Source organism: Dama dama, chromosome 22 (genome assembly GCF_033118175.1).
Source record: "Dama dama isolate Ldn47 chromosome 22, ASM3311817v1, whole genome shotgun sequence".
Classification (NCBI taxonomy): Eukaryota; Metazoa; Chordata; class Mammalia; order Artiodactyla; family Cervidae; genus Dama; species Dama dama.
The window spans coordinates 42220302-42292390 of NC_083702.1; positions in this window are offsets into that span (position 1 = coordinate 42220302).

Genomic DNA, 72089 nt, shown 5'->3' on the forward strand with positions numbered 1-72089 from the left:
GGTCCAAGTATTGACAGACAGAGTAAGCGGAAATAACTTGGGTCTTCAAAGATAGGGAAGAGGGCCAGGTTGAGAGAAAAGGAGTGGGACGAAACAGAAGGTCTAGGAGTGGGGGAGAGAAAGAGAAAAAAGGGGTGGCCTTACAGACGTCTCCTGACACCTGCAGACACCCAGGCGTTACGGGACTTTTCCCTGGGCTTCCAGAGAAGGGAGGACTGGAACTCGGCCCTACCAGAACCAGAATTCGAGTTTTCTGCCAAGAGGAGGTGATCAGTCTCTAATCCTCAGCTTAAGCTGAGGCCCTTTGACCAGATTTCTGCGTCCAGGACAGGGGGACTAGAAAAACAGGAAGGATAGGAAGGGCTAAGGAGAGGAAAGAGAGAGGGAAGAGGAGGGAGGTCAATAAAGTCTCTTGTTCCTTACCGGTCGGGGCACTCTGGCCAGTTGTCCGCGTCAGGAGGAGACCAGGGACAAGAGGGTCCCAGTTGCGGCCGCTGGGTCTGGTCCATTGGCAGGCAAGCTGGCCCCTGAGAACCCCGAGTGGTCAGGATGTCAGTCTCAGCGAAGAAGATGTCCCTTCGTGGTTGCCATTTGTTGCAGGAAGGGGGACCCCTTCCAGGGCCTGAAACTGGGCTCTTGTCTAACACTCGGAAATGAATTGTCTGAGGAGACACATGCTGACAAAGCAAGAGATTTTATTGGGAAAGGGCACCCGGGTGGAGAGCAGTAGGTAAGGGAACCCAGGCGAACTGCTCTGCCGCGTGGCTCGCAGTCTTGGGTTTTATGGTGATGGGATTAGTTTCCGGGTGGTCTTTGGCCAATCATTCTAATTTAGAGTCTTTCCTGGTGGTGCACGCATCGCTCAGCCAAGATGGATGCTAGCAAGAGGGATTCTGGGAAGTGGACGGACAGGTAGTGTCTCCTCTGGATCTTTCCCGAACTCTTCCGGCTGGTGGTGGCCTATTAGTTCCGTATTCCTTATTAGGATCTCCTGCCATAAAACAACTCATGCAAATGGTTACTATGGTACCTGACCAGGGTGGGCGGTTTTAATCAGTGTGCTTCCCCTAACAGTTATCTTGCATCATATAAATAATTCAGTAATTATTTTGATTATCTTAATTTTAATATCTTTTTTTTAGGAGAGGTTTATGAACAAAATTACTTATATGCTAAACCTGATTCTCAAAACAAACAGAAGCTCATAATTGGTCCAATGGCTTTTGAATGATTTATTGATGGCTTGATGTATGATTAATCCTGTTCTTTTGCCATAATTGGGTTAACTAGTACTTTATTAGACCACTCATTGTAAACACAAGAATAGTGGACTAAATATATTAAACAACTGCTTTCACATTTCATAAATATTTTCCTGTAGAACAACAGACAGGATGGGATTATAATTCTGAGAGAAAGGAACAAATAAGGCAAGCTCTACAATTGCCTCAACTTTTTGCCTGGAGACACATTCTGGAATGCTGCATATAAAGGAAGAACACAAACAGACCATGGATGTGTCATTGGACTGGAGAGACAGACAACAAAGTTCTGAGAGACAAAGACTAGAATATGGAGAACAGAGTACCTGAGGGTGGGGGGGGGGGGGGGAGCAAAAGAATATTCCAAAAATCCGCACAGATACTCTTGAATCTTTGACTGATTACAAAGCTGCACAGAAGTTGGGAATGAAATATACGAGGTGAAGTAAAGAATGACTACCAAGGGGGGAAAAAAAAAACACCTTAGAGCTTACACAAGACTGACAGGTATCAAAATTTTATTCAGCCAAAGGGAGAAACCTCATTGAACACCTGAAGCATGCAAGAGGGCCTCTAGAAATGCTATACCTTAGGAGTAAGGCTAACCTAGCCCCAAATGTGAAGATAATTCTGGATGCATTCTAATAAATCTTTAAAAGAAAAGAAAAGCCCAGAAGAATCAAGTGGTTTTTCAAGAAATTAACTACAGCGTAACAAAGATCTTTTAAAGTATGGTTACAAAATCTGCACTCAACAACTAGACAAGTAAACAAATATGACAGACAAACAAAAAAAGATTTTTAAAACGGTGATTAAAATGTTTAAAATGTAAAGAAAAACATAAACAAAGTGAGAAAAAAATAGAAAACTAAGACCAATTAGAATTTCTTGAGATGAAAAATGCATATCTGAAATAAAACCATTTACTGAACAAAAATACACCAAAAAAAATAAATTCTACTGTGTACAAATTATATTTCAATATGTATGACTCCAGAAAATTTATTAAATGTGTCAGGGGAGTGTGATCTCCTCGATTCTGTCTCATCGCAACAAAGATTTGAAGTGACAGATGTTAAAGCCCTTGGCGCATCACTGCTCTCGGACAGTCTGTGTTATAGTTCTTGGACAGATCAGTTTTATTTAGAAAAGGAAGGAAAATACATCCTTGAGGTGTGAGGGCATGCCAACCCAAAAGACACAAAGAGGAAAGAGAGAGAGAGAGAGAGAGAGAGAGAGAGAGAGAGAGAGAGAGAGAGAGAGAGAGAGAGAGAGAGAGAGAGAGAGAGAGAGAGAGAGAGAGAGAGAGAGAGACTCAGCCCTGTGGCTCCTCTTTTTATGTTTTTCTCCTCCCCCTGGGCCTGCCCTATGTAAACTGGGCTTGCTAGGAGTGCTGTTTGTTCTACCTGAGGTCCTCACTCCAGGCCTGCGGATGATCCAGTGGATGTTAGCAATTTGATCTCTGGTTCCTCTGCCTTTTCTAAATCCAGCTTGAACATCTGGAAGTTCACAGTTCACGTATTGCTGAAGCCTGGCTTGGAGAATTTTGAGCATTACTTTACTAGTGTGTGAGACGAGTGCAATTGTGCAGTAGTCTGAACATTCTTTGGCATTGCCTTTCTTTGGGATTGGAATGAAAACTGACCTTTTCCAGTCCTGTGGCCACTGCTGAGTTTCCCAAATTTGCTGGCATATTTATTGAGTGCAGCACTTTCACAGCATCATCTTTTACTGTTTGAAACATGGAATTCCATCACCCCCACTAGCTTTGGTCGTAGTGATGCTTCCTAAGGCCCACTTGACTTCACATTCCAGGATGTCTGGCTCTAGGTGAGTGATCACACCCTCGTGATTATCTGGGTCTTGAAGATCTTTTTTGTACAGTTCTTCTGTGTATTCTTGCCACATCTTCTTACTATCTTTTGCTTCTGTTAGGTCCATACCATTTCTGTCCTTTATTGAGCCCATCTTTGCATGGGCTCCCATCTTTGCAATGTTCCCTTGGTATCTCTAATTTTCTTAAAGAGATCTCTAGTCTTTCCCATACTATTGTTTTCCTCTATTATACTCAAAGTTTATCTTGGATATCATTTTCAGGTTTTAGTCCTAGTAGAAGGGCTAAAATTTAGAAGACTGACCACATTAAGTGTTAGTACAGGTGTGGAGCAATGGATACCTGATAATGTAATCAATATTGCAAAATTATGAAGCCCCAATGCCTACTACCAATTTCTGTTTTGGTTAGTTATTTAACTACAATAAAAATAACCCCCATGTCTCAGCAGCTTACAACAAAAGTTACTCTTTGGAAGAAAAACTATGACAAACCTAGATAGTGTATTAAAAAGCAGAGACATTACTTTTAGAAGAAAGGTCCATCTAGTGAAAGCTATGGTTTTTCCAGTAGTCATTCATGGATGTGAGAGTTGGACCGTATACAAGGCTGAGTCCTGAAGAATTGATTCTTTTGAACTGTGGTGTTGGAGAAGACTCTTGAGAGTCCCTTGGACTGCAAAGAGATCAGTCCAGTCAATCCTATAGGAAATCAATCCTGAATATTTTTTGGAAGGACTGATGCTGATGCTGAAGCTCCCTACTTTGGACATCTGATGTAAATAGCTGACTCATTAGAAAAGACCCTGATGCTGAGGAAGACTGAAGGCAGGAGGGGAGGGGGATGACAGAGGATGAGACTGTTGGATGGTATCACTGACTCAGTGGACAAGAGTTTGGGCAAGATCCAGGAGATGGTTAAGGACAGGGAAGCCAGTTGCGTTGCAGTCCATGGGTTTGCAAAGAGTCAGACATGACTGAGTGACTGAACAACAACATCTTTAGTTTTCATCTATGTCTCCCAAATGTATATGTCCAAGCCCAGAAATTTTTCCTGTGCTCCAGATTCATATTCAGATTCATAAGGTGTTCAAGACCATGCAATGTATATAGTAATACAGGGCTCTGTGCTTAGAGGGACCCCATGCTTAGAAGGACTATCCTTTGGTTTGTGCTCTGCAGTAGCCATGTCAAAATTAATATATTTTCCATAAAAGGCTTCACATTTCATTTTTCACTTGGTGCTGCAAATAACGTAGCCAGTTCTGCTCATAGCCTAAATTTATCTTCCTAAGTAACTTAAATAACTCAACAACTTAATAAATTCAACATCTCTCAAACTGAATGAATGATCTTCCCCTGAAACTTGAGTAGGGTTACCTGGGGGCAATGATAACAATACCATCCATCTTTTTTAATCCCCAGAATCCAGGAGCCATTCTTGATCCCTCCTTCTACTTTACCTCCCATGTTGTAAAGACCTGTTAACTTTAAATCTCTTTTAAACCTTTTCCTTTCTCTCCCTTGTCACTGCTTTCACCCTCATCCAAGCTGCCATCTTTTTTTTCAGCTAGAATGTTAAAAAAAAAAGGCTCATGATTAGTTTGCTTTCATCCACCCAGATATTTTGCAAAACTTTCTCATGTGGTATAAGAAAGCCTTTAATATGGATCTTATCATGGCACATGCACATGTACTCTCCAACACTAATATATTCAAACTGATTAAAATCTTTCAATGTTTTGTCTTTACTCCTAGGTTACATTCTAGAACCTTAGAATAATCTACAGACCCTGGTCCTGTGTTACTAGTTTCTTTTTTAATATGTTTACTTGTCATTTATTCTCTTTTACCTATCCCACTCCTAACCCATATTTCATGAGTATAAAAACTGAACATATTTTACATATCCCTCTGTGCCAAAACAGGCATGACACAAAGTAAATATTCATTGAAAATTTGATTAATAAGAGCATAATCCAAAAAATTGCTAGAAAGGGAGGGAGGCAAAGACAGAAGGAGAGAAGAATGGAAGAAAGGAGGAAAAGAGAGAAACAGGAAGGGAGAGAAGGGAGGAAAAAAGAAGAGAAGGAAGGAAGAATTGGAGGGAAGACAGGAGAGAAAGCAGTTGATGGGAGGTATACTGAGACTTATTTTAAATCTTTATCCTGATCCACCAAATATTGTCAGGGTTTGTTTCTAATTTGGAACTTGTAACTAAGCATATATGAACCTACTACGATAGGTTCTTTACTACAAGAAAATGCAGAAAATGAGTAGTTCTATGTCAAAAATGAAAAAATGACTTTGAAAGATGAAAATACTGAAGATTAGGAGCCCATTTAAGGTTGACACTGTGATGGTGGCAACAAGTGGTGGTGAGGCAGCTGAACACCCACCATGGGGCAGGAACTGGGGTCTGGAGGGTCAGCTGTGAGTTCTTCACAGTAGTACCCTGTGAGCAGTGAAACTAGACTCAGTATAAGAGAAAAGAAAAAAAGTGTAGGAAAAAAATTGGCATTTAAAAATAATACCCAAGAGAAAAAAGGAGAAGATAGTGGAGTAGAAGGACCTGCACCATCTCCTCTCATGAAAACACCAAAATCATAACTAACTGCTGAACAACCATTGACAAAAAAAGACTGGAACGTATTTAAAAAGGTATTCTACTTGGAAAGACATTAACCCTATGATAAAACCAAAATGATCACATGGATCACCGCCTTGTGTAACTCATTATAACAATGAACCATGCCATACAGGGCCACCCAAGATGGAGGAATCATCGTGGAGAGTTCTGACAATAAGTGGTTCACTGGAGGAGTAGTGGCAAACTGCCTTAGTATTTTTGTCTTTTTTTTTTTTCCATTTATTTTTATTAGTTGGAAGCTAATTACTTAACAATATTGTAGTGGTTTTTGCGTATTTTTATCTTAAGCATCCTGTGAACAGTACGAAAAGGCAAAGAGACATGACACTGAAAGATGAACTCCCTAGGTTGGTACGTGCCTAATATGCTACTGGAGAAGAATGGAGAAATAATTCCAGGAAGAATAAAGAGACAGAGCCAAAGTGAAAACAATGCCCAGTTGTGGATGTGACTGATGATCAAAGTAAAATCCAATGATGTAAAGAACAATATTGCATAAGAACCTATAATGTTAGGTCCACAAATCAAGGTAAATTCGATGTGATCAAGCAGGAGATGGCAAGAATGAAAATCAGCATTTTAGGAATCAGTGAACTAAGTTGGACACAAATGGGCAAATTTAATTCAGATGACCAATATATCTACGATGGTGGCCAAAAATCCCTTAGAAGAAATGGGGTAGCCCTCATAGACAACAAAAGAATCCAAAATGCAGCACTTGGTTGCAATCTCAGGAACGACAGAATGATCTCTGTTTGATTCCAAGGCAAACAATTCAACAAAACAATAATCCAAATCCAAGCCCCAATCACTAATGCTGAAGAAGATGAAGTCAAATGGTTCTATGAAGGACTGCAAGATTTCCTAAACTTAACATTAAAAAAAAAAAAAAAAAAAATCCTTTTCATCATAGGGGATTGGAATGCAAAGGTAGGAAGTCAAGAGATACTTGGAGTCATAGGCAAGTTTTACCTTGGAGTACAAAATAAAGCAGGGTAAAGGCTAACAGATTTGTCAAGAGAACACACTGGTCATAGCAAACCGTCTCTTCAAAAAAAAAAAAAAAAGAAAAAAAAATAGAGGACTCTACACATGGACATCACCAGATGGTTATATTCTTTGCAGCTGAAGATGGAGAAGCTCTATATTGTCAGCAAAAACAAGACTGAGAGTTGACTGTGGCTCAGATCATGAGCTCCTTATTGCAAAATTCAGACATAAATTTAAAAAAGAAGGGAAAGCCAACAGACCATTCAGATATGACTTAAATCAAATCCCTTATACAGTGGAAGTGACAAATAGATTCAAGGGATTAGATCTGATAGAGTGCCTGAAGAACTATGGATGGAGGTTCAAAACATTGTACAGGAGGCAGTGACCAAAACCATCCCCGAGAGGGAAAAAAATGCAAGTAGGGAAAATGGTTGTCTGAGAAGATCGTATAAATAGCTGAGAAAGGAAGGGAAGTGAAAGGCAAAGGAGAAAGGGAAAGCATGAAAAATGCTTCATACGTGCTGCACTTTGTGTTGGTATGTGAATCTATATTAATCTACTACTGTAAAACGTTAGGATAAACCCTACTACTTAGATTTTGAAAATATTTATTTTTCTGATTGCAAGGTGGTTGATTAAAATGCTTTATTTATTTATTTATTGCATTATGTTAGGTTTGTCTCTACACTGATGAATGGCGCAGTACCTCTATAACCTCATGTTCAGTTCAGTTACTCAGTCGTGTCCAGCTCTTTGTGAAACCAGGTACTGCAGCACGCCAGGCTTCCCTGTCCATCACCAACTCCCAGAGCTTTCTCAAACTCATGTCCATGGAGTCAGTGATGTCATCCAACCATCTTGAGAGAGTAACAGGCAGGAAGTCTAGGGGTCTCCAAAGGGAGGAAATAGCCTGCAAGTGTCAGATGATTTTTATCTCTCTCTTAAGCAGCAGGAGGAAACAACCTATAAGTGTCAGATTGTTTTCCCTTCTCTATACAAAATTAAAAGGAGGGTTCTTTTAAAATTCTGTGTTGCCATGACATCACCTGGTTTCTGAACTTAACTTTTCTCAAACCTTGAGCTAACCAATGCATTATTCTTATGGAAATGTTTTTCTTAAGATATGTTAATGAACTATGTATTTACCTTAGACTCTGTCTTTCTTCAAGTTCCACCTAAGATTCAGAACCAAATTGACAAACCAGTATGTTTACTCAACAAACCAGTATCTTTTACTCATGCAAATGTTCTCTTAAGCAATGTTAATGAGACTATGTATTCCCTTGGAAACCTGCCTTTCTCCAAGATTCATGTCAATTGTTTTATGGCCCAGGGTGATTCACCTTGTGCCAATACTATCTCAAAATACATGTGGGTGAGGGGACTGGTGCCACTCTCTGAGTTTTAGACATTTCCTTCCTCTAATTAGCAATCTGCTAGTAGATCCCAGGCATGGGGGAGCCTGGTTGGCTGCCATCCATGGGGTCACACAGAGTCAGACACGACTGAAGCGACTTAGCAGCAGCAGCAAGCAGTAGGTATATAACGTTCTACTAAAGACTAGCAGGGGGGCACGCTTTCTGCCCCCTTCTGATGTCAATGTCAGAAGCCTTCCCTATCTCTCTTTTATACTTTACTTAAATTTTATTACACAAAAGCTTTGAGCAATCAAGCCTCGTCACTGACCCCAGATTAAATTCCTCTCCTCCGAAGGCCAAGAATGCTGGCGTCTTTCACAGCTCAGCAACAACATTTCAATCTCACGCTCTGTCATCACCTTATCCTCCTGCCTTCACTCTTTCCCAGCATCAGGGTCTTTTCCAATGAGTCTGTTCTTTGCATCATGTGGCCAAAGTATTGGAGCTTCAGCTTCAGCATCAGTTCTTCCAATGAGTATTCAGGTTTGATTTCCTTTAGGATTAACTGGTTTGATCTCCTTGCAGTCCAAGGGACTCTCGAGTCTTCTCCATCACCACAGTTCAAAAGCATCAATTCTTCAGCGTTCAGCCTTCTTTATGGTCCAACTCTCACATCCTCACATGAGTACTGAAAAAACCATAGCTTTGACGATACGTTTGTTGGCAAATCAATGTCTCTGCTTTTTAATATGCTGTCTAGGTTTGTCATAGTTTTTCTTCCAAGGAACATTGTCTTTTAATTAATTGATTTCATGGCTGCAGTCACCATCTGCAGTGATTTTGGAGCCCAAGAAAATAAAGTCTGCCACTGTTTCTATTGTTTCCCCATCTATTTGACAAGAAGTGATGGGACCAGATGCCATGATCTTCATTTGTTGAATATTGAATTTTAAGGTAGTTTTTTCCCTCTCTCTTTCACCTTCATCAAGAAGCTCTGTACCTCCTCTTCGCTTTCTGCCATGAAGTGGTGTTATTTGCATATCTGAGGTTATTGATATTTCCCCTGGCAATCTTGATTCCAGCTTCTGCTTCATCCAGCTGGCATTTTGCATGATGCACTCTGTATATAAGTTAAATAAACAGAGTGACAATATACAGTCTTGGCATACTCCTTTTCCAATTTTGAACCAGTTCATTGTTCCATGTCCAGTTCTAACTCTTGCTTCTTGAACTGCATATAGATTTCTCAGAAGGCAAGTAAGTTGATCTGGTATTCCCATCTCTTGAAAAAATTTCCAGTTTGTTGTGATCTACACAGTCAAAGGTTTTAGTGTAGTCAATGATGTAGAAGTAGATGTTTTTCTGGAACTCTCTTGCTTTTTCTATGATCCAATGGATGTTGGCAATTTGACCTCTGGTTCTTCTGCCTTTTTAAAATCCAGCTTGAACATCTGTAGGTTCTTGGTTCACATATTTTTCAAGCCTAGCTTGGAGAATTTTGAGCATTACTTAGCTAGCGTGTGAGATGAGTGCAATTGTGTGGTAGTTTGAACATTCTCTGGCATTGCCTTTCTTTAGAATTGGAGTGAAAACTGGCATTTTCCAGTCCTGTGGCCACTGCTGAGTTTTCCAAATTTGCTGGCGTCATCTTTAGGATTTGAAATAGCTCAGCTAGAATTCCATCACCTCCACTAGCTTTGTTCATAGTAATTCTTCCAAAGGCTCACTTGACTTCATACTCCAAGATGTCTGGCTCCAGGTGAGAGATCACACCATCATGGTTATGATGGATCACACCACCATAAGATCTTTTTTGTACAGTTCTCCTGTATATTCTTGCCCCCTTTTCTTAATCTCTTCTGCTTCTGTTAGGTCCTTGTCAGTTTTGTTCTTATGCATCTATCTTTTCATAAAATATTCCCTTGGTAGTTATAATTTTATTGAAGAGATCTCTAATCTTTCCATTGTATTGTTTTCCTATCAGTTCAGTTCAGGTGCTCAGTCGTGTCCGACTCTTTGCGACCCCATGAACCACAGCACGCCAGGCCTCCCTGTCCATCACCAACTCTTGGAGTTTACCCAAACCTATGTCCATTGAGTCAGTGATGTCATCTAACCATCTCATCCTCTGTCGTCTCCTTCTCCTCCTGCCCTCAATCTTTCCCAGCATCAGGGTCTTTTCCAAAGAGTCAGTTCTTTGCATTAGGTGGCCAATGTATTGGAATTTCAGCTTCAACATCAGTCCTACCAATGAACACCCAGGACTGATCTCCTTTAGGATGGACTGGTTTGATCTCCTTGCAGTCCAAGGGACTCTTAAGAGTCTTCTCCATGGGGTCACAAAGAGTCAGAAACACTGACTGACTGTTGTTTACTCCTTGCTGAGAAAAACAGTTAATTTTTACAATCCTTATAATTAATGTTAAGTAATATATTTATAGAATTATATGAAAAGCAAAAATTTTCTTGCTTTTTATGCATGAAAGAACATGCATAACTATGATAAAAGAAAAAACAATGTCCCAGTAGCAAGATTGGAGTAGAAATGAAATTGTAGACTTCAGCAAGATTTCTCAGGAAGATTTCAAACAGGAAGGAACTCAGGAAATGGGGGATGGAGACAATTGGAATAATAAACAACGTTAATCAAGTACAAGGCAGGAGAAGGCAGGAAATGCTTCAGTTTGGCTATGCCTATGGGAGAAAAGTTGGCAATTATTTAGTAGCCTTGTTCTGAAGTAGTTTAACACAAAATGTTTGAAACCACTTGATTTTGGAATAAGATGCATGTGATCGTTAATTACCAGAAGTAATTTTTGTCAAAGAATTGAGGCAAGTAGATTAAAATAACAAGGCTGCATAAGGGTTCAGAAAATCAGATATGTTTTGGAAGAATTTTTACACTGAATGAACTAGAAGATCATAATAGATAGACTACAAAATGATCAGGAGTACATGAGAGCTTGTATGAAATTAGAAAGCATTAGTCTCATTTTCCCACTTTATGTAAGAATATAAGATGAATGTTTACCTAATATATTAGGTTATTTTGAGGTAGTATGCCTTAACTAAAAGATGTATGGTTCTTTTTGATGACTGGGAAGTTATATTTAAATATTTTATTCAATGGACTTCCCTGGTGGCTCAGTTGGTAAAGAATCCGCCTGCAATGCGGGAGACCTGGGTTTGATCCCTGGGTTGGGAAGATCCCCTGGAAGAGAATCCCATAAAATGTCAGATACAACTGAGTGACTAAGCACATACATTTTACTCAATGAATATTTTCTTACATTATTTTTATTTCTGAGCCATATGAATTTATTGGCTCATTCAAAATTTTTAATTTAAATATTTTAACTTAAAGTGCAAAATAAAAATAATTTTTGCTTGTTTTATGGATTTTTTTGCCTTATGAATTTTTGCTTATGTTTTATCAGTTGAGCTTCTAAGTGTTCATTATTTCTTAAAGTGTATGGTTTTAGTTTTTTTCTTTGAATATATATAAGAAATTATGCCAGCAAAAATATTATCATGAAAATGAAGAAATCTAGATTGCACACAGTGTTGTACTAGAGCTAACTGGGTACACCGCTTTTCAACTTCATGATCAATTACATTATGTTGATAACTTAAAATTGGCCATAATGAGAGTATTTTCACCACAGAAATTGGCAAACCAAACAGTAAAAGTCAGCGCTTTCATTTCTTTTTCTTTTTAAAAAGCCAGTTGCTAAATATTTACCAGCATACCAGTGGTTCCACATTAAAAAGTTTTAAAGAGGTTTGGGGAGAGATGAGAGGAGGAGGAAAGAAGGAGAAAAACAGGAAGAAAGTTAGTTTCAAAAGGATAGAGAAGAATAACTGCCAATCAACAAAGTTCAGCTACTTCATAAGCAAATGAAGTTGGCATACTATACAAAGGCTTAGTCCTCAGTCTTTTAGAGCAGGCTGCATGTGTGCCTGCTAAGAGTAGTGACCTACTCTTTGCGACCCTCTGGACTAGTAGCCTGCCAAGCTCCTCTGTCCATGGGATTTCGCACACAAAAATACTGGAGTGGATTGTCATTTCCTCCTCCAGGGGATCTTCCCAACCCAGGGATTAAATCCACATTTCTTAAGTCTCCTGCATTGGCAGGCGGGTTCTTTACCACTAGCGCCACCCAGGAAGCTAACTAGAGCAGCCTAGGCTGGTGCAAAAACTGAGGAGCAACGGGGTTTACCTGATGACTCAGCTGTAAAGAACCGGTCTGAAATGCAGCAGATGTGGGTTTGATCTCCGGTTAGGGAAGGTCTGGAGAAGAAAATGGCAACGCGCTCCAGTTTTCTTGCCTGGGAAGTCCTGTGAATAGAGGCGCCTGGCAGGGTACAGTCCACAAGGTCACAAAAGATTAGCTATGACTTAGAGACCAAACAGAACAATGAGCACCCAGAGGAAGGAAGTCATTCTCAGAGTAACTGAAACTGAGATGAATGGGATGAGTTCCTTAGCAGGATAGCATAAATCCATAGCTAGAGTCTTGACAATCCAGGAGTGACGGACCACATAAATATAAAACAAGCAATAATTTTAAATGAGTGCCAAATCAACTGTGCTAAGGATCTAACATGTATTCAGTGCCTGATATTTATTCTATCATTGATCCTTGAATTAAAATATTTGTTGTTCAAGTGGACAGGACTTGTTGGACCCAATTTCCAGGCCATTTGGATCTTCATAATGGACAATATTTCCACTCAAGTTGTCAAATCTTTGCCATGGAATAACATCCAGAAGCTAGACAGTTTAAAAAGTAACACTAGAGACTTTAAGGGTATATTTCAATTGAATGTGGAAAAGGGGAAAAAGAGCAATTATTCCCCAAATAATACTGATCCCTAGGAACTACTGATTTAAAAATATTTTTTAGTTCCTAGCAGTGACATTTATACCATACCTGAAATAACCACAACAGCAAACTTTCCATGTTAGACATTAACTGCTTCACATTACATATTACTTAAAATTAAGACTTCCTCTTTGGGTTTAAGTATGTTATCAGAAGTGAGGCTCCACAGATTTTAACTCTGGTTCTGACATTACTAGGGGTTTCCCTGGTGGCTCAGTTATAGAATCTGCCTGCCAATGCAGGAGACATGGATTCAATCCCTGTGTCAGGAAGATCCCCTGGAGAAGGAATGGCAACCCACTCCAGTATTTTCGCCTAGAAAATGTCCTGGAGAGAGGAGCCCGACAGGCTATAGTCTAAGGGATTGCAAAGAGTCAGACACAACTTAGCAACTAAACAATAACAACAATCCGGCATTACTAAATGTGTGAAGCTGGGCTCATTTTTTAATCTCTTAAGACTTCTATTTTCTCATTAATAAAATATCTAAGTCATAGAATTAACACAAGAAGCTAAAGAAGTTTATGCATATTCAGAGCCTAGAACAATGAATAGCATAAAATAAGACTAAATAAATGTCAATTTTTATTATTTTATCACCTCAACATTAGTATTTCTTTCCATTAAATTTTTTAAATGATGATTATCCGCATTGTCAAGCAACCTCAGGTTGCCAGCATTATTTTATGACTGTCTCTGATTATTCAGTTGTTCCTAGTTAGAAGGAAAAAGATAAAATTTTCAGGTACATTTTTATCAAAGGCATTTAGTTCTTCTAGCAATTCTAATCTGTAATAAAATTGGGGGGGAGGTATTATCCATTGTCATTGTTATGTATTTGTGCACATTGATTAGTTCTCTGATATCAGATTTTTCCTAGTCAAAGTATTAATCAGCCTAACATTATTATGCTGCAGTGACAAACAAATCCAAAATCACAAACTATCAAAAAATAAGTTCTGTTTTTTATTCATTCTACATGTTCATAGTTGTTTTGCTGCCATAGTTGTATTGCTGTAACTCTATTCACTCTAGCCTTTACTGCAGCATCCAGGGTTACAAAATAGTCCCTTTTTGAGTCTCAGGGCAAAACAAAAGAGAGACACAACTGACTATGAGCTCACGTTTAAAACTTATACACAAAGTGGCACTTAACATTCCCACACTCTTCATTGACCAGTGCAAGTCACATGGCCACTCCTGAGCCAAACAGAGAAAGGATGGCTCCACCATGGAGGGAGACAACATATATCTTGAACAAAAATAGGATCTACATAAGAGACTACTACCAGCAGCTCTATGCCAATAAAATGGACAACTTGGATGAAATGGACAAATTCTTAGAAAAGTATAACTTTCCAAAACTGAACCAGGAAGAAATAGAAGATCTTAACAGACCCATCACAAGCAAGGAAATCGAAACTGTCATCAAAAATCTTCCAGCAAACAAAAGCCCAGGACCAGATGGCTTCACAGCTGAATTCTACCCAAAATTTAGAGAACAGCTAACACCTATCTTACTCAAACTCTTCCAGAAAACTGCATAAGAAGTTAAACTTCCAAACTCATTCTATGAGGCCACCATCCCCCTAATTCCAAAACCAGACAAAGATGCCACAAAAAAAGAAAACTACAGGCCAATATCACTGATGAACATAGATGCAAAAATCCTTAACAAAATTCTAGCAAACAGAATCCAACAACATATTAAAAAAATCATACACCATGACCAAGTGGGCTTTATCCCAGGAATGCAAGGATTCTTTAATATCTGCAAATCAATTAATGTAATACACCACATTAACAAATTGAAAGATAAAAACCATATGATTATCTCAATAGATGCAGAGAAAGCCTTTGACAAAATTCAACACTCATTTATGATTAAAACTCTCCAAAAAGCAGGAATAGAAGGAACATACCTCAACATAATAAAAGCTATATATGACAAACCCACAGCAAGCATCACCCTCAATGGTGAAAAATTGAAAGCATTTCCCCTGAAATCAGGAACAAGACAAGGGTGCCCACTCTCACCAATACTATTCAACATAGTGTTGGAAGTTCTGGCCACAGCAATCAGAGCAGAAAAAGAAGTAAAAGGAATCCAGATAGGAAAAGAAGAAGTAAAACTCTCACTGTTTGCAGATGACATGATCCTCTATATAGAAAACCCTAAAGACTCTACCAGAAAATTACTAGAGCTAATCAATGAATATAGTAAAGTTGCAGGATATAAAATTAACACACAGAAATCCCTTGCATTCCTATATACTAACAATGAGAAAACAGAAAGAGAAATTAAGGAAACAATACCATTCACCATTGCAACCAAAAGAATAAAATACTTAGGAGTATATCTACCTAAAGAAACAAAGGACCTATACATAGAAAACTATAAAACACTGATGAAAGAAATCAAAGAGGACACAAACAGATGGAGAAACATACCGTGTTCATGGATTGGAAGAATTAATATTGTCAAAATGGCTATTCTACCCAAAGCAGTCTATAGATTCAATGCAATCCCTATCAAGCTACCAACGGTATTCTTCACAGAACTAGACCAAAGAATTTCACAATTTGTATGGAAATACAAAAAACCTCAAATAGCCAAAGTAATCTTGAGAAAGAAGAATGGAACTGGAGGAATCAACCTGCCTGACTTCAGACTCTACTACAAAGCCACAGTCATCAAGACAGTATGGTACTGGCACAAAGAGAGAAATATAGATCAATGGAACAGAATAGAAAGCCCAGAGATAAATCCACGCACCTATGGACACCTTATCTTTGACAAAGGAGGCAAGGATATACAATGGAAAAAAGACAACCTCTTTAACAAGTGGTGCTGGGAAAACTGGTCAACCACTTGTAAAAGAATGAAACTAGAACACTTTCTAACACCATACACAAAAATAAACTCAAAATGGATTAAAGATCTAAATGTAAGACCAGAAACTATAAAACTCCTAGAGGAGAACATAGGCAAAACACTCTCCGACATAAATCACAGCAAGATCCTCTATGACCCACCTCCCAGAATATTGGAAATAAAAGCAAAACTAAACAAATGGGACCTAATGAAACTTAAAAGCTTTTGCACTACAAAGGAAACTATAAGTAAGGTGAAAAGACAGCCCTCAGATTGGGAGAAAATAATAGCAAATGAAGCAACAGACAAAGGATTAATCTCAAAAATATACAAGCAACTCCTGAAGCTCAATTCCAGAAAAATAAATGACCCAATCAAAAAATGGGCCAAAGAACTAAACAGACATTTCTCCAAAGAAGACATACAGATGGCTAACAAATACATGAAAAGATGCTCAACATCACTCATTATTAGAGAAATGCAAATTAAAACCACAGTGAGGTACCATTACACGCCAGTCAGGATGGCTGCTATCCAACAGTCTACAAGCAATAAATGCTGGAGAGGGTGTGGAGAAAAGGGAACCCTCTTACACTGTTGGTGGGAATGCAAACTAGTACAGCCGCTATGGAAAACAGTGTGGAGATTTCTTAAAAAATTGGAAATAGAACTGCCATATGACCCAGCAATCCCACTTCTGGGCATACACACTGAGGAAACCAGATCTGAAAGAGACACATGCACCTCAATGTTCATCGCAGCACTGTTTATAATAGCCAGGACATGAAAGCAACCTAGATGCCCATCAGCAGATGAATGGATAAGGAAGCTGTGGTACATATACACCATGGAATATTACTCAGCCATTAAAAAGAATTCATTTGAACCAGTCCTAATGAGATGGATGAAGCTGGAGCCCATTATACAGAGTGAAGTAAGCCAGAAAGATAAAGAACATTACAGCATACTAACACATATATATGGAATTTAGAAAGGTGATAACGATAACCCTATATGCAAAACAGAAAAAGAGACACAGAAATACAGAACAGACTTTTGAACTTTGTGGGAGAATGTGAGGGTGGGATATTTCAAAAGAACAGCATGTATACTATCTATGGTGAAACAGATCACCAGCCCAGGTGGGATGCATGAGACAAGTGCTCCGGCCTGGTGCACTGGGAAGACCCAGAGGAATCGGGTGGAGAGGGAGGTGGGAGGGGGGATCGGGATTGGGAATACATGTAAATCCATGGCTGATTCATATCAATGTATGACAAAACCCACTGGAAAAAAAAATAAAAAAAAAATAAAATAAAAAAAGACAAAAATAGGATCTACCACAATCACTGTACCAGGTCTTAGTGATGCGAGGAATTAGGGCTTTTGTTTTAAAGTGGTAGGGGATAGGTTTCTTCTTTTTTTTTTTTTTCCTTTCTGGGGGTGGGGGGGAGGGGGGTGGGGGTGGAGGGTTGATTTTACACTATGCCATTTTGGGCAATTGCTAATGTTATTTTGTTTTCTTTAAGCATTTCACATCAGTAATATTTATTATGACTTAGAAAAGAAATTCTATCCTGAAACTAAGGGCATTTGTGGAACTATGGCATAGGATTGAGATATATGACAGGTGTCAAAATCTCCTCTTTCTTCTTCTATAAAATATTTCTGTACCATTTTCTCCACTACTTCTGTAAGTACTAGATCCATTCATGTCAGTGCTACAGGCAGAGACCTTATGTCTAATTTGTTATTAAAATTATTCTTAACTAGAGCAAATACTAAAATTTATATGGAACCATAAAAGACAGAATTGACAAAGCAATCCTGAGAAAAAGGAACAAAGCAGGAAGAATAACCCTTCCAAGACTTTAGGCAACACTACAAAGCTACAGTAATCAAAGCAACATGATATGTATTGTCACAAAAGCAGACGTGTATCAGTGGAACATAATAAAGACTCCAGAAATAAACCCATGCACCTATGGTCAACTAATCTCTAACAAAGCAGGCAAAATGTACAATAGAAGAAAAGATAGTCTCTTCAGCTAGTAGTGTTGGGAAAGCCGGGCAACTGAATGTAAATCAATGAAGTTAGAACAATCACACCATACCAAAAAATAAATAAATAAATAAATAAAAAATGCACTCAGAATGGCTTAAAGACTAAAATATAAGACATGATACCATAAAACTAGAAGAGAACATAGGCAAAACATTCTCTGACATAAATCATACCATTGTTTTCTTAGGTCAATTTCTCAAGACAATAGAAATAAAAGCAAAAATAAACAAATGGGACCTAATCAAACTTATAAGCTTTTGCACAGCAAAGAAGCCATATGCAAAATGAAAAGACAACCTATGGACTGGGAAAAATACTTGCAAATGAAACAATCAACAAAGGCTTAATTTCCAAAATATGCAACATATTCAACTCCATAACAACAACAAAAAACAGCAAACAATTCAATAAAAACATGGGCAGAAGGCCTAACTAGACACTGCTCCAAAGAAAACATACAGATGGCCAACATGTACGTGGAAAATTGCTCAGCATCACTAATTATTAGAGAAATGCAAACTGAAACTACAATGAGTTATCACCTCACACCAGTCAGAATAGCCACCATCAAAAATCTACAAATAATAAATGCTAGAGAGGGAATGGAGAAAAGGGAACTCTCTTATGCTTGGTGAGAATGTAAATTGGTAGAGTCACTATGGAAAGCAGTATGGAGCTTCCTTGAAAAGCTAAAAATAGAGTTGCCATATGATCCAGCAATCCCACTCCTGTGTGTATATCTGGAAAAGGCAAAAACTAATTCAAAAAAATATATACACCCCAATGTTCGTAGCAGCACTATTTATAATAGCCAAGATGTGGAAGCAACCTAAATGTCCTTTGACAAAGGAATGACTAAAGATGTGATACATAAATATGATGGAATACTACTCAACCATAAAAAAGAAATAATACCATGTGCAGCAACATGAATGGGTCTAGAGATTATCATACTAAGTGAAGTAAGTCAGAAAGATACAGTCAAATATCATATGCTATCAATTATATGTGGAATCTAGATGTGTATAATACATATGAACTTATTTATGAAACAGAAACAGACCCACAGACATAGAAAGCAAACATATGATTACCAAATGGGAAAGGAGGTGGGTAGGGATAATTTAGGAGTTCTGGATTAACAGATAAAAACTACTATGTATAAAATAGATAAACAACAAGGTCTTATTGTATAGCATGGGACTATATTCAATACCCTATAATAAATCATAATGGAAAAGGGAAAAAATAGATGTGAGTATTATGGCTTAAAGCAAATATTTTTCTTAAATAAATCTCAACTCATAAGAACAAAATATGAAAATAGTTTAAGTCAAAAAATTCATATTTTTTCCCTTAGAGGTGCAATAAACAGGACAATGACTAGGATCTTAATGCAATTACATTAATTCTCCTATAGGGTCACAAAGAGTCAGACATGACTGAAGCAACTTAGCATGCATCCATGCAATCATCCATTTGGGGGAAAATAAGACTAGGAGTCATTTTTCTTTTATATTTTAGCATCTCTTATATTGAGATCTTTCTTAAAATTACCTTTAAATGACATTGTACAGTATTAATAATTTTTTCTTTCTTCGATATATGTAAAATTATGGTGCATTTAAAAATATTTCATATCTTAAATTCAGTGAAATGCAGTTCTTATTAACATATATACCATGTTTGATAAATGCTAACATATTGAATTCTTGCCTGCTAGATCATAAGTCTGTGAACCACTCCAGTCTGTGAAAAAATCATCTTATGTATTTATACACTGGCACTATTAACACCTGTTGTGTTAACAGGTTGAGCTTAATGGATGTCAAAATTATTTTCTTTTTCCCAGTCTTTTTTGTTAGAAGCTCCAAATCATCATGAAATGGAAAGAATAGAACAATGAACACCCATTTAGAGGTCTTCTAGACTTAACCACAGACTTAGCCTTTGTGTGTATGTGAGATTTACTTCACAAAACCACTTGAAAGTAAATTATGACTATCATAATATCTCACCCCAAAGACTTCAACATGCATTGCCTGCATAACTGCACACTATCATCACACCTAAAAAGTTAATAATAATTGAATAATTCATGATATTTTCTAATATACAATCTAGATTTAAATTTACATAAATGTAATTTATACACACATGAAAAATGAAGTTTCACTGGAATTTTGTTGCTATGCTTTTTCAATATTTTGAATACAAGACATTATTCCACATGTTTGTTTAATTAATTGGTTTTATTGTCCAGGTAGTAGTCTGGATCTGTCTTTTTCCTCCTTAGTCAGTTCAGTCAGTCACTCAGTCGTGTCTGACTCTTTGTGACCCCATGAATGGCAACACACCAGGCCTCCCTGTCCATCACCAACTCTCGGAGTTTACTCAAACTCATGCCCATTGAGTCGGTGATGCCATCCAGCCATCTCATCCTCTGTCATCCCCTTCTCCTGCCCCCAATCCCTCCCAGCATCAGGGTCTTTTCCAATGAGTCAACTCTTCACATGAGGTGTCCAAAGTATTGGAGTTTCAGCTTCAGCATCTGTCCTTCCAATGAACACCCAGGACTGACCTCCTTCAGGATGGACTGGTTGGATCTCCTTGCAGTCCAAGGGACTCTCAAGAGTCTTCTCCAACATCACAGTTCAAAAGCATCAATTTTTCGGTGCTCAGCTTTCCTCACAGTCCAACTCTCACATCCATAAATATATTCAAATTGTTTTGTTTTTGTTACAAATAGCCAAGTAGTGATATATTGCTCCTCTTCTAGTATCCCATCAGAAAGCACATAATGTCAAGTTGTCCCTCTACAGGTGTGGCTTGAGCATTTTATTAAAATGATGATCACCAGAATTTTCCATTGTAAAGGTATAATTTCCTTTGTGATAACTAAGAACATATAGAATATTGATATAGATGATTGAGGGTTTGAGAGGACTAATAAATGTCATCCCCAACTTGCATACCAGAGAGAACCAAATGTAAATGTTGTTTTTTTACCTGTTCAATAGTAATCAGACTGATTCTACCCTACATCCTGGACTATGAAAATCCCTGGAACTCCAAAGGAAGTTTGATAGGTCTCTTACATAATGGCACTTATCAAACATGTCTACATGTATAGATTCTACCAATGAGATGGCTTCCCGTGATATATGGAAACCTGAAGAGGGATGGAGACAGCACTGACAGACAAACAGATATGAGTGCCTGCAGTAGAATATTTCACTTTCCACAATCTGTTTATCCACTTGGAGGGTGTAGGGCTCCTGTGGGCCACAGTGGTAGAAGCCATACAGCAGCTCTACATGACCTTTGAACTAATGTTTTTGTGGATTGACTTTGAAGACAAAAATCCAATGAAAGTCCCTCTGAATTCCACTCTTCCAGTCTTTTCGAATGATTTGTAAGCCCTAATTTTCTCCATTTTCTTATGCTTGAAATTTTTAAGAAAACATTCCTCATTGGACCCTGACAGAGGTACAAAATGTATAGAAATTGAGAAGAAACACTGCAAACAAATATTTGGGCCAGAGTAGTCCCAAACATTTTATAAAGAGCTAAATTTTCCTGGAGCTTCAATAAATTGATATTATGTAGAAATATGCAAATTAAAATGCAGATGTGATTTAATGTTAGTGATGGTACTGCTCCTAAGCTCTTTAGTCAGTTAGGACTCTTTCTTGAGAAAAAATGGCCCTTCATCCAAATTTAGTATGCTAAATGTCATGCTTTTCCTTTAAAAATAATCTGTAAATTTGTTTTTACATTATGCTTTACAGTCTACCATAAATGAGTGAACACACACAAGAGTGGTGTTACTTACATTTTCTTTAATGTAAGCAAGTCTCATGGGAAAAACAGTTGATTGGTTTTCCTACAAAGCACAGTACCTTGAATTAAACAAAATTATGCAGGACAGATTTCCAATTTAGTAGCTTTAGAAACATTTAGTGAAAGTTACCAAAATTCCTTTACCTTGATGGTAACTTGTCTGAATGGATATATCTGGTCTGAATATTAGTGCACCATGGAATAACTCAAAGGACAATGTACCACTTTTCTTCTATAAAACCCAAGTATTAAAAACCTCAGATAAGAAAGCCTTCCTCAGTGATCAATGCAAAGAAATAGAGGAAAATAACAGAATGGGAAAGACTAGAAATCTCTTCAAGAAAATTAGAGCTACCAAGAGAACATTTCACGCAAAGACAGGTTCAATAAAGGACAGAAATGGTATGGACCTAACAGAAGGAGAAGATAGTAAGAAGAGGTGGAATGAATACACAGAAGAACTGTACAAAAAAGATCTTCACAACCCAGATAGTCACAATGGTGTGATCACTCACCTAGAGCCAGACATCCTGGAATGTGAAGTCAGGTGGGCCTTAGAAAGCATCACTACAAACAAAAATAGTGGATGTGATGGAATTCCAGTTGAGCTATTTCAAATCCTGAAAGATAATGCTGTGAAAGTGCTACACTCAATATGCCAGCAAATTTGGAAAACTCAGCAGTGGCCACAGGACTGGAAAAGGTCAGTTTTCATTCCAATCCCTAAGAAAGGCAAGGCCAAAGAATGCTCAAACTACTGCACAATTTCACTCATCTCACACACTAGTAAAGTAATGCTCAAAATTCTCCAAGCCAGGCTTCAGCAATACATGAACCGTGAACTTCCAGATGTTCAAGCTGGTTTGAGAAAAGGCAGAGGAACCAGAGATCAAATTGCCAACATCCACTGGATCATTGAAAAAGCAAGAGAGTTCCAGAAAAACATCTATTTCTGCTTTATTGATTATGCCAAAAACTTTGACTGTGTGGATCACAATAAACTGTGGAAAATTCTGAAAGAGATGGGAATACCAGACCACCTGACCTGCCTCTTGAGAAACCTGTATGCAGGTCAGGAAGCAACATTTAGAACTGGACATGGAACAACAGACTGGTTCCAAGTAGGAAAAGGAGTATGTCAAGGCTGTATATTGTCACCCTGCTTATTTAACTTATATGCAGAGTACATCATGAGAAATGCTGGGCTGGAAGAAGCACAAGCTGGAATCAAGATTTCCGGGAGAAATATCAATACCCTCAGATATGCAGATGACACCACCCTTATGGCAGAAAGTGAAGAGGAACTAAAAACCCTCTTGATGAAAGTGAAAGAGGAGAGTGAAAAATTTGGCTTAAAGCCCAACATTCAGAAAACTAAGATCCTGGCTTCTGGTCCCATCACTTCATGGGAAATAGATGGGGAGACAGTGGAAACAGTGTCAGACTTAATCTTTTGGGGCTCCAAAAGCACTGCAGATGGTGATTGTAGCCATGAAATTAAAAGACGCTTACTCCTTGGAAGGAAAGTTATGACCAACATAGATAGCATATTAAAAAGCAGAGACATTACTTTGCCAACAAAGGTCCATCTGGTCAAGGCTATGGTTTTTCCAGTGGTCATGTATGGATGTGAGAGTTGGACTGTGAAGAAGGCTGCGTCGAAAAATTGATGCTTTTGAACTGTGGTGTTGGAGAAGACTCTTGAGAGTCCCTTGGACTGCAAGGAGATCCAACCAGTCCATCCAAAAAGGTCAGTCCTGGGTGTTCATTGGAAGGACTGATGCTGAAGCTGAAACTCCAATACTTTGGACACCTCATGCAAAGTGTTGACTCATTGGAAAAGACCCTGATGCTGGGAGGGATTGGGGGCAGGAGGAGAAGGGGACGACAGAGGATGAGATGGCTGGATGGCATCATCAACTTGATGGACATGAGTTTGAGTAAACTCCAGGAGTTGGTGATAGACAGAGAAGCCTGGCATGCTGCGATTCATGGGGTCACAAAGAGTCGGACACAACTGAGCAACTGAACTGAACTGAACTGAACCACCTGCATGTTTCCCAGTCCTCCAACATTTTAGGGTCTTGACTTCCTCCTTTAATATCTCATTAAGTCCTTTCTTACACTAAGCAATCTGGAGGGTGGGGAAACCCCAACTTTTTCTTCAGGATTATTAAGGTATTACATTTTCCTCACACACCTGTCATCCTGGTTTTCTACTTTATTCAAAGTTCTATTACTCTTTCTTAACCATTTGCCTCCCATGGAACCTATTCACCTACTGTACACCTCAGCCCAGACTAGATGTTTGCTTTCTCTTTAGTTACCCCCAGGATAATAGGGAATTTTACTGAAATTATCAGGTTAGCAAAAGGAAACTTAAACATAGAAAAAGCACAATGCAAAATTTAATGCTAACATTTTCATTTCTGAAAACTCTCTTCGTTTATCTACAGGAAATTTTCATTTATTTTTATTTGGGAGCAAGTTGGCCCTCCCAGTCTTGGTCTAGGCTGCCATCATATTGCCTTAGAATCCTTCTCCACAACTTGTCTTTCACTATATCTCCTCTTCTTTTTGTTTCTCTAGTCTCCCCACATATCCTCACTTTCAAACTCCTGATATTTTATTGTTTATGTCATACAGCAATTTTATTTTCACTGTTGTTGCCGTGATACATCAATATGAAACCTCTGATCTTATTTTCCCTAATCAAAAGAGAGTTAAAGTGTTCTCCAACACTTCAAAGTCATCTCTAGAGCCCCTCTCTAATGACAGTAAGAGATTGTTATTAGCTAAGAATAGTTTCTGCCTCATGAAAAGCAGTGTTATAATCACACTGAAGGGAAAGAAATATTTTTTCACAAAATGAGAAATGTAGGGATGATAATATGGCTTTTAAAAACCATCAGTTGGTATTCTAACTTTTATCAACATAGCACTCTTAGGCTGCATCCCTTTCTTTTATGTTCACGATATGGATGTCTGACTTTCAGCCCCAATGAAGAGCAAATATTTAAAAAATAAAAAGAGAGGGGGCAGGGAGCTAAAGGGACAAGCCAGCCAAGTTTAATTGTTTTAAAAGAACTTTCTGGAATCTCTATCCAAATTTAGCTACTTCACTGATGAGTTCTAGCAGTTTTCTAGTAGCATCTTTAGGATTTTCTGTGTGTAGTATCAGATTATCTGCAAAAAGTGACAGTTTTACTTCTCTTTTCCAATTTGGATTGTTTTACTTCATTTTCTTCTCTGATTGCTATAACTAAGACTTACAAAAATATGTTGAATTAAAGTGGTGAGAGTGGACATCCTTTTCTTATTCTTGATCTTAGAAGAAAAGACTCTTGAGAGTCCCTTGGACTGCAAGGAGTTCCAACCAGTTCGTCCTGAAGGAGATAAGTCCTGGGTGTTCATTGGAAGGACTGATGCTGAAGCTGAAACTCCAATACTTTGGCCACCTCATGCGAAGGGTTGACTCATTGGAAAAGACCCTGATGCTTGGAGGGATTGGGGGCAGGAGGAGAAGGGGACGACAGAGGATGAGATGGCTGAATGGCATCACCAACTCGATGGGCATAAGTTTGAGTAGACTCCGGGAGTTTGTGATGGACAGGGAGGCCTGTTGTGCTGTGATTCATGGGGTCGCAAAGAGTCGGAGACGACTGAGTGACTGAACTGAACTGAGCTGCCTTTATTATGTTGAAATATGTTCTCTCTGTGTCCACTTTCTGGAGTGTTTTTATCATAAAGAATGCTAAACTTTGTCAAAAACTTTTTTATATCTGCTGAGATGATCATATGGTTATTCTTCAATTTGTTGATGTGGTGTACCACACTGATTGATTTGCAGATATTGAAAAAATCCTTGCATCCCTGGGATAAATCCCACTTGATCATGATATATGATGGTTTTAATGTATTGTTGCATTTGGATTGCTAGTATTAGACCTGCATTATACACCCACCACTCTACAAGGGTGTGTATAAAGTTATGACTCTGTTAATAAAAAAGAAGAGAATAACTATTTGGTAGACCACCAGAAATGTCCTGGAGCTGAGCTGATTAACACAGAGATCTTACAAAAGTAGATTCTACTAACCAGTAGGCTTACTATATACAACTACATGTTCAAGCTAACAAATAGCCTTGAGAAAGGAGAGAGGGAATTGAAATGTCAAGAGCAGATCCCCAGGTTATCCCTACCAGATATTCCCTCTGGTGTGGAATACATGTGTTCTCTATGTAAGATTCACAGAACTACTTAACCCTTTTAATTTTTCTCCATATGCTGCTTTTAGTCCTTTCTCCCAGTCTGCAACCGAGTTTTCCCCTTTTTGTTGAGATGAGAAGAGGGAATAATTTTCTTTTAGGTTTGATTTTTTAAAAATTAGGTATAAAAATGTTCTTATGCCAGATCTTTTGTGTGAAAGAGGGTGGATAAAATATGTATTCTCTCCCTAGAGTGTCCCTAGAGAATGCTCCCCTAGAGTCATGACATATTTTTTCTTCCTTAATATCTACAAAGTCAGTCGATAGATACAGGGAGTCTTTTAACTTCCATTTATTGTGTAAAGTGTGGGAACCTCAAAATGACTGAGAATTTGTCCTTGCCTTGTAGAAGCTCACCGTTTTAGAGGTAAAATAGGTTTTAAACAGACCATCATGGTGTAATGTAGAAAGTTCTGCAATAGTGGTTCCTAGGGCACCAGAGAATGCTGAATTGGGCAAAAAACACAGCCAGAAAGTAGAGAGATCAATAATGCCTCGTTGGCTACAGTCAATGGGGTCACAAAGAGTCAGACATGACTGAAGTGACTTAGTACAGCACACACAGCAAAAAAGAGTACTTATTTACTGAATCTTTAAAGGCAATTTGGGGATATGGACCTACTAAGCAGAGGTAAAACATGAACAAAAGAGAAGAAATCTCTGGTATACGTAAAGAACAATAAGGCAATCTGTGGTTATTAGAACACAAGGTGTGACACTGAGCCATCAGAGAATTTAATGAATGTTTATTAAGCATACAAAATGCTGCAGGGACCATTATGGGCAAAAGAATATAACAGAACAAACAGAGAAAACAAAAATTCCCCATGGAATATACAAATCATTGTTAAAATTCTTTCAAATCTGAGGATTAATACATACTGATTTACTTATATAACCAAAGGCTGACCTTCACAAGACTTTGAACTCAGCCTTAAAATGTAGACTTTTCAGAAGAGAAAAGAGAAGCAGCATAAGTCCTCATTCACATGGTGCTCTAAATCTTAAAGGACGTATTTTTTTTTTTGTAGAATTGCAATTAAATGAACCTACTTGATCAGTGCACCTCTGTGATGAAAGTAAATAACCACCACAGACCTCTGCAGTACCTTTAACATTTTCATCATTTAGAAATACAGCTGTTACCTTCCAGCTTGCTTTTTCTCAACAGCTTTAATGGGGTTGCTAATGTCAGGATGTGACATTATTTCTCACCCAGGCTATGCACTGATGATTCCACTTTTTTCTCATAATAGTGAGGTCCTTAGTAATCTTTGGGGACCACTTAAAAAAACCTTATACATCTGCAAAAGCGTTGCAATTTGTGAGACATCTGTTACCCTAGGCTCTAGTTTTGACTGCAGTCTCCTCAGAATACATTTTTATTAACTCAAGAAGTTTTCAAGATAGTTTAACAAATTTGCTTCCTTATTCTGATATAAACAGAGTATATATGTAAGTGATAAGATCCTTAAAGCACTGTTAACTAAGGCTAAAGTACTTATAGGAACAAAGTCCGGGAAATACATATAATAGCAATTTTCCCTCCATCCAACACCTAGCAAAGGAACGTTTTCTTAGCTTTTCTATTCTGGGGAAGTAACCATTTCTTTCTAGTGCTTGTTCTACCACTAGCTTCCTGGATGACCATGATAAAGAAAAATGAATGTATTTCCTAATTTGGAGATGGAAGGAATTGAATTACAAGATTCTCTCAAGCAAGGTGATTATGGATTTTGTAATTGTTAGAAACAACTTAAAACCAGACAATGAATTCCATATAGAAAGAGGATATTAATAAAAATAAATAAATATTTAAAGCCAGTTAAAATATCTAAACCAGACAAAATACATTCCAGAGTAATGAGATAACTGGATGTAATTTTTCAATCTTATGGATAATAAAAATTGCTGCCAGAACACTGTAGACATGCAAAGTCCTTGTTTTTAAAAATAGTTGATGGAGATTAACGTAGTGGTTCTTTGACAATTGTCTAATTTCCTTTAAGGTTATTGGGTGTTTATATTTTCTTCCCATCTAGGAGTTAATTTGGGAAACATATGACTTGAAAAAATCATCCATTCAAGGAACATTTCATATTTACTAGCATAGAATTTTGTACACTACTTTCTTGTAGCTCTATCATTTCTGTCCTGGTGTATTATTCCTTCTTCTCACACTTAAATTTATTTACTTGTGCTTTAACTTTTCCCCATCTACCCCCTTGACTAAGCCAAGTGGAAAGTTACCTATTTAAAAAGGTATTGTTACTATTGCTTACATCTCCTAGTGATATCAATTCTACAGTTTCTCTAATTTGTTAATCAGTGCTTTTATCTTATTGGTTTATTGCTTTCACTTTCCTAGGACGTATTAGTTCAGCATCCTATCAGTTCAGTTCAGTTCAGTCACTCAGTTGTGTTCAACTCTTTGAGACCCCATGAACTGCAGCAAGCCAGGCCTCCCTATCCATCACCTACTCCTGGAGTTTACTCAAACTCATGTCCATCGAGTTGATGATGCCATCCAGCCATCTCATCCTCTGTCGTCCCCTTCTCCTCCTGCCCTTAATCCCTCCCAGCATCAGGGTCTTTTCCAATGAGTCAACACTTTGCATGAGGTGTCCAAAGTATTGGAGTTTCAGCTTCAGCATCAGTCCTTCCAATGAACACTCAGGACTGATCTCCTTTAGGATGGACTGGTTGGATCTCCTTGCAGTCCAAGGGACTCTCAAGAGTCTTCTCCAACACCACAGTTCAAAAGCATCAATTCTTTGGCACTCAGCCTTCTTCACAGTCCAACTCTCACATCCATACATGACCACTGGAAAAACCATAGCCTTGACCAGATGGACCTTTGTTGGCAAAGTAATGTCTCTGCTTTTTAATATGCTATCTATGTTGGTCATAACTTTCCTTCCAAGGAGTAAGCGTCTTTTAATTTCACTGCTGCAATCACCATCTGCAGTGCTTTTGGAGCCCCAAAAGATTAAGTCTGACACTGTTTCCACTGTCTCCCCATCTATTTCCCATGAAGTGATGGGACCAGAAGCCAGGATCTTAGTTTTCTGAATGTTGAGCTTTAAGCCAACTTTTTCACTCTCCTCTTTCACTTTCATCAAGAGGGTTTTTAGTTCCTCTTCACTTTCTGCCATAAGGGTGGTGTCATCTGCATATCTGAGGTTATTGATATTTCTCCCGGAAATCTTGATTCCAGCTTGTGCTTCTTCCAGCCCAGCGTTTCTCATGATGTACTCTGTATATAAGTTAAATAAGCAGGGTGACAACATACAGCCTTGACATACTCCTTTTCCTATTTGGAACCAGTCTGTTGTTCCATGTCCAGTTCTAATTGTTGCTTTCTGACCTGCCTACAGGTTTCTCAGCATCCTATACTGAATGCTAAATTATTTTTATCTTCTTTCCTTTGGTTTATCTTCTTTCCTTCTTTCCTTTCCTCAACCTTATTTTCAAACATTCTATAATTTCAGCTTTTTTAGATTTTCTTCTTGACTTGAAAGTTGGCAAATTAAAGTAATTTAAATTAAATTAAAGTTAGTTTTATTTTTTACTTTTGTTAGGTATATCTGTTTTCACTAAATTGTATTCAGAGATTATGCTTTTTTATTTTCAAGAATTTATTGAGATTTTCTTTGTGAGTTCACAGGAACTTATAAAATGGTAGCACCTCTACAGTCTATAAATTTTTATAGCAACTCTACTAATTATATTAAATATTATAATTAGAAATATTGCATCCTTCTTGAATCTCAATCTAGCCTGATAAGATTTCTTAATCTATCATGATAAGAACTAAAGTATTAAAATTAATGATTGTAATTATATTTTTTGATTTATTTTCTAAAGTTTTAAAAAATATATTTAGGGCCTATGTAATTTATGTCATCTAAAAATGGTGAAAAAAATTGTACAATTTTACCACCCTCTTTCTTTTTATCTTTTAGTTATGGTGACTAGTCTGGGACATTTTCCTTGGTATATTATAACTGAATTATTAATAATTATCAATTATTTCATTATATGGCTTTGCTGTTGAGTTAAAATCATAAAAAAGTTTTGTAACCATGATTTAAATTTTTAAACAGCAGTGAATATATCTTTTAAAATTAATATTTACCACCAGGATTTTCTTTCCACAGTTTCAATCTTTTGCTTGATAGATTATCTAGTCAAGTAGATTTTTCACAAAGAGTACATAAGACATATAGTTGACAAGCCTTTGTATATTTTGAATATTTTTCTGTTGCCTTGACTTGTTAATAACAATTTGGTTAGTTTTTCCCTTTATTTCTGAAATCTATTTCTTCCTCCAAATTCTGGAGATACTGCTTTCTTGTTCTTTTGCATATGAAGTTTATAAAATTAAATTAATTTCCCTTATTTGATGAACTGTTTCTTCAGTTTGTATATTTATATGACTCCCACTTTAACACTGAAATTCAGTTTCTCTATGTGTATCTTCAGTTCAGTTCAGAGGCTCAGTAATGTCTGACTCTTTGCAAAACCATGAACTGCAGCAAGCCAGACTTCCTTGTATATCACCAACTCCCAGGGCTTGCTCGAACTCATGTCCATTGAGTCAGTGATGTCATCCAACCATCTCATCCTCTGTCATATCCTTCTCCTCCTACCTTCAATCTTTCCCATCATCAGGGTCTTTTCCAATGAGTCAGTTTTTCACATCAGGTGGCCAAATTATTGGAGCTTCAGATTCAGCATCAGTCCTTTCAATGAATATTCAGGATTGATTTCCTTTAGAATTGACTGGTTTTATCTCCTTGAAGTCCAAGGGACTTAGCTGCTCCATGGCATGTGGGATCTTTCTGGATCAGGGATCAAACCCATTCCTCTTGCGTTGGTAGGCAGACTATTTACCACTGAGCCACCAGAGAAGCCCTTATAGTTGATTTCTAATCACATTAACACTTTGGTTGGAAAGGGTGCTTGATATGAATTCATTTTTCTTAGTTATTGAGTTTTGTTTTATGGCCTAGCATGTGATCTACCCTAGAGAATGTTCCGTGTGCACTTACAAAGAATGTGTATCCTGCTTCTTTCAGATAAAATGCTTTATAAATAAGTCCATTTGGCCTAATGTATTATTAAATTCCTGTGTTTCTTATTGACTTTTTCTGGATTATATGTCCTTTGATGTAAGTGAAAGTGGTCACTTAGTTGTGTCCAACTCTTTTTGACCTTAGGGACTGTAGCCCACCAGGCTCCTCTGTCTATGGGATTTTCCAGGCAAGAACACTGGAGTGGCTTGCCATTTTCTTCTCCAGGGGATCTTCCTGACCCAGGGATTGAAATCAGGTCTCCCACATTGCAGGTGTACTCTTTACCCCCTGAGTCTGTAAGTGGAGTGTTAAATTTCCCTACTATTATTGTGCTACTGTTGATTTCTTCTTTTATGACTATTAACATTTGCCTTATATGTTGGGCTGCTCCTATGTTGGGGCATATATATTTATAATTGTTATATCTTTACCTTGGATTGATCTCTTGATCATAGAATTCAGTTAATAGAAGAGTAAAGCCTATTATGTGGGTAACTTGGTAATATCATATGAAAGAGACAAATTAGTAGGAGCAGAGGCTTAACTATATAGGAAAATGTGGGTGTTACAACAATGTGAGTGGTTAAATGTGGGTAGACTATAAGTATATTTTAAAGGAGTAGTAAATAATGAGGCTGGATTACTAAGCAGAGCTCATATCATGCTTAGTCCTCATTTATTTTCTCTTAATAATTTCTACTGTATGCCTCTTACTGTATGCCAGGTATATGTATAAAAGACAGACAATGTCTTATTTATGCTATGGGGATAATTTGACCCTAATTATTATTTTTAAAAAATTTGTACTTCTAGAGGAGAGCTCATGTATAGGTTCATAAAATTTTATTTCAGTTTCAAATACTTAAACAATTCAGAGATTGTTATATTTTCAAGAAAAAAACTCCAGAATATTTAAGATTTATATTTAATTTTTGAAAGAAGAATACAACTCTATATCTTGAATACATTCTGATCAGCTAAAGTAATTTTACTTAAACTTTAAACAGTTGCAATAATTATTTTGTCCAGGTATCATTTGTTATTTTGGTTTTCTTTCCAATTATCTATCTTACTTTTTAAATTATCAAAATCAATTGCATCTGTTATGATTTCAAACCATGATTCTTTATATAACTGACATTTAAAAGTTTTATAATTTCTTTGGCTGTTTTATTTGCATTTTCCTCTTCTTATTGTCTAACTGCTTATTTTTTATTTGCAAGTCTACAGTCTCCTTCCTACTACTAAGATGTAGTTTGCATTTTTAATCCCTAAGACAGAGAAACTATTAAAAATAAAAAATATTCCAAGATGACTTGAGTTCAGTTTCTCAGTGCTTTTGTATTACTACCTTTCAACTCCAGGAGGCTTCTTAATTAAAAGGCAGCTTTATAAACATGGGAAGATGGTTTTGCTGATCTTTTTTATTCTTGGAGGAAACTTTATGGTACAGTCACTTAAGATGAGGTTCTGAACATACTTGCTGAAGTATTTCCCACTTTTTAGAACTTCTTTCTGCATCTAAAATAATTTGAGGATATCAGTAGACATTTAAAGCATACTGGGTAATTAAATAATTGACATACACAAATATTTTTCCATTATTTACCTACTAGCTTTCTTTGTCATATTTCAAACTGCTCACGGGCTTCCCTGGTGGTTCAGATGGTGAAGAATCCACCTGCAGTGTGGAAGACCTGGTTTTGATCCCTAGGTTGGGAAGATCCCCTGGAAAAGGGAACGGCTACCCACTCCGTATTCTGGCCTGGAGAACTCCATGGAGTGTATATTCCATGGGGTGGCAAAGAGTCAGACATGACAGAAACTTTCAAAATTTAAGAAGCCTATCCTAAACTGAATTATTTCTACTAAAACATAGCCAGACTCTCCAAATTTGCTTTTGATTTGGTATGAGACATTTGTAGTCATATCATCTGGGGAGTTCTCTTCTATCCCTATTTTTTACTGCTTTTTTTCTAGGGTTGTGTGTTGAAGGTAACACTAAGAAAATAAAAATATGTTCCTTCTTTGCATGCTAAATCACTCTGTCATGTCTGACTCTGCAACCCAATGGACTGTGGCCTGCCAGACTCCTCTGTCCATGGGATTCTTCAGGCAAAAATACTGGAGTGAGTTGCCATGCCCTCCTCTAGGGGATTTTCCTGACTCAGGGACTGAACCCATGTCTCTTATGTCTCCTGCATTGCAGGCAGATTTTTTTTGCCACCAGCACCAACCTGGGAAGCCCTGTTCCTTCTTTAAGGAATTTCAAATTGACTAGAAACCTGTAAGACAGGTAAAGATGAAGCTGACTAATACAAATAAAACTAAAAAAATATAGATTGTGGTTCAAGTGAGAAAAAGGTCACTTAAAAAAAGGGATCAGGAAAAATATGGGATTTTTAGGTATAGATTTTCAGGTGTGGGTGGCATCTTTCTATGCATTGGAAATGAAAAGTTAATAAAATCAAGGAATTATAGGGACTCCTAGTGAAGGAGAAAACGGACAGAAAAGGCTCCATCTTGAAAGCAGGACTCTATCTTTGGCCGGACTGTGGACTTTGAGCTATATGCCCAGTATGTATGGAAATGACATACCAATTGGAAAACCAGACCCCCTAGATGGAAGAGCCCCAGGGCTCGTACTTAGACTCTCCATCGCCTAAAAGAATATCCTAATTATCTATGCAAATGAATAGAATCATAAATTCTATTATGCTTATTGGGGTATGACCACAGGCCTATTGATAATTGCCCACTGTTAACTACATAGGCTTAAAGCATATGAATCATGGGTTAATTTTGATTGTACCTTTATTTTCCTTTCTTCAGACTAGTTTCAGGAAATTTGCGGAGGTGGGTTTGGGCATGTATACTTAGGGTATATAAGATTTTCACAAAAACTGATCGGGGTCCTTGGCTAAGAGGAGACTCTGCCTTAGGTCTGCCGGTGTTATAAACCGCACTCCACTATCTGCATCATCCTTCTGAGTGAGTTTGTTTCCTGGAATGTGTGGCTACAGCACTAACAAGGACAGAATTAATTTGGCTGGACTATCTAATTAACTGAAGGTAATTGTGGAAAATAGAGCTGGAATGATAGTTTGGGGCTAGATTGTGGGGAATTTAGAAAGCCAGACTTAGAAGTTAAGATTTAATAAGCCAGAAAGATAAACACTAATACAGTATACTAACACATATATATGGAATTTAGAAAGATGGTAACAATAACCCTATATGCAAGACAGAAAAAGAGACACAGATGTATAGAACAGACTTTTGGACTCTATGGGAGAAGGCGAGGGTGGGATGATCTGAGAGAACAGCATCGAAACATGTATATTATCAAGTGTGAAACAGATCGCCAGTCCAGGTTGGATGCATGAGACAAGTGCTCAGGGCTGGTGCACTGGGAGGACCCAGAGGGATGGGATGGGGAGGGAGGTGGGAGGGGGGTTCAGGATGGGGAACACATGTAAATCCATGGCTGATTCATGTCAAAATATGGCAAAAACCACTACAATATTGTAAAGTAATTAGCCTCCAACTAATAAAAATAATTGGGAAAAAAATAAACTTAATAATAAAGAATTTGTATTATTTAAAAAAAATAAAATAATAAGCATACCAGAAAAAAAAGACTTAACAAGTAAAGGAATAGCATGGACAAATAACTGTATTAAGAAAATTTTGCAGCACTGTCTGTTGACTGCGGTAGGACAGACTCCTGAATTGAAGGGCCAGCTAGAAGGTATCTGTGTCAGTAGCAACTAATGAAGCTGTGAGTCAGAATAATGGAAATACATTCTGGAGACAGTGGTTAGTGGGGTGCTGGAGAAGAAGAAAATTTTTTTCTACCCTTCTAGGTCCTTCTGGCTGCTCTAAGAATTAAATTGACATTGTAGCCAAAAATTTGGTCTCTGTTTTGTATGCTAAATGAGAATAATAAGGACAAGGTAAAGGAAAGAGAACTTTATTAGTTTGCCAGAAAATGGGGAGTCTAGCAAACTCATGTCTTGAAAACTATCATAAGGAGAATTTTGAGAGCGGGAGTTGCAGGACTAATGTGACTGAGACCTTGCTAGGCTGGCATAGCTTGTTTTGATATTCTGTGCTTCATGGCCATTGTGATTGTGGTCAAGATGTTCTTACTCTTTTTCTGCTGACTGCTTGATCCTATCACCTGTGAATCAAGATAAGAATAACTAGCTAAACAGGACAGAAATTATTGGCATAATTAGCAGAGAAAAAAACGTGTGTACATTATTTAATTCAATGTATAACTTAAAAGAGAAAATTAGTTGTTAAATTTTTAACTTTATAGCAAGCCATAACATAAAACATTAACAGAAGATGATCAAGAAAAAGTTTAATAGCATGTAAACATGAGAGAGTCCCAGGAAAATGAATTAACTCACCAAAATGACCAAAGCCCTCACTTTAAATACCTTCAGTTAGGGAAGAAAGAGGGTGGTGGGTTGGGACTGTAAAATGGAGGAAGGCAATTCACAATGAGATGGAAAAGCAAATGTTTGGTAAACAAATATTTGCAGAGCCACGCAGAGATAATGGGACAGAGTCCACTCTGATCTCTATGCCCTGCTGAGTTTCGCCCATCACAGCTAGCCCATATTCTTTGCAGATATCTCTGGTGGTAGCTCTATTCTGGAATCAGGCCTTTTATCTAAAATTTTTTTAGGCAGTTAAAGGGAAGGTCACAGTTTCTTCTGAATCTTTTGGGTCTTGTTTGTTTTCAGCTTGAAATAATCCTCATCCCAAAGAGATATTTTAGAGTGACAAATTTTTCTTCCCTACTGGGCTCATGTTTAATCTGGGTGGTAAGAGGAAAGGAGAGAACAAAAGTAAATTTAAGATTTCCTTTGTAACCAAGAGGACAGTGAGGCTATTGTAAAAATGAGGTGTCAGGAGGAGGATTAGGTTTTGAAAAGATAGGATGACAAGTTTAGCTTTGTATATTTTAATGTGGAGGGGTGTCATAGACATCTATCAGTGTCTTTCAGGGTCAGGTAAAGATTCTCAAAGGAAGGGAAGTCTAGGTTAATATCTGAAGTGCTTCACTCAAAATGCCAGTAAATTTGGAAAACTCATCAGCAGCCACAGGACTGGGAAAGGTCATTTTCCATTTCAATCCCAAAGAAAGGCAATGCCAAAGAATTTTTAATTATCATACAATTGCACTCATTTTACTTGCTAACGAGATTAGGCTCAAAATCCTTAAAGTTAGGCTTCAGTAGTACATGAACCATGTACTCTCAGACGTACAAGCTGGATTTAGAAAAGGCAAAGGAAACAGATCAAATTGCCAACATCTGCTGGATAATAGAAAAAGCAAGGAAATTTAAAAAAAAAAAAAAACCTACTTCTGCTTCATTGACTATGGTAAAGCCTTTGACTGTGTGGACCATAACAAACTTTGGAAAATTCTTAAAGAAGTGGGAATACCAGACCATCTTACTTGCCTCCTGAGAAACTTGTATGCAGGTCCAGAAGCAACAGTTACAACCCTGACATGGAACAACAGAGTGGTTCAAAATTGGGAGAGGAGTACATCAAGGCTGTATATTGTCACTCTGCTTCTTTAACTTATATGCAGAGCACATCATGCAAAGTGCCAGGCTATTTGACTCACAAGTTGAAATCAAGATTGCTGGGAGAAATATCAACGACCTCAGATGTGCAAATGACACCACCCTAATGGCAAAGGTGAAGAGAAACTAAAGAGCCTCTTGATGAGGTGAAAGAGGAGAGTGAGAAAGCTGGCTTAAGACTTAACATTCGAAACACTAAAATCATGGCATCTAGTCCCATCACTTCATGGTAAATAGATGAGAAAAAGTGGAAAGGGTGACAGACTTTATTTTCTTGGGCTCCAATATCACTGCTGATGGTGACTGCAGCTATGAAATTAAAAGACACTTGCTCCTTGGAAGACAAGTTTTGACAAACCTAGACGGCATATTAAAAAACAGAGATATCACTTTGCCAACAAAGGTCCACATAGTCAAAGCTGTGATTTTTCCAGTAGTCATGTACCGATATGAGAGTTGGACCATAAAGAGGGCTGAGCACCAAAGAATTGATGCTTTTGAACTGTGGTGCTGGAGAAGATTCTTGAGAGTTCCTTGGACAGCAAGGAGTTTAAATCAGTCAATCCTAAAGGAAATCAACTCTGAATGTTCATTAGAAGGGCTGATGCTGAAGCTGAATCTCCAATAGTTTGATCACCTGATACAAAGACCTGATTTGTTGATAAAGACCCTGGTGCTGGGAAAGGTTGAGGACAAGAGGAGAAGGGAGCAAGAGAAGATGAGATGGTTGGATGGCATCACTGACTCAATGGACATGACTTTGGGCAAACTCTGGGAGATGGTGAAGGACAGGAACACCTGTCATGCTGCAGTTCATGGGATTGTAAAGAGTCATACATGACTTAGCAACTAAACAACAACAACAATAGAAAGAGACTGGGGTGAGTGAAAGATTGCTTTGTGGAGTCAGGGAAGTGGAGTTAGGGAAGTGGACTCAACCAGCCTGTCATAGCCTAGAAGTTGAGATTTATGTTTTATTTGGTGGAAATTTTTCTGACTTCAAGCCCAGGAGACAGCATCTCAAAAGAACTGAGAGAATTGTTCTGAGGAGGTAAGGGAGGAGTCAGGTTATATACAAGCTTATAACAAGGAGTGGGCTTCCCCAGTGGCTCAGTGGTAAAGAATCCTCTTGCAATGCAGGAGATGCAGTAAACATGGGTTAAATCCCTGGGTCAGGAAGGTCCAGTGCAGGAAGGCATGGTAGCCCACTGCAGTATTTTTGCCTGGAGAATCCCATGGACAGAGGAGCCTGGTGGGTACAGTCCATAGGGTTGCACAGAGTCAGACAGGACTGAAGGAACTTAAAATGCATGCATACATGCACACAACAAGGAGCAGATATTCTGAACATCAAAAGACTATTATTAATTAAGGAAAAGCAGATCTCTCAATTTAAGGAATTTAGTGCTTTTCTATGCATAGGAAGATGGGAGAGTCTGGATTCACTGAAATCATTCTTTCATATGCATCTCAGCTATCTGGGGCCAGTATCTTGTGATTTTATTTTTCAGAGTCTTAGTTCCTTCTCCCCACTGCCTCCTCAGAACAGTTCTCTCAAGGTCACTTGCGATGTTGCCTCCTGGGCTTAAAGTACTAAAAATTCCCACCTAATAAAACATAGCTTTCAACTTCTAGGTTGTGACTATTTTTTAAGTTGAGAGAGGATATCTATATTAGTGACATTAATATATATATATCACAATCTAAAGTTTACCTCCAATCATTTGACAATGTTTCTGAATTAAAATATCAAAGTTAGTTTAACATTTGTCTCAGAGATGTCTCAGAGGTGTTTCTTTAAAGCATCCCAGATTTTTATACTGAGGTTCTTATTTCATTTACATTTACTTTAAAGTTTAATCATGTTGAGTTGTTTTTCTTGCAAGTTATCTAGTAAGGTCTTATTTATTAAATGTAGGTACAATAATTTTAACAACATGTCATATTAATTAGATCAACAGATTACAGATATTTCTCAGTTCATGTGAGCCTGAAAGTCATCTTTGCCAGTTTTGACTAAAAAATATAGTCATAATCTGAAAGTAGAGAGTTATTTTATTTGGTGGGTATGTTTAGGACTCCAAGCCTGGGAGCCAGCATCTCAGTAGCTCTGAGAAGACTGCTCCAAGGAGCTAGGAGGGGAAGTCAGACTATATACAAGTTTGCAACAAAGGGAGCAGGGAGTCTGAACGTTGAAGATCAGGTATGAAGTTAAAGAATTTAGCATCCTACGTATGGGAAGATGCAAGCCTCTGGGCTCGTTGAATTCATTCCTTTCTTATCTGGGGCCAATCCTGTTTCCATGTTCACCTTGCTTCTTGCATTGCCCCAGCTCCTCAGCAATCCATAGGTGGCAGCAGCATCTGCTGGATCACAGTTTTGGGAGCCTCATTCACATTTGGAGACCAGAAATCACCGATGACTGTGACAGTTCTTGTTTATTAATATGGCAGGAAATATATTCATTTCACACCAATTTCCTTGAAATGTAAGAACTTTTTTTATTAAACTTAAATAGAGCTCTTTATAAATTCAATTCTACAAATAATTTAGAAGTAGAGGTGTCTCATATGTATAATGTGCACACAGACATAAACAGGCAAGCTAGAGATCTCATGGCTTCATTTAAAAGCTTAGCTAAGAATCAGATATTACAATATAAACTTACAAGTTTACAAACGGTTGGAATGCATTAATGTTGCTTGCTCAGATGACTAAAGATAACTATCTGTAAAGTTGACTTGAGGAAACTTTCTCACCAATTTGTTTGGTTCAGTTCAGTTCAATCGCTCAGTCATGTCTGACTCTTTGCAACCCTATGAACCGCAGCACGCCAGGCCTCCCTGTCCATCACCAACTCCCAGAGTCCACCCAAACCCATGTCCATTGAGTCGGTGATGCCATCCAACCAACTCATCCTCTGTCGTCCCCTTCTCCTCCTGCCCTCAGTCTTTCCAAGCATCAGGGTCTTTTCCAATGAGTCAGCTCTTCGCATCAGATGGCCAAAGTATTGGAGTTTCAGGTTCAACATCTGTCCTTCCAATGAACACCCAGGACTGATCTCCTTTAGGATGGACTGGTTGGATCTCCTTGCAATCCAAGGGACTCTTAAGAGTCTCTCCAACACCACAGTTCAAAAGCATCAATTCTTCGGTGCTCAGCTTTCTTTATAGCACAAGTCTCGCATCCATACATGACCACTGGAAAAACCTTAGCCTTGACTATATGGACCTTTGTTGACAAAGTAATGTCTCTGTTTTTTAATATGCTGTCTAGGTTGGTCATAATTTTCCTTCCAAGGAGTAAGCATCTTTTAATTTCATGGCTGCAATTACCATCTGTAGTGATTTTGGACATCCCCCCACCCCAGAATAAAGTCAGCCACTGTTTCCCCATCTATTTGCCATGAAAATTTGTTAGTTACTCCAATTTTAAAAGGATTCATATTTGGCCACCAATCAAATATATCTCAACAGAGATTTGAATCATGAAGATTCAAAATGCCTCACCATAAGAAAGTGGAGGAAGATATAACTTAAATTCAGAAAGCCTATTTTCAAGGCCAAGTTTTCAAAAATGCAAACAAACAAAAGAACAGAAACACCTAGGAAGGCCAGGTAGAATATTTATACCTCTAAGACCCTGAGAAATGCAAATTTACCCCCTAGAGGCCTTTGCTTAAATCAGATTTCTGAAGATATTTTTATCAAGTCAGCTTTTTAAATCTTAATTTAAATTGCTTGCCCAATAAAAGAGTGTTTTCATTTTAGGGAGAGATTTCCTTTAGTATAATTTCTCCAATTAACTTGGTACTGCAAATATAAGTATGAACTCTATATGTATTGTACCTGAATCTGACTGGGATGTTCATCGGAGATTGGCTTTCTAATGCCCCTTGTTTTTATTTTTTGAGAGATTCTGCTTCACATTTTAAGTTTGCCATGGATAAAATTTACTAGTGAATCTGTGTGGTGGGACTGTGTGCCACTTGTGAGCTTAATTCCTCCAGGAGTCACCCCAGAGTCATTTCAGCTCATCTTCCGCGTCTTGGTTTCTCCCTTCAGCAAAGACCACCATGGGTGCTCAGATCACTGAATAGTCAGTTCTTATTTGTGATACCTGGGTGATCAGAAGTTTTAATTAATGAATGGGTTTCCCTATGGGACCCCTGAACAATATAAGGACTCAGCCTCCACCACTCCTGTAAATTTCTCAGTCACCTGAGAAAGCTGCAACCAGCCATGAGGAATCTTGTCCCTTTTCTTTGGAGTAAATGTAATATCTTCACTTTTATTCTGACAGATTCTATTAAGGCAGCTGACTTGTAGAAAAGTATCAGATCAGGCTCTTACCTAACTATTCAGCACAGACAACTTAGCTTCCTAAAATGGAGAACTTTGTTATCTTTCAACGGAATTTATTTTTCAACAGAATCCTGTGTATTCCTCAGTATCTTTCAACCAAACCCCATCCAGTATCCAGACTCTGGGTGGTTACGTATTGGTGTCTTTCAATTGTACCCCACCCCCCCAATCCCCATATCTTTCAACTGAGAAGGGGCGGGCACCTGCCATAGCCCACCAAATAAAACTCAGGATTGTCAACCAATATGGGAGAGCTGAGAACCAGGAGAGACTCACTCAAATCTGTCTGGACTTCCCAGGGAGGCAAATGAGTATAAATGGTTCTGCTGGAAGCAAGGCTCCAGTTCCTTGTAGGGACCAAGCAGAGGACAGGAATCTGCTCTGGTTCTCTTCATGATGGTTGCCAAAACTATTGATTTAAAAAATAGTCACAACATAGAAGGTGAGAGTTATGTTTCATTTGGTGGGAATTTTGAGGACTTCAGGGAACAGTTCTCTCCAGGTCATTTGACATGCTGTCTTCCTGGCTTGAATTCATAAAAATTCCCACCAAATAAAATATAACTCTCAACTTCTAGGTTGTGACTCTTCTTTAAGTTGCAAGCCTTAGGAAGGCTCACTCCCTTGGAATCTGATAATAAAATCTACATAGTCCTTTAGAACTTCAGGCTAACTTTTATTCTTCAAAGAATAAAGTTTCTCCCTGACTTATAAAATAATTTTGTTCTAGAAAGCCTTGTACAGAGTTAACACTGATTTTGCTTAGTTCAAAGGTGTATATCTAAATTGCTTTACTAAGAATTTTACGTTTATCTGGATTTTCTGGAAAATAAACAGAGGTTTTAGATAACATTTCCCACTATATTGACTATAAACAAAATTTTAAACCTATGTTTTAGAGTCTTAAATTTTGCATTTTAAAAACTTTTTCTTGAAATATATAATCTATCTGAAATTTCCCTCATTCCATACAATTTTTCCTCTTTGAATATTTGCTGTGCTCTTTGACAATTTTCTTCTGTAGTTTTTCTTAACATATTATAATTCATATAAACTTTTATTAGTTTTTGTCCCATCATTGGAAGACTTTATATTCTGTGAATTAGAAAGGGATTTTAAATTATTTTATAATTCTACACATTAAGGAAGGGAAAATTTCCCCTCTACTTCTCTTGGGTTCTTGTGGTTGGGCTAATTGTAAAATTAACACAAGATAGATTAACAGGAGAAAAAGAAGTACATTTTAGTTCATAAACATTGAGGTGCCATAGAAATGGGACCTAAGAAATGAACAAAACAGGCAGTTATTTTTTTAGTTCCTAGACAAAGAAGCAATGAATTTGTGAAGAATGGACAGAAAAAGAAACTTAGTTTTGGAGTACTCAGTTAGTAAAAAAATTACACAGAATTTGAACTTGGGGTAGCAAATTAAAATAGGATATTTTTTATACAGGATTTTCCACTTGAATTTTTTATCTTTTATGATATGAATGTCCTTCTACCTCTAGATGCAGGAAGTATAGTCTTCATATGGAAGATTAATTTCCTGCTTTTAGGGAGACAGAAAGGAGGGTCAGAGTGTTACTCTTGTGTCATCTCTTTCTTCAGTAACTTTAATTACAAATAATGAATATGTCACTGTGGCATATTTTGGAGTGACTTGCCCTGAGTCCCAACATATGAATAGTTATAAACAGTGCTTGGGATTATTGTCAGAATATTACAATGACAATAGTAATTCCAGTATTGCTATAACAATTAATACTAATGAATATTTGCTGTGTGTTAACCACTTCCTAGCTCTGCCTTGTTCAGTACAGTTGGCACTAGTAACATGTGGCTATTGAATATTGAAATGGTGTTAAACTAAATTGAGATGTACTCTAAGCACAAAAGATACATCAAATATAAAATATATTGTAGGAACAATGTAAAATATATTAATAAGTTTTATATTGATTGCTTGCAAAATGATATTTTGGACATATAGGATTTATAAAATATGTAAAATTAATTTCCCCTTAACCTTTTAAAAAGTGTAAAGACTGGAATATGTGTTTTGTAGCTAGTACTGTACATATATTGGACAGTCCTTATTTCTAGGGCATGCTAATAAAAACTTTATACAAATTGTCCTTCTTTAAGCTCTACAGACTATTCCTGTGGGGTTGATATTCTTATTTTTCCCATATTATAGATGAGGAAACAGGTCCCATTACAGCTAATTAGTGGTAGAGAAGAAATTTATTCACTTCTTGGCTTAAACAGAAGCTTGGTTATCAAACAGAAGGCTAGAAGTTGTTGTTAGGCTAAGGAGAATATACTTGAGAATTTCTTTCCTTTTGCTTTGATAGTAACTTTCTCATTTCATACATGACACCTGAAGTTGCATTTGTTACCACTGTCAGTTTTAAAAGTATAAAACTTTTCATGTAAGTGTGCACTATCTAAGCATTATGTATACCAAAATGTTTATTGTATACAGCAATGTGAAATATATATACAACTAGATTAAAATGCAAGGGTAAGTAACTTACCTGGACTTGGAAGTTGTTACAGATGCTAAATTAAAGGACCTCTTTTAGATTCTGCACCAGCTATATGCTTCTTTGTTAGAATCTAGGTCTTACGTGTGGTCAAGAGTATTGCTTATATCCTTGAAATTTATTGGGGTAAAACTCGATTACCAACTGGGTTTCTAGCCTTTTCTAGTTTCTAAATGGATCTCAGAATTCTCATTGCCCAACAGATTCCTAGGAGGTGTAAAGAATAAAAACTTAAAGCGGTCCATTTTCGTAGGTGGCTGGCTTGGAGTGGAAAAATTATTACCAGCCTAACTTGCCTAACAGCTCACTGATGTAGTAACCTTAAAGGTTACAAAACTGGAAAGTCTGGGTAAACAAGGGGAGGGTGAGATGCCTAGGATATTCATGCAGGCTCATTCTACTTGTGAATTCAAAACATAGTATCAGGAATAGGTGTGTAGGAAAGGAGAAAACAATGTGTCAGGGAGGGACCAGCCCATAAAGAGGGAGAGAATAAACCTAGGTGACATCTTTGTTCACCCCATAGTACTCAGCCAATGAGGAACTTGGGGAGGAACTTGAATGCTAGAGGATAAATTGCTTGTTGTAACTGCCCTCCGTGTGTCTGCCCACCAGACACCCACTCTTACAAGATGGTCATTAAAGCCTTGCTTCTTGCTACCCCTTGTGTCTCCAAGTCCATTCTTTGGGTTTGGGCTGATGGGCTTTATTTCCCACAGAGGTGTTTCTTTTTAACTAATTATAGAAAGCTCCTTTGGATCTCATTTTGACAGTAGTTCTGCCCCTCCATTCCATGAATGAAGCTGAGAGAAATTACACCTAAATTTCTTTTTTTTTTAATGAAACCACTTATTTAATTTCTTCTTCAGTCAAATGTTATCATGTCTGTAGCTATCCCTTAAGATGGGAGAATTTGGAGAATACTCTCTGAATAATACTGATTTCTTTCTATTCTTTCACCCTTAGGCTCCTAGCATAACAGCTATTATATCCAGAGCCTACGAGACTTTGTGTCTTCTTTCTCTTTGTGCTACATTTACTTCTTTGAGTTTTAAGAATGCCATGACATTTGGTAAAATTATGAACCTATTTATGTATTATTAATACCTACATGTGCTGTTGCACATTGTGTACGGGCTCTGTACTAATCCTTGGTGGTCAGAGTGAACCAGGTTTTTCACATTTCAGAGTCAGTAAGAGTTGTTTTGAAATTTCTCTTGGGATGTGTTCCACTGATGTTAGTTCTATCCTAAGGAACATTTGTTTTAAATGTTAATGTTAAAACACAAAAGAGACAATGATGCTTTGTTGAAATTTTATTTGAAGGATTTTAAAAAGTGAAAGTGAAGTGACTTAAACAATATTTACCTTTTTTGTTGCAATACTTGTATTTGTCTGTTAACCAAGTACAACTATATATGTGTGTGTGTGTGTGTGTATGTGTGTGTATATATGTACATATGTATATATATATGAGTTTGTATACATATATATGTAAAATACATAAAATATATTTTTTTCTGCAAATTACAAAGGATATGTCCCAATTTATATATAACAGGTATATGTTATGTATCTACATACAAGTATATGACTCAGCACTAGCTCTATATATCTCATAATGAAGATGGTAGAAAGTTCTTTACTTTTTTCCATGTGTTTGTATGTATATTGCTTTTCTAATAGCATAAGGATATTAAAAAAGTGAAAGTTGTTCCAAAAAAGAAAGTAGAGAAACAGCCATTAAGAGATAGTGAGAAAGCAGAAGATGGAAGAGGAATAAGATGGGGAGATAGGCTGCCTCTCCACAAATACATCAAAAACTCATAAAAATACAGAGCAACTCCTACAGAGCAACTTCTAAATGACAGCAGAAGACCCCAGGCCTCCAAAAAGGCAAGCTATGGAATGAGGTAAGATAAAAGATAAATAAGTTAAAAGAAAAACAAGAGGACTTCAGAATGGGAGCTTGTGACCCGAGGGAGGGAGGGGGTTGTGAAGGAGGAAAAGTTTCCATGCACCAGGAAAGCCCCACACAGGTGGGACCAAAGGGGAGCCGCAGAACCTCAGGGTGCTGTGCAACAGTTGGGGCTCCGAAGGCAAAATACGGAGAAAGCTGCTGAACAGCAGGTCTCAGCCCTTAAGCAGCTCACAAGCCTCAGCTTGGATGAGAGGGTGAGGGCTGGGAGACAAGAGAAGCAGCTAGCAAGCCCTAACCCGAACCAGAAGGAGGGGGCAGGAAGCCAAGAAAAGCAGCACAGAAGCCTCCAGCAGAACAGAGAGTGGGGACAGGGAGCTGAGAGAGTGGCTAGCAAGACTCCGCCTGCAGCAGAGGGTGGGACTGGGAGTGGAGGCTACGCCAAAGACCCCTGGGAGAGGTGGTGGGCTGGAGGTTGTTAGGATGTGCTGAGAGGTCTACTTTGACACTGATGCAGAAATAGATGTGATTGCCACTGCCAAAGCTGGGAGGGTTGCCAGAGGCCGTGGACAAAACACCACCAGTGCAGTCCCAATCCCAGTGAGTCCCCCACCAGACTGTGAGCAGGCCCAGGTTACTGCCCACACCTTTTTGGGAGCTTGAACAGCTGAGTTCTTTCTAGGGACCCATGAACTGGGACTTTTTCCTCTGGGAGAACTCACGATCCACCTCAGAATATGACAGCATCCAACAGGTCACTATTGCCATAAGCACTCCATCTGCACAACACAAGCACTCCCCCGTATGTGGGCTGCCATATCCTCCCTTCTCCCCAGCCCAACAGAAAAAGTGAGCCCTCATGACCTTGGCCTTCGCGCCCTCATGTTCAGGTGGGGAACATATTGTGGACTTCAGGGGCAACTGTGAACATTAGGAGCAGCTACAAGCTAGAAAAATGTCAGATCTGAGACTGAACTGAACCCTCACTGCCCACAATGGGTCCAGAGACATTCCTAGAAATATTAGGGACTTTAGTGTAAGCTTCTCTGGGTGGTTTGAGCTGTTGAGTGTTGCCTTCACCAAGAGTATTGGGAACTTATCTTTTGTAGTGTGTGGCTTGTGAGGTCTTGGAGCTTCAGTAGGCATCAAACCTGAACCTCTGAGGTGAGAGACCCAAACCCAAGACTTTGAATCACCACAGAACTCCTGACCCCAGGGAATATTAGTAGACAAAACCCTCCCAAATACCTCCATCTCAACACCAAAATGAAGAGCACCCAAAGGTCAGCAAGCACTAGCGCTCAGATACCCCATGCCAATCCTTCAACAAAACAGAAACACAATATTGCACACCAGCAGACAGAATGCCCAAAGCTATACCAAACCCAGAGACACCCCAAAACCTACTACTGGATATGGTGCTGCCCTTCAGAGAGATGAGATCCAGCTCCATTGACCAGAACACAGTCACAAGTTTCCCCCAACAGGAAACCATCACAGGGTACTAGTCCAACCCCACTCATGGGTGGCAGACACCACAACTAAGAAGAACTATGACCTTGAGAATTTTCTTTTTTTAAAAAATCACACTTTTTATTCTTACACACTTCTACGTTGGCTTTTTCAAGTGCTGCAGATTTTTCCTTTTTCTTTTTAATAACTAAAAATTTTTTTTCTTTGATTTGTTTTTGTTCTGTTTTTCTCCTGTTTGACTGTTTTTCTTATTGTTTGTTTCCTACTGCAGTTATTCCCTAATATATATAAACCTTTCCTATGTACTTCTATTTAACTTTGCTTTTCTATTTTTTCTTTTCCTCTTTTCTTCCTTCCCTTCCTTTTTTCTCCTTTCCTGCCCTTCTTTTCTTCTTTTTTTCTTTCACTGTTTCTTTTTTCACCCTGCTTGTTATTTGTTATGTTTTCTTTGATTTATTCCCCAACTGGCACTCTGCTTTGGCTCAGCTTTCCAGTTTAAGTTTTAGTTGGCTCTGTTATTAACTGACTGATATCATTTTTGGTTTCCTTTGTTTACCAAAGCAATCTCTTGTAATTTTTTTTTCCTTTGGAATATTTTGTTTATATTTGTGTGTGTTTAAATATGTGTATATATTATGCTCCATTGTTTTTGTAATTATCTGTCTGATCTTGTACTTACCGTTTGTTTAGCTTCATCTTTTGTTTCTTATTATGTTTTGCTTTTTATCTTGGTGCATTTGTTTCAATACAGTTTAATCAAATAACAAACAACTTGTGGAGTCTTGGTCTCCTGACAAGGGATTGGGCCTGAGTCATTGAAGTGGAAGCCCCGAATCCAGGATCCCAGACTGCCAAAGAACTCCTAATCTCAAGGAGTATTAATTAGTGACAATTTCCATCCTGCAATGCAGGAGGAATCTTTACTGTCTGAGACACCAGGGAAGCCCATGAAGACCAAAACCTGTATATAAAGCCTGGTATTCTTCATCTCCTGATGGCACCCAGTGTAGGATGCTTCACTCAAACAAGCAAGACAAAAACACAAAACCAGCTCTCAGCAGACAGGATTCTCACAGACACCCCAAAATACAGAACCTCACACAACCCTGCCCATTAGAGGGGAAAAATAGCTCACCTCCTCCCACCAGAACACAGGCACATCACCCCCATCATGAAACCAACACAAACCACTAGACCAACCTTACCCACTGAAGGAAGAAACCAAAAGGAAGAAGGAATATGACCTTAAAGTCTGGGAACTGTTGACCTGAAATGGAGTAAGTTAGGAAAAAAAAAAAAAAATTGAAAAGACAGAGAAATATAGTGCAAATGAAGGAACAAGGAAGAAACTCACAAGACCAAACAAATGAAGAGGAAATAGGCAAACTACCTGGAAAAGAATTCAGAGTAATGATAGTAAAAATGGTACAAAGGTCAAAAATAGAATGGAGAAAATGTGAGAATCAATTAACACAAATAATGAGGACCTAGAATAAATAAAGAATTAAAAAAAAGGATGAATAACACAATTACTGAAATTAAAAATACTCTAAAAGGAACCAACAGTAGAATAATGAGACAGAAGAACATATAAGTGAGTTGGAAGATAGAATGGTGGAAATAACTGCTGAAGAGCAGACTAAAAGGAAAAGAATGAAAAGAATTGAGGATAGCCTCAGAGACCTCTGGGACAATATAAATGCACCAATATTTGAGTATAAGGGTCTGAGAGGAAGAAGGAAAAATGAAAGGGTCTGAGAAAATTTTTGAAGTAAAAAACTTCCCCAACATGAGAAGGGAAATAGTCCATTAAATCCAATAAGTGCAGAGAGTCCCATACAGGATAAACTCAAGGAGAAATACATTGAGACACATGCTAATCAAGCTAACGGAGAGTAAATACAAAGAAAGAATATTAAAAAAAAAACAGCAAGGGAAAAGCAACAAGTAACATCCAAGGGAAAACCCATACAATTAACAGCTGATCTTTCAGCAGAAATCTACAGGCAAGAAGGGAATGGCAGGATATATTTAGAGTACTGAAAAAAAAAAAAAAATTCTACAACCAAGATTATTCTACCTGGTAGGGCACCACCAAAGCAGCTTTACAACAAATACTAAAGGGACTTCTATAGGCAGGAAACACAAGAGAAGGAAAAAACCCACAAAATCAAACCCAAAGCAATGCAAATAGGAATATATATATATCTCAACAATTATTTTAAATGTCAATGGATTAAATGCTCCAACCTAAAGAAACAACTGGCTGAATAGATTCAAAAACAAGACCCATGTACATGCTCTCTACAGGAGATCCACTTCAGACTGGAAATAAGAGGATGGAAAAAGAGATTCCATGAAAATGGAAATAAAAAGAAAGCTGGAGTGGCAACTCTCATTTCAGGCAACATAGACCTTAAAATAAAGAATATTACAGGAAATCAAGAAGGACACTACAGAATGATCAGCAGACCAATCCAAGAAGATATAATAATAGTAAATATTTATACAATCAATGTAGGAGCACCTCAATACATAAGGGAAACACTAACAGACCTAAAAGGGGAAACTGGCAGTGACACAACAATAGTAGGGGACTTTAACACCCTACTTACACCAATGGACAGATCGTTAAAACAAAATAATAAAGAAACACAAACTTGAAATGAAACATTAGAGCAAATGGACCTAATTGATATCTTTAGGACTTTCCATCCAAATGCAGAAGGTTACACTTTATTCTCAAGTGCACATGGAACATTCTGCAAGATACACCACATCTTGGATCACTTATAAAAGCTAAGTGAGTTTAGGAAAATTGAATCATATCAAGCATATTTTCTGAGCACAACAATTTGAGACTAGATATCAATTACAGGAAAACACACACACACACATGGATATTAAACAATACATTTCTAACTAATGAACAGGTTACTCAGGAAATAAGAAGAGAAATAAAAAAATTCCTAGAGACAAATGATAATTAAGACACAATGACCCAGAACCTATGGGATGAAGCAAAAGCAGTTCTAACAGGGAAGTTTATAGCAATTCAATCCTACCTCAAGAAACACGAGAACTATATAGCTATGTTTATAGTTCACATAAAATAGCGATTAACTTCTGCAGTTTGAGGAAATTCTTTTCATAAGAAGATTCAAAATTGAGTTATAGATGCCATGAAACTTTGTTACTAACATTTTTTTCTATCTTAGACAGTAAAAATTAATTTGGGTATTTTAATTTTGAATTGCAAATCAAGTTTAAATTGAAATTAAATATACAAGAAAAAAATGATAGAAATTTAGAATACTTGAAGGATGTTTGGCCTACTGAAAAACTAATGTTGGATTTATGAAGATTAATGACAGAGGATGAGAATCTCTGTGCAACGGAAATCTCTACTATTTGAATATAGTATAAAACATTGTTTTCTTTATTTCATTTACTTGTAACTAAGAGACAGTGGTTTATTTGAAAAATAAGAGGTTACCTTGTATTACCAAAAGTCACTCTAGGTTTGCCTTTATTTGTGTAATATTTTAAAGGCATAAAACTCTTCACTGATTTGAAATATGTAGGACGTCTGCTTGTATTCTTATTTTACAAATGAGGAATCTGAATAGTAATGATTACATTTAGCTCATATATTTTAGAGCTAAGAATTGAAACTATGCCTTTGGATTCCAAATTTGGTTTTCTTTTCAGGGATTTTAAAGTCCTTGCCAAATTGTAGACTCAAGAGCAGTTTGTTATTATCTCATATTGTGTTCCAAGCCAGGTCTTTTGACAAAAACATAAATTCTGAATTTTTTTCCCCCCACTATCCTACACATTCTGGCATCCTCACATAATACTAAAACTTAGTTGTGTGATTTAGAATAAGTAAATATGCTTTTCTTTGTAGTCTTAGGTTTTCCTTGGGTAAAATCATGACAGTGGGATTTTTGATTTTTTGTTTCTTCAGTGATCTGTTACAAAGCACACTTGAATAAAAGTAATTGAGAAAACATATAGTGATAACATAAGAATCATATATGATGAATGTGAAAAGAAATAGAAAGAGAAGTTTTCAAATAAATAAGAAAAAATGTGTACAACGAAAGTGTGTAAAGTATACAAATAGGCAATTCATAGAAGCATTACAAAAATGATCAATAAATATATGAAGAAGCACACAACCTCTCCAGCAATCAATAATAAGATTTTTCCCAACAGATTAACAAATATTAAAAATTGTCTTGCTAGTAATAACTGTTGACAAATATGTAGAGAAAACAGGTTTTCCTTATACAGTTAGTAGAGACGTGAAAACTGACCCACGAAATGATCAGTTGACTTAAAGGGAAATTGGTAGGATTTTCAAAAAATAAGAATGTCATCTTTCAAGTTTTTAATTCCTAGATAGCTATTCATGGAAATATTTGTAGGTGTACATGAGATACATGTATAAGACTGCCTTTACAGAATTATTTGGAATAGTAAAAGGTTGGAAACAATCCAAGTGTTTATCAACTTAAGAATTGTTAAATGATTAATGCCTCATATATATAATGGAATATTAATCATCAGATAAAGAATGATCTGCAGTGGGACAACCCTGAGGGATGAGGTGGGGAGGGAGGTGGGAGGGGGGTTTATGATGGGGGACACATGTACACACATGGCTGATTCATGTCAATGTATAGCAAAAACCGCTACAATATTGTGAAGTAATTAGTCTCCAATTTAAATAAAGTAATTAATTGAAAAAGAATGAGCTGTGAGCTCTCATGAAAAACATTCTAAAGTATATTAAGTGAATAAAATGAACTATAAGACAAAATACATAGTATTATTCTACTTAGGCAACTTCATCCACCACCCCTCAAAATCACCCTGAATACAGATCTTCCTTGACTTAACATGGGGTTGCGTCCTCAGTCACTCAGTTGTGTTCAACTCTTTGTGATCCCATGGACTGTAGCCCACCTTGCTCCACTATCCATGGAATTTTCCAGACAAGAATACTGGAGTGGGTTGTCATTTTCTATTCCAGTCTATCTTCCTGACCCATGGATCGAACCCATGTCTCTTAGGTCTCCTGCACTGGCAGGAGAATTCTTTACCACTACAAAATCCAGGAAGCCCTATCATGGGGTTGAGTGCGTGCTAAGTTTCTACAGTTGTCTTTGCAACCCTATGGACGGTAGCCTGCCAGGCTTCTCTGTCCATAGGATCTCCAGGCAAGAATACTGGAGTAGGTTTCCATGCCCTCCTCCAGGGGATCTTCCCAACCCAGGTACCAAACCTGTATCTCTTAGGTCTTCTGCATTGGCAGGCAGGTTCTTTACCACTAGCACCACCATCCTGATAAATCCATCATAAGTCAAAAATACATTTAATATATCTAATCTACTGAACATTACAGCTTAGCCCAGCCTACCTTAAATGTGCCAAGAACACATATATTAACTTACAATGGGGAAAAATCCAACATAAATCCTATATTATTATAAAGTGTTGAGTATTTCCCATGTTGTAATGAATACTATATGGATACAGAATGGTTGTAACTATATGGTTTGTTTACATTTGTGATCATGTGGCAGACTGGGAGCTGTGGCTGGCTGGCTAGCTGTTACTGCCCAGCATAATGAGAGATTATTGTAACTTGTATTGCTAGGTAAAGAAACAATTAAAATTCAAAATTTGAAGTACAGTTTCTGCTGAAGGCATATCATTTCACACCACTGTAAAGTTGAAAAATTATAAGTTGGACCACTGAAAGTTGTGGACTGCCTGTATACTTTTTATAGATATGTAAACTCACAGAAAGAGATGTTAGAAATGTCCACAAACCATTAACAGCACTTTCCTATGAGGAAAAAATGAACTTGGGGGTTGAGATAATAGTATGACAAGAAGTTTACTTTTACTATGAAACTTGTTTATTTAAAAAAGCATAACAAAGAATGTATTTATACTTTATATCAGATATAGACTTCAAATTTTGAGTTTATTATTCTCCATTCATTATATGAAGAGAAACATGATATCAGTTTATCCCATTACTACTGATTTTACTTTGATCACTTAGTTAAGATAGTGTATCTGCTTTTCCTGTCATATATACATAACTTGATGTTATGAAACATCAGACATATTCAATTGTTGAAGGAGGTCATTGAGCAAATGGGCCTTCTGGTTGACTCCTGAGCTAGGCCCAGCAATCAAAGTCTCTTCATTTCCTCCTCTGCCCTTGGAATGTACATTCCATCCATCATTCCCATACTAGGAGTTGTTTCAAGAACATGATCTTGAAAGAGTAAGGTGTTGCTGAGACCATCTGAGTAGTATATATGAATGAACTCAGTTAAGGCCTCCATATAAACTTAAGATTCTGGTGTGTGGGGACAGAGATCTACTTGTCTTTCAGCTGTTCATATGTAAGTTCTCTTGCATATTAAACCTGTTACCTACCAACCTGGAGTGGTCTGACTTTTTCTTCCACCTCCCCTTGGGTGTAGGTTTTTGAACCAATTTAGAGAACTTTTCTTTGAAAAAGGCAATGTAGAGAAATGTAAAAAAAAAAAAAAGATGGTGGCACTGATTCATATTTTCAGATTAAAGAAAACTGAAAGTTCATAACAATGAAATACAGTTGACTCTTTAATAACATGGGATTAGGGGTGCCAACCTTTCAAGCAGTTGAAAATTTCAGAATAATTTATAGTTGGTCCTCAGTGCCCACTGTTCCTCTGTATTCCCATGGTTCCTTTGTATACATGATTCTAAAATTGAATTTAACCAATTGAGAACTGTGCAGTACTATAGAATTTACTATTTAAAAAAATCCACAGCTAACTAGACTTATGAAATTTAAATCTGTTTTCAAGGGGCAACTGTACAATACACAATCTTGGATTTTCTTTTGCAATAAAAAAGAAATATATTGGATCTGAAGATGTCCAAATAAAGTCTGTAGATTAAACATATTAACTAACAATTAATACTTGACTAGGTATTAAATTCCAGGGTCACCCTTTCTTCTTTTAAAAATTTAACTGTATCATTACACTCTCATCTAGCAAGAGAGCTTTAGTACATATTATGAGGTCAACCTAGGATGCAAATTCATCTTTTCCTACTTGTACATCTTTGTGATTTTTTCCTGTGTCCTTGTGGAAGAAAGCTGAGTGCCAAAGAATTGATGCTTTTGAACTGTGGTGTTGGAGAAGACTCTCGAGAATCCTTTGGACTGCAAGGAGATCCAACCAGTCCATCCTAAAGGAGATCAGTCCTGGGTGTTCATTAGAAGGACTGATGCTGAAGCTGAAACTCCAATACTTTGGCCACCTCATGCAAAGAGCTCACTCACTGGAAAAGACCTTGATGTTGGGAGGGATTGGGGGCAGGAGGAGAAGGGGACGACAGAGGATGAGATGGCTGGATGGCATCACCGACTCGATGGGCATGAGTTTGAGTAAACTCCACGAGTTAATGATGGACAGGGAGGCCTGGCGTGCTGCGATTCATGGGGTCGCAGAGTTGGACTTGACTGAGCGACTGAACTGAACTGAACTGTGGTTCAGTAAATTCCTGAGGTTATGTCTCAGTGCTGATATTATTGCATTGACTTTTCCTGGAACATGATATACTTCTTTGAACTGCAAACTAAAGCCATCATTTCAAGACTGTTTCCTTCTATTTTCAATTGGATTTTTTTTTTTTAATTTGTTTGATTATTTTCTGAAGGAAAACATACCCAAAATACCTTTGTTAAATTTTGTTACTTTGGCTTCATGTCTATTATCATGTCTATACTCAATTTTAAATGATTTTCTTTTACATTTTGTTTTCTGTGAAATGCAAAATCCTATTTACCAAGTTCCTGATTGTGCTTTCAATCATGTGTGTGTTTGGCCATTGGAAGGACTGATGCTGAAGTTGAAGCACCAATACTTTGGCCACCTGATGTGAAGAACTGACTCACTGGAAAAGACTGATGCTGGGAAAGATTGAAGACAGGAGGAGAAGGGGATGACAGAGGATGAGATGGTGAGTGGCATCACCGACTTGATGGACATGAGTTTGAGCAAGCTTGGGGAGTTGTTGATGGATAGGGAAACCTGGCCTGCTGCGGTACATTGAGTTGCAAAAGTTGGACAGGACTGAGCAACTGAACTGAACTGAACTGATAGCTATTGTCTCTGTTGAGCTATTTTCGCCTTTCCTTTTCTATTCTGAGCTCCAAAGTTTCCTTTTCACCTCTTATTTGAAACTCTGAACTTGCTAATTGCCCTCTGTTTTAAATCAGAAAGAGGTCAGAGCTGTAATTTCTATGCAAGAATAAAAATCCTCAGCCTGACTTTTTGCATGTTTTAATGGGTAAATTTCCATTTGATTTGTGTTTCTCATTTGCCTCCTCTCATTCTGCGCCTCCCCCCACCCTCCCCAGATTTTAAGCATATTTTGTATTGGTTTCTTTCTGATCATCACTTATCCTCAAACGAAATTGCTTACTGGAAGAATGGAATGAAAATAGGAGAGGAACTGAAAGAGTTAACTTACCCATGTATTTTCTTTGTCTTTCATTTCTTTTGCTGTGTTTGGTGAGGGTTTTGTTGCTTGGTGGAAGGATGTAGGGATAAATAGAAATGACTTTGTTCAACAATGTAAACATAAAATGATTTGAGAGGTAAACTGTTATTTTCTGTATCCTTATCTTTTTAAAATTTAATGGAATCTATGACATATTATGGGGCTTCCCTGGTGGCTCAGTGGTAAAGAATCTGCCTGCAATGCTGGAGACCTGGGTTTGATCCCTAGGTCAGAAAGATCCCCTGGAGGAGGGCATGGCAACCCACTCCAGTATTCTTGCTGGGAAAATCCCATGGACAGTGGAGCCTGGTGGGCTACAGTCCGTGAGGTAGCAGAGTCAGACATGACTGAAGTGACTGATCTTGCATGCATGCATGACTTATTATGGAAAGCAAAATGTGACTTATAACAAGTAAAATTTAAGAGTTTGATATCTTGAAGGAAATAAAAGTAGATCTTCTATGTAAACTTTACAATCTCATTTGGGTTTAAGGGCAATATACTATATGCTTATGAATATGTATTAACTACAATACAGAATTTGCTGGAAAATTTAAACTTAATTTTATAGTAGCAGACATCCTAAATGTATAATTATGCAAACCATTTTCTGTTGTGTAAAATTACACTTGATGCTAATTATACTTAATGCTTTAGTCCTTAACTGTAATTATATTAGAAAATCTGTAAAGCAGAATATTCTTTACTTATTTAGTAGCTTGAGTGCTTTGTAAGAAAAAGAGGTCTAAAACTTTAGCAATATAGATGTCCTGGCCATAATTATATTTAACACATTAATAATAACCAGACATAATCAAATCATTTAGTGCTACATTAACAATTATACTGGATTTTAATATGAGTTCTATATGCCTTCCCTTGTCAACATTATTTTATTTTATAAGGTAATGATTCTTACAGCTCTAAAATTAAACCAAAATTAAAGCCTTAACTTGAATTCTACCTTTGGTAGTAGCAACTTACACAATTCAGACCATTCATCTGCCTAAGGAAACAAGTCTGGGAAAAATAATTATTTAGAAACTATTTAGACCTAAACATAAGACCTGATATTGTAAAATGCCTAGAAAAAAATCATAGAAGAAACTCTTTGATATTTTGGCATTGATTTTTTGGATATGACAAAAAACAAAAAAAGCAAATTTAACAAACAAGACTAGATCAAACCCACAAGCCACTGCATAGCAAAAGAAAGACTCAATGAAAAGGCAACCTATAGAATGGGAGAAAATATTTCCAAACTGCATATTGAAGAAGGGGTTTATGTCCAAAATATATAAAGAAGTTATACAATTCAATAACAATAAAAACCTCAAACAATCCAATTAAAAATGTGACAGAGGGGCTAAATAGACATATTTCCAAAGAAGACAAACAGATGGCCAACAAGCACATGAAAAAGTGCTCACTAATCATTAGAGAAATGCAAATCAAAACCACAGCACAATTAGGAATTTGGGATTAACATATACATACTATTATATATAAAATAAATAAGCAACAAGGACCTATTATGTAGCACAAAGAACTATATTCAATGTTTTATAATAACCTATAAGGGGAAAGAATCTGAAAAAAGAATTACATAGATATATAAATAAACCACTTTGCAGTACACCTGAAACTGATACAATGATGTAAATCAACTATACTTCAATTAGAAAAACCCACAATGAGACATAGCCACACAACTGTTAGAATGACTATTATCAAGACAAGAAATAAATGTTGGAAAGGACATAGAGAAAAGGAAACGCTTGTGCACTGTTGGTGGAAATGTAAACTGGTAGATCCATTACAAAAAACAGTATAGAGGTTCCTCAAGAAATAAAAATAAAACTATCATATGATCCAGCAATTCTACTTTTGGGTATATTTCTAAAGGTAATGGAAACATGATATTGAAGAGATAATACACACTCCCATGTTTATTGCATCATTATTCATACTAGCAAAGATATGGAAACGACCTAAAAGTCAGTGGATAAACGGATAAAGAAGATACATGCACGCACACACACACACACACACACACACACACACACACACACACACACAGGAATAGTATTCATCCATGATAGACTCTGCCTGCAATGCAGGAGACCTGGGTTTGATCTCTGGGTTGGGAAGACCCCCTGGAGAAGGAAATGGCAACCCACTCCAGTATTATTGCCTGGTGAATCCCATGGACAGAGGAGCCTTGTAGACTATAGTCCATGAGGTCACAAGAGTTGGACAAGACTTAGCAACTAAACCACCATGATAAACTGATAAACAAAGAAGTCCTGTCATTTGTGACAGCAGAAATGGACCCTGAGGACATTATGCCAAGTGAAATGTCAGACACAGAAAGATGAATACTGTATAATACTGCTTATTCATGGAATCTAAAAAAGTCAAACTTGTGAAAACAGAAAATAGAATTGTGGTTCTGAGGGACCAGGATATAGCAGAACTGGAGAGAAGTAGTTAAAGGGTACAAACTTGTAACTAGCAGATAAATAAGTGCCAGAGGTCTAATGCACTATATAGAGATTATAGACAAAAGCATTGTATTATAAACACCAAACTTGCTAAGAGAGTAAATGCTAAACATGCCAAATCCCCAAAGAAATAATTTGTGACTGAGAGAAAAGAAAAGCTATGACCAACCTAGACAGCATATTAAAAAACAGAGACATTACTTTGCCAACAAAGGTCCATCTCATCAAAGCTATGGTTTTTCCAGTAGTCATGTATGGATGTGAGAGTTGGACTATAAAGAAAGCTGAGCACTGAAAAACTGATGCTTTTGAACTGTGGTGTGGGAGAAGACTCTTGAGAGTCCCTTGAACTACAAGGAGATCAAACCACTCCATCCTAAAGGAAATCAGTCCTGAATTCAAATATTCATTGGAAGGACTGATGTTGAAGCTGAGACTCCAATACTTTGGCTACCTGATGAGAAGAAATGATTCCTTGGAAAAGACCCTGATGAAGCCTGGCATGCTGCAATCCATGGGTTCCCAAAAAGTAGGACACAGCTGAGTGACTGAACTGAACTGACTGATAACACTACAATGGCACTCATTTCAATGAGCAAATGTATCAAATCAACATGTGTACACCTTAAACTTATCCAATGTTATATGATAAATGTATTTAAATTAAAAAAAAAAAAAAAAACATTTAAAGGCATTGGAAACCAAACAGTGTTGCCCAGAATGAATGGGATAGAACAGAGAAGGACAGAACCCCAAAGTGTAAGATGAGTGGTCTCTTTCCCTCTGGGTTCTGCACGTGGTGAAAGACCAATAGGCTGAGCAGTACCTGTGACAGTCTCACTATGCTCAGTGGATTGCAGCTGGTGTTCAGGATCCCTGGGGGGAGGAATCGCAAAAGTCCTTGCTTTGAATGGCCCCAGAAAGGGTGAACAAAAAGTAACCATGGTTCTCTCAGATGGCTCAGTTTAGATTTATCTCAATTTATGGGAACTGGATTGAGGGTCACCTCAATTTGCTAGTGGCCCCAGGTGCCTGGTAAGGGAAAACACAAATCTTCCTTAGAGGAAAATTACATCATCTTAGTTCTCAAAACGTTATTTTCAAGGACTATTTTGTAAATAAAATTATGTTCACAATAAAACATAATTTGTTAAGTGAAAAGATAAAAGCACACCAAAGAAAATAAGCAGAAACAGGGGACAATAGAAAAAGACCAATAAAAGTCTGCTGTTAGATCTATCAGATGAAGAGTAAAATACAGAGTATTTAACAACATTGGCTAAATGTCAGGACATAAAGCCAAAAATCAAAACCAAATTTATTACTAATTGCCACTTTGTCATTGTTCTAGAAGTTAGTCACAAAAAGAGAGTAACAAATTTCCATGTTTTTGAAATAAGAAATACATTACCAAATATTTCACTGGACAAAGAATGAATCATAATAGAAACCAGATGACATTTTAAACTAACTGACAATAAAATAATACCTAACAAAACTTTTGGAATGTAGCTAAAACCTTGCTTGCAGGGAAATGTACCTTTAAAATAATATGTTCAAAAAAAAGAAGGCTGGACTAAAGGAAAAAAAAAAAAAGCCTGAGAAATTAAGTCAAAGGCTGTAGGAGAAGAAAATAATGAATATGAGAGTATAAATTAATTAAGCAAAAATGAATATACCATAAATCCAGAAGAGGTATGATTGTTCTAAGACAGAGAGAGGAGAAGAGAGAAAATGTAAATAACCGATATCAGGAATGTGAAAGAAAATATCATTAAAGAATCTACAAACATTAAGAAAGAGCAAAAGAGGATACTCTTAAGTGTTATAATAAACACCTGAAAATAAATGAGATGTATAAGATATCTATACAGAGAACCATACAACTTAACTGAGAGAAATTAAACAGGATCTAGAATAAAGAAGGGATATAGCTCAGTTCAGTTCAGTTCAGTTCAGCCGCCCAGTCATGTCCGACTCTTTGGAACACTATGGACTGCAGCATGGCAGGCCTCTCTGTCCATCACCAACTCCCAGAGTTTACCCAAAGACATGTCCATTGAGTCAGTGATGCCATCCAACCATCTCATCCTCTGTTGTCCCATTCATTTGTTGTTGCCAAAAGAAAAAGTGTTAGGGTTAGGGTTAGAGTTAGGGTTAGGATTAGGGTCCCATTCTCCTCCTGCCCTCAATTTCCCAGCATCAGTCTTTTCAAATGAGTCAGTTCTTCGCATCAGGTGGACGAAATATTGATTGGTGTTTCAGCTTCAACATAAATCCTTCCAATGAACACTTAGAACTGATCTTTAGGATGGACTGGTTGGGTCTCCTTGCAGCCCAAGGGACTCTCAAGAGTCTTCTCCAACACCACAGTTCAAAAGCCAGTGCTCAGCCTTCTCAATAGTCCAACTCTCACATCTATACATGACTACTGGAAAAACCATAGTCTTGACTAGATGGACCTTTGTTGACAAAGTAATGTCTCTGCTTTCTAATATGCTGTCTAGATTGGTCATAACTTTCCTTCCAAGCAGTAGCTTCTTTTAATTTCATGGCTGCAGTCACCATCTGCAGTGATTTTGGAGGCCCACAAAATAAAGTCAGCCATTGTTTCCACTGTTTCCCCATCTATTTGCCATGAGGTGATGGGAAAAGATGTCATGATCTTAGTTTTCTGAATGTTGGGCTTTCAGTCAACTTTTTCACTCTCCTCTTTCACTTTGATCAAGAGGCTATTTAGTCCTTCACTTTCTGCCAAAAGGGTGGTGTCATCTGCATATCTGAGGTTATTGATATTTCTCCCAGCCATCTTGATTCCAGCTGTGCTTCCTCCAGCCCAGCATTTCTCAGGATGTACTCTGCATATAAGTTAAATCAGCAGGGTGACAATATGTACTTGATGTACTCCTTTCCAGATTTGGAAGCAGTCTGGTGTTCAATGTCCAGTTTTAACTGTTGAGCATTACTTTACTAGCATGTGAGATGAGTGCAATTGTGCAGGAGTTTGAGCATTCTTGGGCATTGCCTTTCTTTGGGGTTGGAATGAAAACTGACCTTTTCCAGTCCTGTGGCCACTGCTGAGTTTTCCAAATTTCCTGGCATATTGAGTGTAGCTCTTTCACAGCATCATCTTTCAGGATTTGAAACAGTTCAACTGGAATTCCATCACCTCCACTAGCTTTGTTTGTAGCGATGCTTCCTAAGGCCCACTTGACTTCACATTCCAGGATGTCTGGCTCCAGGTGAGTGATCACACCATTGTGATTATCTAGGTTGTGAAGATCTTTTTTGTACAGTTGTTCTTTGTATTCTTGGCATCTCTTCTTGATATCTTCTGCTTCTATAAGATCCATACAATTTCTGTACCTTATTGAGCCCATCTTTGCATGAAATGTCCCTTTGGTATCTCTAATTTTCTTGAAGATGACTCTAGTCTTTCCCATTCTATTATTTTCCTCTATCTTTGTACTGATCACTGAGGAAAGCTTTGTTATCTCTTCTTGCTCTTCTTTGGAACTCTGTATTCAAATGAGTATATCTTTCCTTTTCTCCTTTGCCTTTCACTTCTCTTCTTTTCACAGCTCTTTGTAGGGCCTCCTCAGACAGCCATTTTGCTTTTTTGCATTTCTTTTTCTTGGGGATGGTCTTGATCCCTGTCTCCTGTACAATGTCACGAACCTCCATCCATAGTTCTTCAGGCACTCTGTGTATCAGATCTAGTTCCTAGAATCTATTTCTCACTTCCACTGTATAATCATAGGGATTTTATTTAGATCATACCTGAATGGTCTTTGGTTTTCCCTACATTCTTCAATTTAAGTCTGAATTTGGCAATAAGGAGTTCATGATCTGAGCCACAGTCAGCTCCTGGTCTTGTTTTTGTTGACTGTATAGAACTTCTCCATCTTTGGCTGCAAATAATATAATCAATCTGATTTTGATATTGACTATCTGGTGATGTCCATGTGTAGTCTTCTCTTGTATTGTTGGAAGAGGGTGTTTGCTATGGCAAGTGCATTCTCTTGGCAGAACTGTATTAGCCTTTGCCTTGCTTCATTCTGTAGTTCAAGGCCAAATTTTCCTGTTAGTCCAGGTGTTTCTTGACTTCCTACTTTTGCATTCCAGTCCCCTATAATGAAGAGGACATTTTTTTTTTTTTTTTGGGTGGTAGTTCTAAAAGTTCTTGTAGGTCTTCATAGAACCGTTCAACATTAGCGGTTGGGGCATAGACTTGGATTACCATGGTATTGGATGGTTTGCCTTGGAAACGAACAGAGATCATTCTGTCGTTTTTTAGATTGCATTGAGTACTGCATTTTGGACTCTTTTGTTGACTATGATGGCTACTCAATTTCTTCTAAGGGATTTTTGCCCACAGTAGTAGATATAATGGTCATCTGAGTTAAATTCACCCATTCCAGTTGATCTTAGTTCACTGATTCCTAGAATGTTGACATTCACCCTTGCCATTTCCTGTTTGACCATTTCCAATTTGCCTACATGTTGAGAAGCCACAACTGTGGATCCTTTGCTCCAGAGCCCGGGAGCCACAACTACTGAAGCCCACACATCCTAGAGCCCGTGCCCCATAATAAAAGTAGCCACCAAAATAAGAAGCCCAAGCACTGCAGCTATAGAGAAGCCCTTGCCTGTCGTAACCGGAGAAAAGCCCAAGCAGCAACAAAGACCCAGCACAGTCAAAAATAAATAATTTTTTAAAAAATCACTACTGCAGGATTTCTCAAATTTGAGAGATATGGACTACCTTTTAAATGAAACAAAATTTTTAACACACCTTCACTGCTAACTGAAATTTGTTTATTAATGATTAAATATAAGCATAACACTATGCTATTTCACAGCTATAAAACCAAAACAAAACATAAAATAAAACCAAAACAAATTTATAAATATAAAAATATAAAACCAACAAGATTCAAATTAACAATATTAATAGATAATAAATTCAATGCTGAAATTAAATCACCACTCATAACTTAGCTACTGTATCACCTACTACAAGTTTTTGTGTGTTTGTTTAAGCTTGGCAGGCCTAAACACATATGTCATTTAATACCAATTCTCCCACCACTTTCCCATTCAAACAACTACAAGCAAGTTGCCCACCGTGCCCAGCAATACTTGGTCTTCCCTTGGTCCCACAAACGACTTACTTACAAATAAAGATGTAGCTTGATCCTAAACACACATGAACATGGGTGCTGAAAGTGTGTGGCAATACTCAGTTACAAGGTCGGTAATCTACATGCTTACAGTTCAGATTATTGAAACTTTTAAAACTATCAGAGTCTGTTCAGAGAAACTTCTCTCCAAAATATATCCAAGGCCTTCCATTTGAAAAACTGCACTACAGACCCAGAGAGATTTGATGGGGAGGGAGGTGGAAGGGGGATCGGGATGGGGAACACATGTAAATCCATGGTTGATTCATGTCAATGTATGGCAAAAACCACTACTATATTGTAAAGTAACTAGCCTCCAACTAATAAAAATAAATGAAAAAATAAATAAATAAAATGAAAGTGAAAAATCTCTAAAAAAAAAAAATTAAATTAAAAAAAAAAAAGAAAAACTGCACTACAGTATGACTGTAGAGATACTATTGAAAACATTCACTGTATCACACAACACCCCTCTTAAAAGGAAAATGCCTCAAACCATAGTGCCAGGAAAGGCTGTTTTTCACTGCTGATGATAGTTTATATCTTCTAAGTCAAGTCAGTATCTTGGAATCTTTGGCTACTGTAACTTGAGAGCTCAATATATAGTCTTCTTTAAATAAATGCACAGGATCTAATGAACTGCACTATCATTCCCATGCCTCTCTCTTACCATAAGACCCTTATTTTCCTTTTATTCTGACTTGCTTATGTGGATATTTATGTATTAAAATTCATTTGTCCTTATTGGGTAGATAATGAACCACATGCTATAAAGTCAAAGAATACCAAAGAAAATATGCTAAATAGAATGTATCCTTTCCACCAGTAATCCAGTTCCCCACTCCTCAGTAATGATTATTATTGACTAGTTTCTTGTCTTTCTAGAGAGCTCCTAAACACAATCTCTTCAGAAACACATACACAATGGATATCATACAAACTTCAGTAAATTCCTTCAAATTCTTCTTAGAATGAACTGGGCCATGAGTATTTCCTTCAGTGGTCCTAATGTTTTGGAAATTAGAGTGTTTCAGAATTAAATAATTTTAGGTAAAGATTTGAAACCATCAAATCCCTTATCACTACAGAGGAAGAAACTGTGACCAGGAAAGACTTGACTAAAGTCACAATGTTAATTAGTACTGCCAGAAAAAGAATTGGGGTCTGTTTATTCCAAACCCTTTCTTTATCCAAGGTCTACTCAAATTTCTTTACATTTCCCACAATTATCGGGGATTAATGAGCCTTAACTGTATGAAATAGAACAGGAAGCCCCCCTTGTAAGGGTCTTTTCTCAGGAGGCTGAGCCGCTGACTGTTTGGGATTAAGTTTAGTCGCCATCCTTACACAGCTCTCTGTACCAAACAGAACAACACATATCCATCGTGACTAACATTCCTGGTAATTTCCAAGAAACAAAGCTGAAATCAGTGCAGCCACACAGCCCTTCAAATCATCAAAAGAGAAGGAAATGTTATAGACTCCCACATTTTGGTTTTAATCAGTATCTGTTCATCGATAAACATGTCTGTTTACTATATCCTAGCACTTTGCTCAGTGTTAAACACCAATGTATTGAACTCCTAGTGGAATCAATAAGATGGTCCTCAATACATAATTGTCTTCAATAAACTAACAGGAAATTAGACATGAAAGTGAGTAATTAAAATACATTTTGATCAATACTTGTTATTCCAACCCCAAAAGGAGGAAAGAATTCCTAGGAGAATTCAGGAGATTTCACTAAGTAGTTAATATTTCAGCTGGGTCTCGAAGACTAAGTAGTAGTATGGTTACTTAAGTTTTTACTTATTTAATGAGTTTAGTTTCATAAAGATAAACTAAGTCATATAGGTACAGTCTTTAGCAACTACACTGAAATGTCAAAATGGCAGCTCAGTGTATAATAAAAATGTTACATATGAACTCCTTTAGGTAGGCCATGGAGAAAAATCCAGTGTAACATGAGACCCAACAGATCTACCTTTCTTGTTCACATAAGCTACCTGGTTTCCAAAGACATATTTGAGTTTGTATCCCCTAATTTAGTGCCAAAGATAAGGGAGACAGAAAGAGGAGAGGAGAAGAAAAATACATCTTAAAAACCACCTGGATTTTCAAGTCATTACAGGGACTTCAATTTTCCAATTTTGGAATCAGAAAATAAAACCTACAAAACTAGAAAATGAACAGGAAAAAGCAGGAAATAAAAAAAAGACAGCTTAAGATTCTGAGTGAGGTTAGGCTCACTGAAGAACTAAGTGAACTCAACTGCTGCCATCAAACTCAAAGTCCAAGTAATATGAATCCATGCCCAGCAAAATTACATATTACAACACATCTTGGACCACCAGGATGCTTTGAAAATTGTTAATCTGCAAGTGTCAACGTACAGATTATAAGTGTCTGGATTATCACACAATATGATTAAATGACTTGACAGAAATAAGCACAGGATCTATAACTAGATCCCCCTTTATGCATCACAGCCTTTTCCTGTAGAAGGGGCTAATGTAACTCAATGAAGCTATGAGCCATGCCATGCAGAGCCACCCAAGGCGGATAGGTCATAGTGAAGAGTTATGACAAAACATGGCCCACTGGAGAAAGGAAAGGCAAACCACTCCAGTACTCTTGCCTAGAGAACCCATAAACAGCATGAAAAGGCAAAAAGATGCAACACTGGAAGATGAGTCCCCCAGGTTAGAAGGTGTACAATATGCTACTGGGGAAGAGTGGAGGGCAATTACTAACAGTTAAAGAAAGAATGAAGCAGCTGGGCCAAGGCAGAAATGATGGTCACCTGCGAATGTGTCTGGTGGTGAAAGTCAAGTCCAATGCTGTAAAGAACAAGACTGCATAGAAACCTGGAATGTTAGGCTCATCAATCAAGGTAACTTGGACGTGGTCAAGCAAGAGATAGCAAGAGTGAACATCAACATCTTAGGATCAGGGAACTAAAATGGACAAGAATGGACAAATTTAATTTAGATGACCACTGTATCTACTACAGTTGGCAAGAATCTTTTAGAAGAAATGGAATAGTCATCACAGTCAATAATAGAATCTGAAATGCAGTACTTGGGTACAAACTCAAAAATGACAGGATGATCTCAGTTCATTTCCAAGGGAAACCATTCAATATCATGATAATCCAAGTCTTTGCTTCAACCACTCTAATGTCAAAGAAGCTGAAACTGACTGGTTCTATGAAGACCTACACCTTCTAGAACTAACACCAAAAAAAGATGTTCTTTTCATCAGAGGGGGCTGGAATGCAAAAGTAGGAAGTCAAGAGACACCTGGATCGCCAGTCCAGGTTGGATGCATGAGACAAGTGCTTGGGGCTGGTGCAGTGGGATGACCCAGAAGGATGGGATGGGGAGGGAGGTCGGAGAGGGGTTCAGGATGGGGAATACATGTAAATCCATGGCTGATTCATGTCAATGTATGGCAAAAACCACTGCAATATTGTAAAGTAATTAGCCTCCAACTAATAAAAATAAAGGGAAAAAAAAAGACACTTGGAGTAACAGGCAAGTTTGGCCTTGGAGTACAAAATGAAGCAGGGCAAAAGCTAACAGAGTTTTGTCAAGAGAATACACTGGTCATAGCAAACGCCCTCTTCCAACAACACGAGATGACTCTGCATATGGACGTTCACTATACTGAAATCAGACTGATTATATTCTTTGCAGCTGAAGATAGAGAACTCTATACAGTCAGCAAAAACAAGACCTGGAATTGACTGTGGATCAGATCATCAATTCCTTATTATAAAATTCAGGATTAAATTGAAGAAAGTAGGGAAAATCACTAGGCCATTCAGGTCTGATCCAAATAAAATCCCTTATGATTATACAGTGGAGGTGACAAATAGATTCAAGGGATTATATCTGTTAGAGTGCCTGAAGAACTATGGATGAAGGTTCCGAACACCACACAGAAGGCAGTGACAAAAACTATCCCAAAGAAAAAGAAATGCAAGAAGACAAAGTGGTTGTCTGAGGAGGCTTTACAAAGCTGAGGAAAAAAGAGAACTGAAAGGCAAGGGAGGAAGGGAAAGATACACCCAACTGAATGCAGAGTTCCAGACAACACTAAGGAGAGATAGCCTTCTTAAATGAACAATGCAAAGAAACAGAGGAAAACAATAGCATGGGGAACACTAGAGATCTCTTTAAGAAAACTGGCGATATCAAGGGAACATTTCATGGAAGGATGGGCTCGATAAAGTACAGAAACAGTAAGGACCTAACAGAAGCAGAAGAAATTAAGAAGTGGCAAGAATACACAGAAGAACTATACAAAAAAGATCTTAATGACCCAGATAACCTTGATGGTGTAGTCATTCACCTAAAGTCAGACATCCTGGAAAAGGTCAGTTTTCATGGCAATGCCAAAGAATGTTCAAAGTACCGCATAACTGTGTTCATTTCATATGCTAGTAAGGTTATGCTCAAAATCCTTCAAGCCAGGCAATACGTGAACCAAGAATTTCCAGATGTCAAAGCTGGGTGTAGAAAAGGCAGAAGAACCAGAGATCAAACTGTCAACATTCGGTGGATCATAGAGAAAGCAAGGGAATTCCAGAAAAACATCTACTTTTGCTTCATTGACTACACTAAAGCATTTGAATATACAGATGACAAGAAACTGAAAAATTTTATTAAGAGATAGAAATGGCAGACCACCTTACTTGTCTCCTGAGAAACCTATATGTAGGTGAAGAAGCTACAATTAGAACTGGACATAAAACAGCTCACTGGTTCAAAAACTGGGCAAGGAGTATGACAAGACTGTATATTGTCACTCTGCTTATTTAACTTATATGCAGAGTATATCATGCAAAATCCCAGGCTTGTTGAATCACAAGCTGGAATCAAGATTGCCAGGAGAAAACATCAACAACCTCAGGTATGTAGATGATACCACCCTAATGGCAGAAAGCGAAAAGGAACTAAAGAGCCTCTTGATGAGGGTGAAAGATGAGAGTGAAAAAGCTGGCTTAAAACTCAACATTCAAGAAACTAAAATCGTGGCATCCGTCCCATCACTTCACGTCAAATAGAAGCGGGGAAAGTGGAAGCAGTGACAGATTTTCTTTTCTTGGGCTCCAAAATCTCTGCAGATGGTGACTGCAGCCATGAAATTAAAAGATGCTTTCTCCTTGAAAGGAAAGCTATGACAAACCTAGACAGCATATTCAAAAGTATTCAAAAGTTTTGGCAACAAAGGTCCATATAGTCAAAGCACTGAAAAACTGATGCTTTCCAACTGCGGTGCTGGAAAAGACTCTTGACAGTCCCCTGGACAGCATGGAGACCAAACCAGTCAATCCTAAAGGAAATCAATCCTAAATATTCACTGAAGGACTGATGCTGAAGCCGAAGCTCCAACACGCTGGCCACCTGATGCAAAGAACTGACACTGAAAAAGACCCTGATGCTGGGAAAGAGTGAAGGCAAAAGGAGAAGGGGACAGCAGAGGATAAGATGGTTGGATGGCATCATCAACTCAATGGACGTGAATTTGAGCTAACTCCAAGAGATTGTGAAGTACAGGGGAGCCTGGCATGCTGCAGTCCATGGGATCGCAAAGAGTGAGACATGACTTAGCAACTAAACAGCAAAATAACTAGATCAGTCAAGAGACAGTCAGACAATGCTGACTGGAGGAGCTGATCCTTACCTAAGAAATTATAATGTGAGGTAAAAAAGAGGGAGATGCACAGTCAGTCAAAGACAGAGAGTCTGAAAGAGCAGAGCACAGTCATGGATACAGGGAAAGGTTACGGCTAAAAGGTTAAGAGGGGTTGGTCACAAAAGCCTGCTCTGATAAGGACTTTGGATGTTATCCAGAGGATTTCAAACTGGGGAGTGCTGTGATTAGATAAGGAAGTCAAAAGATCCCTCTTGGCAGCAATGTGACACATGATCTGGAATAAGGAAATAATAATGGGCACTCATCTAAGTGAGAAGAAAACCAGAGCTGAGGGATAGAAGAGGTGGGGGAAAGCAGGCAATTTTGAGAAATATTACAGTTAAAACAGATGGGACTATATCACCAACTGTAAGAACAATGTAAGAACCTAACATTCCAAGTTCCTATGCAATATTGCTATTTACAGCAGCGGACCATTCTTCTATCATCAGTCACATCCACAACTGGGTGTTGTTTTTGCTTTGGCTCCATCTCTTCATTCTTTCTGGAGTCATTTCTCCACTGATCTCCAGTAGCATATTGGGCACCTACCGACCTCGGGGTTTCATCTTTCAGAGTCCTATCTTTTTGCCTTTTCATACTGTTCATGGGGTTCTCAAGGCAAGAATACTGAAGTGGTTTGCCCATTCCCTTCTCCAGTGGACCACATTTTGTCAGACTCTCCACCATGACCAGTCTGTCTTTGGTGGCCCTACATGGCATGGCTTGGTTTCATTGAGTTAGACAAGGCTGTGGTCCATGTTATCAGATTGGCTAGTTGTCTGTGATTGTGGTTTCAGTCTGTCTGCCCTCCCATGCCCTCTCTCAGCGCCTACCGTCTTAATGAGGTTTCTCTTACCTTGGATGTGGGGTATGTCTTTACGGCTTCAGCAGCGGCTGCATGGCGCTAGAGAGGCAAGGAGTGGTGGCCCGGCACTGAGGTGGCAAGTGGCCAAGAGGAGATACCCACATCCAAGGTCAGGAGCAGCGGCTGTGCTTTGCTGGAGCAGCCATGAAGAGGGGTATAATATATTCACAAATGTTTGAAGATGTGATAATTGTAAAAATACCAATCCTCACCAAACAGATCCACAGATAACGAAGCAAACAAATTTCCAATAGGTTTTTTGTGGATCTTTTTGTGGATCTGGAAAAGATGATTTTAAGAACTTATACAGAAACACTAAAATTAAAAAGGCCAAAGAGTACTTGTTCAAAACGATAATGTGAATTTATTAGTAGGCTATAGTAAATAAGTATGTGTAATTATTTAAGTACAGACAAATAGATTATTGGAATAAAGTAAAAAGCTCTCAAAGAAACCCAAACATATTTGATCATTTAATTCATGACAAGGATAGAACTTCAGAGAAGTGAAAAAAGGATAGACTTTTCAATTAATAATGGTTTTACTGAACCAAACATGTCTCTGCCCACTTTATATGTGGCAAAGCCAATCTACTGATACTAGGTGTGCTGAAGGAAAGTACCACATTTATTGTAAGGTGCCAAGCAAGGAGTATGGGCAGCTCTGTCTCAAAAGACCTGAACTCCCTGATGACCTTTAGGGAAGCATTTTCAAAGACTGTTAGGGAGAGGTTCATTGGGTGTGTGATCAGTTAGTGCACAATTACACGATTCTGAAAATATATAACCAACAAAGGGCTCATATCTCAAAAATGTAAAAAACTACTAAAAGTCACAGAGAAAAATAATTCAATAGTAAAGTATGCCAGGGGACTAAATAAGAACTGCTCAAAGTAGGATCCCCTTCATGGATGACAGCCTTGTCATGGCAAAGGGGCCTGCATAACTCAATAAAGCTATAAGTCATGCCATGTAGGGTCACCCAAGATGGATGGGTCTTAGCAGAGAGTTCTGAGAAAACATGATCCACTGGAGAAGGGAATGGCAAACCACCCCTGTATACTTGCTGTGAGAACCTCATGAACTATATAAAAGGACAAAAAGATATGATATTAAAAGATGAGTCCCCCAGGATGGAAGGTGTCCAATATGCAACTGGGAAAGAGTGGAGAACTATTAATAGCCCCAGAAAGAATGAAGTGGTTGGACTAAAGCTGAAACGGTGCTCAGTTGTGGATGTGTCTGGTGATGAAAGTAAAATCTGATCCTGCAAAGAACAGTATTGCCTAGGAACCTAGAATGTTAGGTCCACGAATCAAGGCAAATTGAAAGTGGTCAAGCAGGACATGGTAAGAACAAACATTAACATCTTAGGAGTCAGTAAACTAAAATGGGTGGGAATGGGCATCTGAAATTTAATTCAGATGTCTATTTAATTTAATTCAGATGTCTATTATATATATTACTGTGGGCAAGAATCCTATAGAAGAAATGGAGTAGCCCTCATGGTCAACAAGAGTCTGAAAGGCAGAACCTGGGTGCAACCTCGTGGGTCAGCTGGTAAAGGATCCACCAGCAATGTGCAACGCCTGGTTTTGATCCTTGGGTTGGGAAGATCCCCTGGAGAAGGGAAAGGCTACCCACTCCAGTGTTCTGGCCTGGAAAACCCCATGAACTATATAGTCACAAAGAGTCAGACATAACTGAGTGACTTTCACTTTATGGGCTTCCCTGATAGCTCAGTTGGTAAAGACTCTGCTTGCAGTACAGAAGACCCTGGTTCAATTACTGGGTGGGGAAGATCCACTGTAGAAGGGATAGGCTATCCACTCCAGTATTCTGGCCTGGAGCATTCCATGACTGTATAGTCCATGGGATCGCAAAGAGTTGGACACAACTGAGAGACTTTCACTTTCACTTTTCAAAAAAGACAGAATGATCTTTGTTCATTTCCAAGACAAGCCATTCAACATCACAGTAATTCAAGTCTATGCTCCCCCCACTGATGCTGAAGAAGCTGAAGTTGACCAATTCTATGAAGACATAGAAGATCTAGAACTACAATGAAAATAAATCTTCTATTCATCATTGGGGATTGGAATGCAAAAGTAGTATATCAGGAGATACCCAGGGGAACAGGAAAGTTTGGCCTTGGAGAACAAAATGACGTAGGGCAAAGACAAACTGAATCCTGCCAAAAGAATGCACTGGTCATAGCAAATA